Consider the following 60,948-nt stretch of genomic DNA (forward strand, 5'->3'; position numbering starts at 1 on the left):
AAATGAATTTTGCATGTGGTCACTGACACCTGAGACTGACTGGGAGCAGAGAAATGAAGAGCCTTTCAGTTTTTGAGGGATCTGCCCTGTCAATTAAGCCAGAAGCCTGAACTAAAAAAAATCTTGACCCTTTGGGCTTAGAACCATCTCAGGCCTTAGAACTTTTACCAGTGGGAGTTGCAGGCTGCAAGAGAGAGGCAGTGACCTAGGAGGGCATTTCCCAATACCTACTCTGAACCAGGCACTGGGGCAGAGTGGCAACAGAGCCCTGGAGAGGGAGGGGAGCTGCGGAGGTCGGGCGGGGCAGGGCAGAGTCTCCCGCCAGGCAGCCACTTTTCCAGCGCCTGTCCGGCTGGATTTCACAATTGCTGTGATTAGAGCCTGCTCTACACCTTGCATTCTTCTCCTGACTGGGGTGTTGTATGGTGGATATTCTACCCCTGGATACTCTGTGTGTGTGTGTGTTGGAGGCAGTGAGAGGGAAGGCCAGTTGAAGACGGATGACTTGTTTTTTAGTTTGTTGATTTCCAGACCACAAGGACTTCCCTGTAGCTCAAAGGGTAAAGAATCTGCCTGCTCTGCAGGAGACCCAGGTTTGATCCCTGGGTTGAGAAGATCCTCTGGGGAAAGGGAATAGCAACCCCCTCCAGTATTCTTGCCTGGAGAATCCCATGGACAGAGGAGACTGGTGGGCTACAGTCTGTGGGGTTGCAAAGAGAAGGACATGACTGAGCGACTAACACTACTACAGCTAGACCATAAGGAACCACACTGGACCTAGAGAGAGAACTGTGTATCTCCTGGGGGTCCCAGGGTGTGGCTAAGGTCCCAGAAGGCAGAGAGGGCACAGGAGTGGGAATGTGTTCCATGTGGGAAAGGAGGAGAGGAACAGTGCTTCAGTGACCACAGGGGCGCTGTGGGGAGAGAGCAAATTAGCCAAGATGGCATATTCAGGCTCTCTTGCCTCACGTTTTGTAAATAATGACTATGTAACAGCTGAGATCAGTATAGCACTGCACGTATGCGTCACAAGGTACTCGCCTGGTCACGAGCACTTTGTGCCGTAGGGGTAAATGAGCTCCACCTAGAAAATGGCAGCGTTACTGCTTCGTCACGGCTGTGTCGGTTGGGTCAGCCATGAGAGGAGAGAATATAGAGTGTCTGCTGCCACTGCTTCTGCTGTGTCAGCCAGGAGAGAATAAGCGTGTCTGCAGTTTCTACAGCTCCTTGAGTCTCCTTCCAGCCTCTTAGCTTGCGCCTTGCCTACCCTGAGTTCAGCTAACAGTGTGAACAGCAAGGCAATTGGGTCATGAGAGTGGAGTCCTTATGGATGGACTTAGGGCCCTTATTTAAAAAAGGCCGCAAACTCTTCCACCCTTCCCTGATGTGAGGACACAGCAGGATGAGCCGACTGTGAACCAGGAAGTGGGCTATCACCAGACACCCAATCTGCCAGCGCCTTGATCTTGGACTTCCCAGCCTCCAGAGCTGTGAGAAGCCCAAGTGGACTAAAACAGGTGGTGTTCTGGCCAACAGAAAGGGGGTAGAAGTGACATCTGCGTCTGTCGCAAAAACCTAAGAGACCTTCCACACTGTTCTCCGTGTTCTCTCAGGTCTCTGGCTGGAGACAGACGCCCAAGGCCTCCATGGAAGCCACATGGTGAAGAAGGCAGGGGTTGGACCCTTGGTGGCTCTGTGGAACACACTGCCAGCTGGATTTTATGTGAAGAAACATCCCTCTATTGCATTAAGCCACTGCAACCTTGGATTCCCATGTCAGAGTGGCTGGTATCACCTTCATAGCACCTAGTGGAAGCCATGGGGGCACAGAAGCCAGAGCAGGGGTCTGGCGGGTGGCAAGAGAGGGGTTCTGGGGATCAACACAGCTCCGCTTGAAGGGCGGGTGGAGAGATAAGGGTAGCAGGGCTTCTGGATGAAAAGGACTATGGTGGCTGGAGAAGGAACCTGTTAAGATCCTGTTGCAAATAATTCCTGGGTCAGTCTCAGAGTACAAGCATGGCCCTGAGTAAATCCTGGTGTGGGAGACGGGTCACCACAGTGCCATATGGCAAATGCAGCTTGGAGCAAGAGGCAAGGCTGGGTACCCAGCAAGATACTCAGCCCAAAGTGGTGAGAGTGGGGGTTCTAGGTGAGGGGCTTATGGGCCCCTCTGACAACCAGACAAAAACTAAGGCCCCTCTTCTCAGTGCAACACAGGCAGCTGGCACACACCATATGACCCGTGCTCAGAGTTTCTGTAAACGTCCAAAGGCAGCCTGGGAGCCAGGGGGAAGAACCCCTGCTGTGACCTCAGTTAATTGACTCCCTTGGCCCTGCAGGGATCTGTACTTTGAAAGGAGGGGACAGACACTGGGTGGAACTGGCTCAGAGTCAGACAGCCGGAAGAGGTGGCACCTGGATTGCTGTCAGGCTGGTCTGATCTCCTCCTGTTCTCTTTGCAAAACACCCAGAGGATCTCTTCAGCTGTCCGGAGGCATTGCCACCACAGAAGATGGCTGGAATGACCACAGGAGAAAAACCCAAGGCCTGGAGACAGGCCAGGCCTGGATCAGGATGGGCACAGATGCTGGAGCTCAGGCCCAGCTTCATTCACAGCCCATCTTGGGGGACGGGCAACACTGAGGGAACGACACGTCACTGGTGTGGGTGGCTAGAGTGGAGCCATCCCTGGAACCTTGGAGAAGGTGTTGCACCCTGGGTGCCTACTGCCTGTTTGCCCCTCTCCTTAGTGAGAAGTCAGGGTCTGGGCTCTGCTGGACTTTCCTCAGCCCAAAAATTTCATCATTAAGCCTTTGCTCCTGCCAGCCTCACAAGGAAAATGACTGGGAACACGAAAGGACATGGCATAGGTTCCAAAAATCACTGTAGGGAATTGGAGACATTTTCAGCACTCCTGAAGGATATGAGTGAGAAGCTCTTTTTGGTCATTGGTTATTGGGTGGTAAATGGTTGACTGGTGACCGCTTGTTCAACCTGGGAAAGGAACCGCAACTTCAGGTGTCTGGGTCATTTGTGGAGAGAACGGCAGTGGCTGGAGCTGGTAGCGTCAAGGATCCAGGAAGAGAATGGAGGATGCCATCTCATAAGGGGTACACTGCTCTCAGAGTGGCAGTAGAGCCATGCGGCATGAGTTCACGTGGGGGCTAATCTGGAAGTCTTTGCCATGGTAGTCTGAGGGCTATCAGGCTTGGGTGAGGGTCAAGGGTCCCAACTGGGTCCTACGCAAAGGGTGGGGCATTCAGAATTCATGAGAGTAATTTAGAATTGCCCCTGATGAGTGAACAATGACAGGGCAGCTTTCCCCAGCTGATTTAACTTGTAGCCTGGCCCCTCAGAACCATCCCTATGGAGGCTGCCACAGCAGCTCTGGATCTCAGGAGCATGGATAGCATGCACAGGTGACTTCATGTCCACAAGAACCATGAGGATGGCTAACTGCTGTCTAAATGGCTGTCTCCTCCATTTGGGCACACACCCATACCACATTCTCAGCTTCCTTTGCAGTTTGTTGAGGCCATGAGACTGAGATGAGGCCCATGGAATGTGACAACCTTTCTAGGCCTGATATAACTGTAGAAAACATCCTCATTGCATGGTCCTTCATGACCTCTCCTCTTTTGTTACAATGATCTTGGAAGCCATGTATTGATGATAACAGAGCCCAGATATTTGAAGAATTTTATTACGAGAGCAGTATCCCCAGCCACCAGAACTGAACCCGCCTGGGACTGTTCATGTGAATGAGAAATGAACTCAGCTGTGTTTATGCCATTATCATTCCAGCTTGCTTACTGCAGCATTAACTTGCCCTGATAATAAGATGACCACAAAGCTTTCAGGCCACAGTCTCTCTTAGTTTTCATGTCTAGCTATTCTGACACCTGTTCAGCAGTTTAGGTTCTCAGCTGGAATAAGATGTGAAACTTGAACTTCTCGGAGAACAGTGCCCATCTCACTGGTCACAACCAAGTTACTTGCCTCAGATTATTGGTATGTGGTGATCTGAACCACCTTGGGGAGCCAGTCTTCTGAAAAGTAGTTTGTCCACCCTTGAAGGTAGTCTTAATTGCTTCCACTTGCATTGTTGATCTCAGCTAGGACCAGATTTTGCCAAAGAGGTGGTACAGCTGTGTTTATATCCTATGGTAATCCTGTGTCCCCATCAATACACAAAATGCAGTGCCCTAGGTGAAGCTGGCTCAGAGAAGACCAAGGAGGCCAAATGAGTGGATTTCTCAGCTCCTGAAGGCCTCGGGTTATCATTTAAGGCTGAACCTTTCTCCTTGTTGAGAGGCTGGCTGTTGTGGTGACAGGGGTGAGAAAACAGTGATGGAGTTTCTCTGGTGAACCCTAGGAACATTGAGTATCTTTGGCAGAAAGTCTACTCAAACTGGGCTTCCCTCATAGCTCAGTCAGTAAAGAATCTGCCTGCAATGCAGAAGACCTGGGTTCAATTCCTGGGTCGGGAAGATCCTTTGGAGAAGGAAATGGCTGCCTACTCCAGTATTCTTGCCTGAAGAATCCCATGGACAGAGGAGCCTAGCAGGCTACAGTCCATGGGATCGCAAGAGTTGGACATGACTTAGCAACTAAACCACCACCTACTTAAACTAGTTAAAATGAAACAAGGAGCCTCTATTGGAAGGACACTGAGGAAAGTCCGAGGGAGTGTCAGCAACTGTGCTGTGTCTGAGACCTCAGAAGCTGGGGTGAGGTCAGTCAGGGATATAACCCCCCGTGGTTGTCCATCCTTCAGCAGCAGCATCCATATCTTTCAGCCCCGTCAGAAAAGAGGGGAATGTCTCAGTAGAGAAGCCCTAGAAATGGCTCTCATGGGTCTGACTTGGCAATCATGTTGCCAGGAGAATAGTGTTCAGTATGAGTCACAGCTGACTCTGCAGCCTGGGGCAGGAGCTGAGTAGAAAAGCTTAGCTTTCATTAAAATTCAGAAGCAGCCAGAGGCACCTTTATTCTAAAACCAGTATCTGCAGAGAAAAGCAGACTGAATTACTTTTCTGCTAGACACCTGAACAATGGGGGCTGCTGGGTTGAGACTCCAAGCCTATGAGAAGTTGAAAATCTTATCGTTGGGCCTCCATATCCATGGTTCCCCAACACCACAGTTCAAAAGCATCAATTCTTAGGTGCTCAGCTTTCTTTATGGTCCAACTCTCTCACATCCGTACATGACTACTAGAAAAACCATAGCTTTGACTAGACAGACCTTGGTCGGCAAAGTAATGTCTCTGCTTTTTAATATGCTGTCTAGGTTGCTCATAGCTTTTCTTCCAAGGAGCAGGTGTCTTTTAATTTCATGGCTGCAGTCGCTATCTGCAGTGATATTGGAGCCCAAGAAAATAAAGTCTGTCACTCTTTCCTATGATGCTTTTGAACTGTGGTGCTGGAGAAGATGCTTGAGAGTCCCTTGGACATCAAGGAGATCCAACCAATCCATCCTAAAGGAAATCAATCAGTCCTGAATATTCATTGAAAGGACTGATGCTGAAGCTGAAGCTCCAATACTTTGGCCACCTGATGAGAAGAACTGACTCATTGGAAAAGACCCTGATGCTGGGAAAGATTGAAGGCAGGAGAAGATGGTTGGATGGCATCACTGACTTGAAGGACATGAGTTGGAGCAAGCTTCGGGTGTTGGTGATGGACAGGGAGGCCTGGCATGCTGCAGTCCATGGGGTCGCAAAGAGTCAGACATGACTGAGCCACTGAACTAAACTGATGGGTTTCCCAGATGACTTAGTGGTAAAGAATCTGCCTGCCAATGAAGGAGACATGGGTTCAATATCTAGATCACGAAGATCCCCTGGAGAAGGAAATGGCTACCCACTCCAGTGTTCTTGCCTGGGAAATCCCATGGACAGAGGAGCCTGGCGGGCCACAGTCCATGGGGTCGCAAAGAGTCAGAAATAACTGAGCAACTAAATTTCAGGAGCTGTTTCCACTGAAGAGGAAAAGGGATCAGAGTGGTGCTGCCAGGAAGTTAGAAGCCAAAAGACCTGGAAGAGGCGAGGGATGGATTCTCCCAGTAAAAACTGATTTCAGATCTCTGGCCTCCAGAGTGTGTGAGAGAATGAATTTCTGTTGTTTTAAGCCACCAAGCTGGTGGTAATTTATCACAGTAGCCTCAGGAAACCAACACACAGTGACACAGAATTATTATTAAACTATAATTGGTAGAATAGTCTGTCTTATTCAAAATGCAAAATTAGTGTGGTTTTACTGCAAAGGTTCTGACGTTTTATATCACTCAAAACTACATCAATTTGTTTACTTTTAGAAACAGAGAAATGAAATATTTAATTGCTTGTGTGTGTATCAAAAGTATTAATTTAATGAATACAACATTTAAAATATGACACGGTCTTAGAAAGCCTATTTTGGTACTTCTTGTTGAAAAAAAAAAAAACATGCTGGGAGCCTCAGAGAAGGGACATGATCTTGACCCCTCTTCCATCTATTTGACACTGGGGTCTTGTGCCCCACAGGGTCTGGGTGGGCTCCTCCCACCATGTCTGCACCACCTGCACAGTAAAGACCACCTCTGGGTTCTCTTCCAACCACAGAAATCACCAACCTTCTTTCCCGCTCTCACCCTCTCATTCCTCACCCACCACATCCTCACCCACCACACACTCACTCACACATCCTCACCCACCACACACTCACTCACACATCCTCACCTACCACATACCCTCCCCCACCACACACCTTCACCCGTCATACTCCCTCAGCCACAACATAATCTCACCCACCACACACCCTCGCCCAGTACGCTGCCTCACCCACCACACCTCCTCACTCACTACCATCCCTCAGCCACCACACACCCTAAACCACAACATATCCACACCCAACAAACTCCCTCAGCCACCACACACCCTCACCCAATACATACCCTCACCCCCTACAATACCCCCGCCATCACACATCCTCACTCACCACATACACTCACCCACCACTAACCTTTGCCTACTACACTCCCTCAACCACCACACACCCTCCCCCACCATGCTCCATCACCCACCAAGCACCCTTGCTCACCACATATGCTCACCAATCATACACACTCACCAACCACACACCCTCACCACCACACACCCTAGCCCACCACACACTTTTGCCCACCGCATGCCCTCTCCCACTACTCTCCTTTCGTCACCACACATACTCACTCACCACTCTCTCTTACCCACCAAACAGCCTCACCCACCACACATTTTCACCCACCACACTGACTCGACCTCCACACCTTCTGACCCACCATACACCCTCGCCCACCACATACTCTCACCTACCACATACCCTTGCCTACCACACACCCTCGCCCACCACATGCCCTCACTTGACACCCACCCTCACCACACACCCTCATCAACCACACACCCTAGCCCACTACACAACTTTGCCTACCACATGCCCTTACCCACTACTCTCCCTCAGCCACCATACATCCTCACTCACCACTCTCACCCACCACACACCCTCACCCACCACACACCCTCACCCACCACATACCCTCACCCACTACACTCCCTCAGCCACACACACCTTCACCCTCCACAAACCTTCGCTCACCACATACCCTCACCCATTACTCTCCCTCAGTCACCACATATCCTCACTAACCACTCTCTCAGCCACCACGCACACTCACCCACAACACATGCTCACCTACCACACACCTTCAGCCACCACACCCCTCAATCACCACTGTCCTACCTCTCCAGCTCCGTCTCTGTCATCCCCCCTGGTGTGCTGGGTATCTGGAAAGGTGCAGGCAACCTCTTACACACTCAAGAGTGAGAATCTCTGTCTTGGGTATTAGTGGCAACCAGTGAATTGTCACATCCAGAGAAGCTGTCCAGGAGCACGATAGCCTGTGGAATGGCCTAGAGAGATCAGTGATGGCTGGGGGCACCTACCTCTCTCCCCCTTCCTCTGACAGATGACTTTGAAAGAGGGGTCAAATCTGCTTGTGAGGGTGAGGTAAGCCTGGCCTGGGTGACACACTCCAGGCTCATGCCTCTCCAGTAGCCAAAAGCAGCCGGAGCCAGAGCTCCAGTCTGAATTGTGGGAGAAGAGGAAAGACCAGAGATTCCAGTTAAACAAGGCCGAGGCTCGGGTTCTAGTAGGAATTTGGAAACCTGGAAGGTGAGTCAAGACTGGTTTTTCAGAATGGAAAATAAAAATGCCAGGTCCTCCATAGCCCTGTCTACAGGCTGTGCCTGCTTGGGGCTCCTCAGTCCCCCAGGTGGGGCAGGTGAGTTGAAGCATTTCTGATGAGCACCCCAGGTTCTAGTGCACATGTGCTGTGTGTATTTGTGTACATGTGCATGTATGTATGTACATGGAATTGGGTATTGAAGCACATATATGTACATGTGTTTGTGTTTAAGTGTGTTTGTGTGTCTTCCCAGGTGGACTCTTAAGGAGCCAGTGACTTCCTGGAAGGTGGAGGGAAGGAAAGCATGCTCAGGGATAGCTGAGGATTCTCACCTGGAGACTTGGTGCCCGTGATTCCAGGAGAGTGACTGATTTGCACTCGCAGAGACATGCACCCTGAGGTGATCACGCAACTCCAAAAAACCAGGAGGGAAGATTGGTGCTTGCCTTCAAACTGTTCCAAGGAAGGGACTGTTGTGGCACCAGCAAAGGAATTCGAGAGCAGTGCCCCGTCCAGTCCTGGCCTTTGGGGCCCTCTTTATTCTTGGTTGTCATGGTCCTGGGCTACTCAGAGACCCTTCCCTCTGTCCCAAGCTAGTCACAGTAAGCACAGAGCTGACACTCAGCTTCCTGGCATCGATGTTTTACAACCTGATTTCCCATCTGTGGAGCCCCACCACTGCACTTCTGATGCTCCGGGGTCTCTCCTGTTAACCCAACTGGGTGGACTCAGCCTCCAGGCCCTGCTGTGGCTTCCAGTGACTTGGGGGTCTGGGGTTCTCTCTGTACCACCTCCAGTCACAGAGGGGCTATATGGACCACCCTGACTTTCGGCAGAAGAGCAACCTTCCAGTCAAGTGACAATTAAAAAGGTCTCCCCAGTGTGCCATCAACTCCCAATTAATTTCTCTCCCACCCCACCCAGCAGCAGTCCAAGCTTAGTCACTTCATGCCAGTGTATACACCTGGCAACTCTGTTCTGTGGAGCTTCATTTGTGGCCATCCCCCTATCCCCAGCCTTGGAGTTGAAGAAGAGAGGATAGACTGTGATGCCAAAACCGACTTGGGGTGGGGCTTTAAACAAGGACGAGCAGCTGCTGCAAGGATGCACAGAGGCCACAGATGGGGAGTGATGAGCAAAAAGCACCAGCAGTGCTTGAGTCAGTGAGGACCTTGCATAGGAGGGGACACAGAGGGGGAGTCCTGGCCTGAGGGCAGGTCTGAGGCTGGTAAATTCACAGTGCTTCACTGGACCTGCCTCAGGGACACAGACTGGTGGCTTGTCTTCTCCGTCCACCCCTTTGCCTGGCTCTTCTGGACTCCTAAGGCAGACCTTGTATGTCTAGGCATCTATCAGACTCAGAGGCAGAGTGATGCAGCTTCTTTATCTTTGCTTCCTTTTAAACATGAAACTCCCCAAAGCTAACTTCTCATGTTTCATTGGCTGGAATTTCTTCACCTCCCCGCCATGCCTAACCAATCTCTTGGCAAAAGACCTGAGCCACCAGGATTGCTTTGGAGCAATTGAAGTTCATGCCTCAGGCTGGGAAGGGGTTCTTCCTTGAAGAGAGGGTGAACAAAATTGGGGTCCAACCAGCAGGATGATGTGGGGGGCGGAGGCATTGGTCAGGCAACAGCACCTGCCATAGAGAGAAAGAGGAGGCCTGGGTGTTTAGGAACAGCATAGCTGCTCCAAAGAAGGATGACACTTGAAACTGAGGCAGAATCCCTTGTTCGCTCAGCATACCTTTGACCCCAACTGACTTTGGGCTAAGGTGACAGGGCCATGTTGACAATCCTGTCCTGGGTGATTCTACCAACAGTGGACCACATATACCCTCATTAAGTGCCTCTCCTGGACATGGTTCTGAGTGAGCTTTGTGGAAGAATGGCCATGACCTTAGTGAAGCGGGAGGCCAAGGTATGTGGACCCAGAGGTGGCTGGAGATTGTGGGAAATTAGGGTTTGGTAGTGAGCATGCCAAGGAAAGGTAGAAGAGAGGCAGCCAAGGGGAGGGCTGGCTCTCAGGGCTGCGAGTTCCAGGGATTGGGGGAGCAGGTGGAGGGTTTGAAGACCCATGAACATCTCTGCCACCAACCTCAAAGGGGCCCCAGGTGCCTCCAGAGGAGGAACTGGAGGAGAGGACTGAGTCTTCTGGTGGGAAGAGAACTTAAGCACAGTTTTGGAGATGCCTGGAGACCAGCACTCAGAAAGCACCCTGAAGCTGGGTACCTGAGTATGGTTCACAGAATAACACTCCTCCCCTACTGACTCCCTGAGATGTTTGTGTCCTGATCCCTGGGTCCTGTGATATGTAACTTTATATGGTAAAGAGGACTTTGCATATGGGATCAAGTTAAGGATCTTGAGATGTCCTGGATTATCAGGTGGACCCGGAAGATGCTGCACTGCTAGCTCTGAGATAGAGGAGGAGGACGTGAGTCTAGGAATGTAGGTGGCCTCTAGACCCTGAAGGCAAGAACAGATTCTCACTGCATTGGTTTCCTGTGGCTGCTGTAACAAATCACCTCAAATCTGGTAGCTTAAAACAAGAGATATTTATTCTCTTACCCTTCTGGAGGCCAGAAATCTGAGGTCAAGGTGTTGAAGTCAAGCCCCCTTCCTGGAGGCCTCAGGGAAGAATCTGTTCCCTGCTGCTTCCAGCTTCTGGTGGCTGCTGACATTCTTTGGTTTAAGGCGCATCATCCCAGTCTCTGCCTTCTCCACTCTCTCGATCTTCTCATCTGCATCTAAGGATACACATCACTGCATGAAGGCCCACCCAGAAAATCCAAGAGAAGGTCCTCCTCTCAAGATCCTTAACTTAATTATACACGTTGTATGGCAAAAGATGGTATTCCCTTTTGCTGTGTGAGGTACTGTTTGGAGGTTCCGGGAATTATGTCAATGATCTCATAAGGCAGATTTGGAACAAGGAGGACACAGAGAACTGAATAGGCAACAGCTATCTTGGAGGCAACTAGGTGTCACTTGGACAGAGAAAGTGAAGAAGAGAGGACTCAGATATTCCTCCTCGCCATAGATCACACAGCTCAGTCTGCCACGTCTCCTGCTCATCTCTCTGGAAGCATCTTTCCCCCTCAAGTTCCTTGGTCTCTAAAATCTGGTCAGTTGTGTTAAACTTCTGCTTTCTCAGAGGTTCCTCTGTGCTCTACCCTTAGCCGTTGGGCCCCTTGCCTGGAACACTCTTCCCACACCCACTGAACCACCTCCCAGCCTGCTCCCTCTGTGGTCTTTGGGCTGCCTTCTTCTGGTTCTTTTGCAACCCTCCACTCTCTGCCCCCTCTCTGCTGGGTCCACAAGTGTCACAGGGCATTTAACACAGCACCTTGCACCCAGCAGGTGCTTCATGGGCACCTGTGGAATGGTCACATCGGGCCTGTGAGATAAGTGACAGGGCGGCCCTTGGTGGCCCGTGACATGCCAGTAGGAGAGGTGAGGAAGTGGAGCCTGGGGGCTTAGAAACACTTTGGGGTGTCTCTACTTCCAAAGGTACACCCACCATGTTTCTTTCTCTAGAGTTTTGTCCCTCATTCCTGACATAGAGCTCCTAAAACCCTTGTAATTTCCTGACTGATAGAAGCATCTTTTATTATATTTGGTCTTAGTCCCTAGTTCCTTGGAATCTCCAGTGATGAGTGTCTTTTGTTGGCTGATTGGATAAGATGATGGGATGGAGGGGTTGGGGTGAGGGGCCAGAGGAGTGGGACTAGCTTCAGGATAGCATCAGGGAGGGATAGTTTCCAGATGGCTTCAGGATAGGGGCTGGGGGCCCTTGAAAGACCAAGAAATGACTAGAAGATTGGACTTTTAGCCCCAACCTGACCGCCCAGGAGGAGAGAGGGGCTGGAGATCGAGTTAATCAGCAATGGCCAATGATCTAATCAATCATGCCTGCATAAAGAAATCATAAAAAACTACGGTGGGAGTGGGGTGGGGTTTTTGAGAGCTTCTGGCTTATCAAAGTGCTGAGAGTGGTATGCAAGCCCCTCAAACCTTGCTCTATGATCTTTCTGTTTGATTGTCCCTGAGTTGTATCTTTTATAATAGTTCAGTTCAGTCGCTCAGTCATGTTCAACTTTTTGCAACCCCATGGACTGCAGCATGCCAGACTTCCCTGTCCATTACCAACTCCTGGAGCTTGCTCAAACCCATGTCCATCGAGTCAGTGATGCCATCCAACCATCTCATCATCTGTCATCCCCTTCTCCTCCTGCCCTCAATCTTTCCCAGCATCAGGCTTTTTTCCAATGAGTCAGTTCTTTGTATCAGGTGGCCAAAGTACTGGAGCTTCAGCTTCATCATCAGTTCTTCCAGTGAATATTCAGGACTGATTTCCTTTAGGACCTGGTTTGATCTCCTTGCAGTCCAAAGGACTCAAGAGTTTTCTCCAATACCACAATTTAAAAACATCAATTCTTTGGTGCTCAGTTTTTTTAATAGTCCGACTCTCACATCCATAGATGACTACTGGAAAAACTATTGCTTTGACTATATGGACCTTTGTCAGCAAAGTAATGCCTCTGCTTTTTAATATGCTGCCTAGGTTGGTCATAGCTTCTCTTCCAAGGAGCAAGCATCTTTTAATTTCATGGCTGAGGTCACCATCTGCAGTGATTTTGGAGCTCCCAAAAATAAAGTCTGCCACTGTTTCCACTGTTTCCCCATCTGTTTGCCATGAAGTGATAGGACCAGATGCCATGAGGTTAGTTTTTTGAATGTTGAGTTTTAAGCCAGCTTTTCCACTCTCCTCTTTCACTTTCATCAAGAGGCTCTTCAGTTCTTTGCTTTCTGCCATAAGGTTGGTGTCATCTGCGGTGGCAATAAATAGTAAATAAACTTTTCCTGAGTTCTGGGAGCTCTTCTAGCAAACTATCAAAACTGAGGAGGGGGTTGTGGGAACCCCTTAAGTTTATCTCCCAGGGGAGACAGGGGGTCTCCTTGTCTCATAAGGGAGACTGCCAGATTGGTGAGCGCCTATACACTGTCTACAGCATCACTTCTGTGCCCACTTTTTGCTTTCCCACCCCAGCAAGTGGTGCTGGGACAAGTCTGACTGCAGAAAATTGTCTCCTACCTGGGTTACTTGTGAATTTCCTTGTTTCTGTGTTTTTCTGCTCAGTTTATTTCCCAAATATTTGAGTGAAGGAAATTTTGCCTTTGGGGAGTGCCAGACTGTCCTCCATTTCTGGTCTACAACCAGTGGGAGTGTGTGAAAAGACAGGTTCCTTATCCCAGCGAGATCAGGACAAGTTTCACCAGCCATCCAAGTGACTCTCATGTGTGCCAGGCTTGGGATTCTTAAAGACCCTCTTTTAAGTTCATGCCCAGAGGAGGAGCATATCCTATCTGCAGACAATACAAGTCTGCCTTCCAATTATAGCTTCTAAGCTGAGAGCTTATGTCTCCTCCTTATGAATCAATTTAGAAGAAACAGTCAGAGTGGTGGCTTATTCTGTAAAATTCTATTCATTCATTCAATAAATTCTTATCCTTTGCTAGTCACAATGGTAGGCATGGATGATACAGTGATGACTAAGACATGGTCCCTTCCCTCAAAGGCCTTGGAGTCTGGTTGGGGAGACAGGTAATCACATTCCAGTGTGATGAATGAGACTCGGCAGAGGGGCAGGATCAGGGTCAGGGCACCAGGAAGCAGAAAGCAGTGACTTTCTTTTCCTTGTGTGTGTGAGAGAGAGAGGCAGAGAACCAAAACAAAGCGTCATGATTTAGTCATAGGTATTTTAGCATTCTCGATTTTTTTCATTCATAATTTAAGAGATAAAAATAATAAACCTGCTTCTGGATATGCTACTAAAGTCTTCCTTAGGTCAGAAGGAAAATGTCTTTCCAATTAGTTCATTATGGAAATGTGAAGGCAGATTATATGTAGATAAATGACTTTAGCATTACATAAGTGTGTTAGACTCTGGAATGGTTTCTGTAAAAGCTGAGAGGAATCAATTTCTGGTATAAGATGACATCTGGTCTGTTGCCTTTGGGGAAGCAAAGGTATTTCTGGACTTCTCAGAGCCTGCAGATAGGGCCTGACTACTAGTATCCAGATGGCCACGAAGTTTGGGACCTGAAAGAAGTCACTCAGGGCAATGACTTGAAACCCTGGCTGCACCTTCAGAATCACTTTGGAGCGTTTAAAGCTACCACATCTGACCTCTCTCTGACTCTGCTTTAATTAGGAGCAGTCAGATGCTGGTACTTTGTAAAAGGTCCCCAGGTGACTCTAATATGCAGCCAGTGCTGAAAACCCCCGTCTATGGGAGGAGGGGCTGTGGAGGCAGCATAAAGTCTGGGGAAAGGCGATAGGGAAGAAGCTACCAGGGAAGTGGGTGAGAAGTAGGAGGGTCCAACAGAGGAGCAGTGGGCAACAGGTCACATGCTGCAGAGATGGAAAGGAGCAGGGCTGCGTGTGCCGTTTAGGGCCACGCCACCACTGGTGGATTTAGCTGCTGGTTTGTCAGCAGGACGATGAAAGCAAAGCTGGACCTGAGTGCACAGAAGAGAAGTGAGTCAGGACTTGGAAGGTGAGAAAATGGATCCAGAAAATGTAGACTGACTTTGGAGACGAGTGTTGTCCGTGGAGAGGGTATGTACATTACAGGAAGGGGGACCCCGTCCGGGACCTGAGAATAGGCTCTTGTCTAACACTTGGAAATGAATTGTCCAAGGAGACACAAATGCTGACAAAGCAAAAGACTTTACTGGGAACGGGCACCCAGGTGGAAAGCAACTAAGGGAACCCAGGAGAACCGCTCTGCCATGTGGTTCAGTCTGTGGTTTTGTTGTAATGGGGTTAGTTTCCTGGTTTTCTCTAGCCAGTCATCTTGCTTGGCCCATATTTGGTCTGACTCAGGGTCCTTCCAGGTGGTGCACACATCTCTCAGCCAAGTTGGATTCCAGTGTGAGGGTTTCTGGGAGGCTGGTAGGATGTATAGTCTCCTCCTTCCTCTTTGTCCCCTCCCAAATTCTCCCGGTTAGAAACACCACATTTTTAATCAGACCTCCTGTTGCAAGACAACTCAGGCAAGTGGTTATCATCATGCCTGGCCAAGGCAGGCGGTTTTAGTCAACAGTTCCTAACACGTGGGGGTCAAGGGAATGATTTAGTCATTTGTTGAGGATGGGAGAGACTTGAGAGTATCCAGATGCTAATAGAAATGGCCCAGTTAAGAAGAGCTGGTGGATGTTTGGAAGAGAAAAGGTGTCATTGATGGCAGCAAGTTCCTAAGAAGGTGGAAGGGGAGAGAAGGGTGACCTGACACAAACAGTGTTGTTGTAATAGGAGGGATGATGGAGAGGATGACGGCAAGGGCAGGGGGTCATCTCACTGCGTGCTTCCAGGAACACATATGCACCAGGAGTTTGCTCACTGATGGGGCTCCGTGCCCTCTGTCCATGTCCTTTTCCCCCTGAGTGCAGTCTGTTGCTTTTCCTTTCTTTGGTCTTCCCTTCATGGCATCCAGACCTGGAGCCACTGTTCCAGTGATGGGCAACCTGGTAGAGGTCTGGCTGTCCTCTCTTCCTGGTCCACCTTCTCCATGTGTAACTAGGTGTCTAGTTGGTAAGCCAGCTTTAACCCCATAGCCTGCACCCTGGGGAGGGAAGCTGGGAGATGAATCCCTGAGGTCCTTGACCCAGGTCCTCGTCTCAGTTAGGGTCTGTGCTGCTGGAGAGTCTCTGCAGTGGCTCAGACACTAAGCCCCTAAGACTAAGATTGATGGATACACTGGTCCCATTGGCATTGTCTTTTGTGTGTGCCCACTCCTTTGGGAAACCATCAGGGGGTGGATTAGTCACAGGGTTCAGGTATTGAGCCTTCATCCCAACACCCTCATGCTCTCTGCCCTCAAGTGGTAGGCTCTTTGCTTTTCCTTATCCTTGCTACCTGAGGCTACACTGGGCAGCAGGCAGGCTCAAGATCATTGCCTATAGGTTGAACCCGGAAGGTGTGTAGGGTTGGCCACTTGAACAGGTATATCCTGCCCCGTCTCCACTTTCCTGCTCATTTCCATTTCCCTGTGCTGCCCTGGAGTTGGAAACAGCCTCCTCTGTCCTCAGCCATGATGCCTACCCTCCTGCTCCATGTTAGAGAGGCACCTGTCTTTGTATCCCTCACTGGCAGGAAGTCCTAGTGGCTCCTGACAAATGGGCTTGGCCCATTTTCTGCCCCTGGTCTGTGTCTGGCTGTGTCCTTATCCATTCTGCCATGAAGTGGGCAGTAGCTTTCCCCCACTCACCTCTTTCATGCTCCTAGGAGATGTCCAAATACTCCGTATGTTTTCTGTCTGCTGCAAGCAGTGCCTTGCCAATGGCTCTTCTGTGACCTACTCTTAATTAACTGCAGATTGGGTTTGTTTTATATGTTTGTTTTCTCAAATTCCTCACCCAATACCTGCCCAAAACAGAATCCAAAGCACAAAGGAAACATTTTTTAAATGGAAGATAAAATCAGGGCCTCCTCCTTGGTAGTGGTATAGGCATGGGCCAGAGATTCCCCGCTCTGAATCAAGTCCCTCTTGGACTTGTGTGACCTTGCTCCTCTCCAGTCACCCTGGCTGTCTTCCCGCTCCTCAGATGTTCCATGCAGCCTTTGCATGTGCTATTCCTTCTTTGCCTGGCTATGTGTGATCTATCCTTCAGGGTTCAGCATCAGTATTACTTCCTCTGGAAGTCCTTCCCTGACCCCTACTCTACATTGGAAACAAGGCTCCTGCTCTTACTTTTCTCCCCTTGAGTCTGCCTGGCCAGGTGTTCAGAGCTCCTCCAGCTGACTTCTCACTCTTTACAGGTGGAATACAAGGACCAGTGAGGGGGGGTGCAAGCCCTGTTGCCTGCTGAAAGGTATCTTGTATGTTTCCTTTAAGCACCTTCTATCATCTGTCATTGATATTCATTTGTGCAGTTGTCTAGTTTCTGTAACCTATACCAAAATTTCAAATCTTTGAAAATGGAGGCCACAAGTCTTATTTTCCACCATCTCCACAGTTTAAAATATAACACAGGACACACAACACCTGCTTCAAAATGTTTGCCGAGTAAACTGCAAATAATCAATCACCCTTGGCTTTGGGTCTGTTGGCCTAGGGTTTTTTGATGTTGCACTCCTTCAAGCTCACAGTCCAGAACCCTCTAATGACATGGCTGCAGGGAAAGATTCAAGTGTTCCATCTCAGACTCTATAGAGCACGCTGACAGCATACTTGTTTCTGACTCCTGACTTGTCATGAGCTGAGCAGCTGAAGCTGGCCTCCACAGTATCCCTGCAAACCTATCCTACTTATAATTTGCTCTAAAAATTATCCCTAAAGTTAGGGGGGTAAACATTTTATTTGCTTATGGTTCTGTGGCTTAGAACTTTGGGCAGAGCTCAGTGGGGCTGTTCTGTGTGGCATTGTCTGGGGTATTTACTCAACCACATTCGGCTGGTGGCTGGGCTGGGCTGGAAGGTCCAAGAAAGACATTCACTATGATGCTTCTCCATGTCTCCATGTGTTTCTCTCCAAGTAGTTAGTGGCTGTTCAATTTCAAATTCTAAATGTTCATTGATGGAATAAAGGAAAATAATTGACTTGTATATATGAACTTGGTTTCCTGAAGCCTTAAGCTTGCTGATGGAGACAACCAAAGTCCTCAAATCCCAGTCCTTTTATTCTTCTCAACCTTCCCAAGTAATCTTCAACTTTTAAAATACTGAAGAGTGCATCACATGTAGAAAAAGTAACTATTATTTTATAAAACTTTTGTTTCAATTGTGCATAGGAATATGAATTCTGCATCACAAAAAAGGCTATTTCTTACTATGTGTTTCAGTCAAAACATGTGAAAGCCCAAGGATTACATATTAAAATTGGGCTTGGTTCAGCTCAGCCCCTTCTTTAGCACCTGTTTCCCGAAAGCTTGTCCAGTGCCACCAGCTCTCTTGCCTTACAGGGCAGAACAAGGCTTTTGCTACTGGGTTCAATTTTCAACTACTGTGGCCACTCAAAGCCTATTGGATGTCTTTATTTTAAGACCATCTAGACCATGAGGCTCTGTAAAAGAGTAAATCAACGAAGAGAATATACTTCTGGGAAGCAACTAAGAGTAGTTTCAGTTCAGTCATTCAGTTGTGTCTGACTATTTGCGACCCCAAGGACTGTAGCAGACCAGGCTTCCCTGTCCATTACCAAGCCTGGCGTGCTGCAGTCCATGGGGTCACAAAGAGTTGGACAGAGTAGTTTAGGAGGAACTAAAAGGGCCAGGTCATGGCAGTTGTGCGAATTAGGCATTGACCTCTGGCCTTTGGGATCAGGTAGAGTGAGTTCACAGGTTTGTACAACTCCGTAGTTTGTACAACTCTGTATAACTCTATAGTTGACTATAACAAGTCCTGTTGTTCACTGGGCATGAAAGTCTTCAGTGAGGTCCAGCAGGTGTCTGGCATCTGAGTCACTTAAAACTTGTGGCCCTTTACCAGCCTCAGCCTGACTGAAGGAAGCTGTGATGAAACCTAACAGTTGCGTTTTCCTCAGCAAGCTCCCAAGAGGAAAATTTCTTTTTCACTTTCTGGGGCAGCACCTGTTCCTCCTCCCTCTTTCCCTTCCCATCTCTGCTCCTTCCTACATAAATTTCATTACTGAAATAAGGCAGAGGGCGATCCCTAGCCTGTCAGTCCAAGCTTCCATGGGGCTGTTTCTCTGCCAACTGGCTGTCACTTCCAGGAACCAGGCACAGCTTGTACATCCTAAGTTTGGTCTGGGAGCAGAGTGTGACTCCCTCTGTTCTGTGTGATGGTAACCCGGGGCCCACATGAGAAGTATGGGCTCCTGCCCATTGCCTCTTTTCAACATCCGATATTTGCCACCTTTCAGTCACAGAGGCATAGTCCAGCCTTAAAATTAAGTCCAAACCCCTTGCCACAGTCTAATGCCCATTAGGATCTAATCCCTGCCTTCCTTGGCAGACTGGGGCCACCAGCTACTTCTCTCTCTCTCTGGGCTCCAGCCATGGCAGACTTGCCTTTGACCTGCCTAAGGCTTTCTTCACTTCAGTTAGGTCCTGTTTCTTCTGACTGACCCATTCTTCCCCTCCTTGGATGTCCCCTGCCTCCTGGACTCCTTCCTAGCATGCTTCAGCTATAATTGGATACTTGACTATATAATGAGCTGTTCTACACCTTTCTCTCTACCTAGACTGTATGCCTCCTGAGGTCAAGGACTATATTCCTGGTTTATATCTCTACTGCTTCATACAGAGCCTGACACATAGCAGGCATAAAATCAATTTTTACTGAGTGAATGACTATTGAATGATAACGTCTTTTCCCTGGGACTGTCCCAGCAGCACCCCCCCCCGCCCAAATCATCTCAATATTTGTTATGTTTTAATCATACAACAATTCACCCTCCCACCTAAACCACTTTTCCTACTACTTGTCTCAGTGTCTGGGTTCAGTCTTCATCCAGATTTGGGGCAGTGGACTTGAACTCATCCCCAAAGCTCTGGCATCACCGACACCAGCCTCTGTTCCTTCCGTAGACAGGGCTCAGTTTGTGAGATGTTCACTGTCAAAAGAGTTGAGTTAAAGATCCCTTCTCCGGGCAACCCCTTTGCCCAGCTTCTCCCTTGAGACTGCAGTCATCAGTAAGCCCTATATGACAAAGCTGATCACACCCACTGCCGTGCAGAGCACCCTGTCAGCTTCTAGGGGCTTATGGGGCCACCTAAGTCCAGCTTTATCATATAGCTCACTGATATCCCACAGAACTGCAGGTATCTCTGAGAATTCTCATCCATCTTTACCTAACATCACATTGTCCTGCATGTCAATTGACTTCAATCATAGAAGCAGAAACTACCTTACAGGGCAGACAAGACCAAGGGTTGCCAAATGAAACACCTCACCAGCCAGTGGATCCTAGGAATGGTCCCTGTGGCAGATATTGTGGATTGTCTACCCCAAAACCAACCACAACTCCACTCTCCCTTGTTGCAAAGCTGGAATCATCACCTTTCCAGGCTCCCTTGTAGCTAGAGTCATGTGACACCATCTTTGCTGAAGTGCTGTGGCTTGAGGTTCTTAGAAGTCTTCCAGAATTCCCTGGTGGTCTGGTTAAGAATCCACCTGCCAATGCAGGGGACGTGGGTTTGGTCCCTGATCTAAGAAGATTCTTCATACAGCCAGGCATCTAAGCCTGCATACCACAACTACTGAAGCCCATGTGCCCTAGAGCCTGTGCTCTGCAACAAGAGAATTCACCACAATGAGAAACCTGCACACTGCAATGAGAGAGTAGCCCCCATTTGCTGCAACTAGGGAAAGCCCACTTGGAGCAATGAAGACCCAGCACAGGCAAAAAATACAGTAAATAAACTAAAAAGTATGTAGAGCTATTGCATTAAAAGGAAAAAAAAAAAAAAAAGGCAAGAAGTCTTCCCTCCCTGAATAAACAAATGTGGTTCCAGGGGTTTTGACTTTTCCCCTAATCTGGGTCCAGAATGAGGAAGTATCTAGGGGAGTAGCCATCATCAGACATTAAGGGCAAAAGCCACATGCTGAAGGTGACAGGAAAGATAAGAACCACAGCCCTGATAAATTAGCCAAGCTGCCTTGAACTTCTTATTCTGTGAGAAAATTTAACTTCTAATTATTTAAGCCACAGCTGCTCAGGCTTTGTTACATGCTGCCAAATGCACTCCTAACTGACAGTTATTTTGACTGCTTCTCTCTAACCCTCGGATCACTGGACGACTCCTGCCAAAAAAGTCCTTGCCTGTGTCTCCTCCTTACCCAGCAGCCATGCAGTGACTCCCATCCATAGCCACTTCCTCTGGACCACTGCCTTAGTTCACCCACAGCAGTGCCAACTGTGACGCTTCCTATGGGGCTAGACCCACACCCAGGTTGTCAGCCCCTCACTGCTACTGGTGCCTGAGGCTCTGTCGCCAGCTGACTCAGGGTCCCTGGCAAGATAAATGTTGTTTTTGTGGTTTACAGTGTGATCCAGGCTTGGGCTCCCCAAGGTGTAGGTGGCCCACCCCCTCACCTCTGGACTGCCCCGTTGACCCTTTTTTTGGTCTTGTCCCAAAGTGGAGTTTTTTTTGAACAATTTAGGCAGAGGGAATGGCCTAAACTAAGATTTAGACAGCATGGTAGAAAGGGAAAAAACATTCTAGTTTGCCCAAGACTAAGGAATTTCCTGGGATGCTGGAGTTTCAGTGCCAAAACCAGGCCAGTTCCAGGCAAACCAGGATGGCTGGTCACCCTGGTGGAATGCTCAGAGACCATCAGTAACTCTGTACAGCTGGAACCGGCAGGGTGAGCAACGAGGCTGGAGAGGTGGCAGGGTCCGCTCTCAGCGGTCTCCCTGGGCCATTTAATCCTGACCAGGAAGGGCCATTGAAGAGTTTGAGGCAGGTGTGTAAGTTTCCTAGGGCTGCCATAATAAATTACCACAAACTTGGTGGCTCAAGACAATACAAATTTATTTTCTGGAGCCTAGAAGCCCTAAACCAAGGTGTCAGTGGGGCTGCATTTCCTCCAAAGGCTCCAGAGCAGGATCATTTTCTTGCCTATTCTAGCTGCTGATGGCTCAAGCATCTCTGGGCTTATGATAACATTGCTCTAATCTCTGCTTCCATCTTTAATGGCCTGCCTTCCTTCTATGTCTCAACCTTCTTCTGCCTTTTTCTTTTAAGGACACCTGTCACTGGATCCAGGACCCTCTTGGATAATCCAGAATGGTCTTATTTCAAGATCCTTAACTTAATCCTATCTGCAAAAACCTTTTTCCTAAATAAGTTCACATTCATGATTTCAGGTGTTAGGACATGGGCATATCTTTGTTGGGGGCGGGCTACCATTCAACTTGGACTTCCCCGATGGCTCAGTGGTAAAGAAAGCTGCCTGCAGTGCAGGAGACACAGGAGACAAGAGTTTGATCCCTGGGTCAGGAAGATCCTCTGGAGGAGGAAATGACAACCCACTCCAGTATTCTTGCCTGGAAAATCCCATGGACAGAGGAGCCTGGTGGGCTCTAGTCTATAGGGTAGCAAAGAGACAAGACTGAGCAGTGAGCACGTGCGCACACACACACGCCATTCAGCCCACTGCAACAGGGAAACAACATGTTCAGTTTTGGAATTAAAACGGTAACTCTGGAAGCAGAGAAGTATATGGTTGAAGAGGGGCTCTTTGCTGTTAAATATGACATCAGAGAGGCCTGGAGAGAAGCAAAGGGATGCATATGTGAAGAGCAGTGTGGGAGCTGTGGTGGGTCCCAGTGGGCACCTTCCTTCTACCCCTATGGATGCCCACGTGATGTCCAGACTTTCTCTGACCCCACTGTCCAGGCCTGCTCCTTGCAGACTCCAGTACCTTTTTGCCTAGACTAGGCTGATGGGCCCAGGGGTGGCTGTACCCTACCTGGCCTGACTTAGAGCTGGTCTCTGGAGTCCTGATTTACAGCCCTAGAACTACCTTGTCACTCTCAGGGGTGACAGACACCAGGAATGCTCACTCTTGTCCTGTAAGCACATGGTCTGCTTGACGAATCCATTCATTCACGGGACCATCCATTCGTTCCTCCAATGCACATCGGTTCAGTGTGTGCTCTCTGCTGGAGCCATGCACCAGACACAGTCCCTGCTTGCCAGGAGTTTCTAGGCCAGTCTGGATGATAGATGAGAAAGTAACTTCAGCACTACACAAACTATGCCCAGGTGTATCACAGGCAATCCCAGGAGGGTCACCGGGCCAGGGTGTACTCACAGAGGGCCTCAAATGTGGATTTTTAAAAATTAATTTTTACTGAAGTATAGTTGCTTTTGGCTTCCCCGATGGCTCAGTGGTAAAGAATCCATCTGTGATGCAGGAGATGTGGGTTCTATCCCTGAGTCAGAAAGATGCCCTGGAGAAGGAAATGGCAACCCACTCCAGTATTCTTGCCTGAGAAATTCCATGGACAGAGGATCCTAGTGGGCTACAAATAGTCCATAGGGTCACAAAAGAATTGGACATGACTTAGTAACTAAAAAATAATAGTTGCTTTATAATGTTTCTAGCTGTACAGCAAAGTGAATCAGTCATAGGTATACATGTATCCCCTCTTTTTTGGATTTCCTTCCAATTTATGTCACCACAGAGCATTGAGTATAGTGCCCTGTGCTATATAGTAGCTTTTCATTAGCTAGCTATCTTATACATAGTATCAATAGTCTATATATGTCAATCCCAGTCTTCCAATTCATCCCAACCCTTCCTTCTCCACTTGGTAACCCTAGGCTTGTTCTCTATACCTGTGGCTCTATTTCTGCTTTGCAAATAAGTTCAACTTCACCATTCTCTAGATTCCACATACAAGCCATATTTTATTAGTTTTTCTCTTTCTGACTTACCTCACTCTGTATGACCATCTCTAGTTCATCCACATCTCTGCAAATGGCACTATTTTGTTCTTTTTTATGGCTGAGTACCATTTCATTGTATGGACTTTTTTTAAATCAAAGCATAGTTCATTCACAATATTGCATTAGTTTCAGGGGTACAGCAACACACACACACACACACATACATTTTGTTGTTTAGTCGCTAAGTTGTGTTCAACTCTTTGTGACTGCATGGACTACAGTATACCAGGTTCCTCTGCCCTCCACTGTCTCCCAGAGTTTGCTCAAATTCATGTCCATTGAGTTGGTCATCCATGTCCATTGAGTTGGATGAGTAAGCATCTCATCCTCTGCCACCCTCTTCTTTTGCCTTCCATCTTTCCCAGCATCAGAGTCTTTTCCAATGAGTTGGCTCTTCACATCAGGTGGCCAAAGTATTGGAGCTTCAGCTTCGGCATCAGTCCTCCCAGTGAACTTTCAGGGTTGATTTCCTTTAGCATTGATTGGTCTGATCTCCTTGCTGTCCATGGGATTCTCAAGAGTCTTCTCCAGCCCCACAGTTTGAAAGCATCAATTCTTTGGTGCTCAACCTTCTTTGTGGTTCAACTCTCACATTCATGCATGAATACTGGAAAAAAAATAACTTTGACTGTAAGGATCTTTGTCAGCAAGGATCTTTGTTGGCAAAGTGATGTCTCTACTTTTTAATATACTGCTTAGGTTTATCATAGCTTTTCTTCTGAGGAGCAAGCATCTTTTAATTTCATGGCTGCACTGATTTTGGAGGCCAACAAGATAAAATCTGTCACCTGTCACTGTATTTCCATTTTTTCCTGTCTATTTGCCATGAAGTGATGGGACCAGATGCCATGATATTAGCTTTTTGAATGTTGAGTTTTAAGCCAGCTTTTTCACTCTCCTCCTTTCCCTTCATCAAGAGGCTCTTTAGTTCCTCTTCACTTTTTGCCATTAGGGTGGTATCATTTGCATATCTGAGGTTATTGATATTTCTCCCCTCAATATTGATTCCAGCTTATGATTCATCCAGCCCAGCATTTTACACAATGTACTCTGCATATAAGTTAAATAAGCCGGGTGACAATTTACAGCCTTGACGTACTCCTTTCCCTATTTGAAGCCAGTCCATTGTTCTATGTCTGGTTCTAACTATTGCTTCCTGACCCTCATACAGGTTTCTCAGGAGTTTGGTAAGGTGGTCTGGTACTCCGATTTCTTTAAGAATTTCCCACAGTTTGTTGTGATCCACAGAGTCAAACACTTTAGCATAAAGCAGAAGTAGACTTTTTTTTTCTGGAATTCCCTTGCTTTCTCCATGACCCAACAAATGTTGGCAATTTGATCTGATTCCTCTGCCTTTTCTAAACCCAGCATGTACATCTGGAAATTCTTGGCTCATGTATTGATTCAGTCTAGCTTGAAGGATTTTGAGCATAACTTTGCTAGCATGAAATAAGCTCAATTGTATGGTGGTTTGAACATTCTTTGGCACTGTTGTTCTTTGGAACTGGAGTAAAAACTGACCTTTTCCAGTCCTGTGGCCACTGCTGAATTTTCCAAATTTGCTGACATGTTGAGTACAGCACTTTCACAGCATCATCTTTTAGAATTTTAAATAGCTCATTTGGAATTCCGTCACCTCCACTGGCTTTGTTTGTAGTGAAGTGAAAGTTGCTCAGTCATGTCCAACTCTTTGCAACCCCATGGACTGTCCATGGAATTCTCTAGGTCACAATACTGGAGTGGGTACCCTCTCCCTTCTCCAGGGAATCTTCCCAACCCAGGGATCAAACCTAGGTCTCTCTCATTGCAGGTGGATTCTTTACCAGCTGAGCCACAAATACTTCCTAAGGCCCATTTGACTTCATACTCCAGGATGTCTGATTGTAGGTGAGTGACCACACCATCATGGTTATCTGGGTCATTAAGACCTTTCTTATATAGTTCTTTTGTGTAAGCCTGCCACTTCTTCTTAATCTCCTCTGTTTCTGTTAGGTCCTTGCCATTTTTGTCCTTTATTGTGCCTATCCTTGCATGAAATATTCCCTTGATATCTTCAATTTTCTTGACGAGATCTCTAGTCTTTTCCCATTCTATTGTTTTCCTCTATTTATTTGCATTGCATTGTTCATTTAAGAAGGCCGCCTTATCTCTCCTTGCTATTCTCTGGAACTCTGCATTCAGTTGGGTATATCTCTCTCTTTCTCCCCTGCCTTTTGCGTCTCTTCCTCAGCTATTTGTAAAGCCTCCTCAGACAACCACTTTGCCTTTCTTTTTCTGTGGGATGGTTTTGGTCACTGCCTTCTGTACAATGTTACAAGCTTCCATCCATAGTTCTTCAGGCACTCTCAAGACTAATACCTTGAGTCTATTTGTTACCTCCACTGTATAATCAAGAGATCTGATTTAGGTCACATCTAAATGGCCTAGTAGTTTTCTTTATTTTCTTCAAGTTAAGCCTAAATTTTGTAATAAGGAGTTCATGATCTAAGCCATAGTCAGCTCCAAGTCTTGTTTTTGCTGACTGTATAGAGCTTCTCCATCTTCAGCTACAAAAAAATCTGATTTCGCTATTGATCATCTGGTGGTGTCCATGTGTAGAGTTGTTGGAAAAGGGTGTTTACTATGACCAGCAAAAGGAGAAGAGGGTAGCAGAGGATGAGATGGTTGGATATCATCACTGATTCAATGGACATGAACTTGGGCAAACTCTGGGAGACGATGAGTGACAGAGAGGCCTGGTGTGCTTCAGTCCATGGGGTAGCAAAGAGTCAGACATGTCTTGGCGACTGAACAACATGATCAGCATGTTCTCTTGACAAAGCTCTGTTGCTTTTGCAGTGCTTCATTTTGTACTCTAAGGCCAAATTTGTCTTTTATTCCAAGTATCTCTTGACTTCCTACTTTTGCATTCCAATCCCCTAGGATGAAAAGGACACCATTTTTTGTGATAGTTCTTCATAGAACTGATCAGCTTCTTCAGCATTAGTGATTGGGGCATAGACTTGGATTACTGTGAGGTTGAACGGTTTGCCTTGGAAATGAACCAAGATCATTCTGTCGTTTTTGAGGTTGCACTCAAGTACTGCATTTCAGACTCTTGCTGATTATGAAGGCTACTCCATTTCTACTAAGGGATTTTTGCCCACAGTAGTAGATATAATGGTCATCTGAATTAAATTTACTCATTCCTGTCCATTTTAGTTCACCAATTCCTAAGATGTTGATGTTCAATCTTGCCATCTCCTGCTATATTCTTTTTCAAAATTCTTTTCTATTATAGGTTATTAAAAGATACTGAATGTAGTTCCCTATGCTATATAGTAAATCCTTGTGTATCTACCTTCTGTGTGGTAATATGTATCTGTTAATCTCATATTCCTCATTTATTCCTCCCCTCCATCTATTGCGGATTTTTGACATTATCATTTAAACCTATTTACCATTTACACAGGCACAGACATACATCCTGACAGGGTTGAATGTTTAATTGCAACAGGTTTTGTATACCAGTTTTTGTTTTTGTTTGTTTTGCTTTTTTGTTTTAAAAACTTTACCTGGAACCCCCCAGGGTGATTTTGGCCTCCCTCAGCTTCTGAGGTCAGAAAGGCCTCCTGGAAGATGCAGCTTCTAAGATGGGTTGGGAAGCAGTTGGCCAGGAGCAGACGGAATGGGCCAGGGAAGGAAAGTCTTCCGTGGGGAGGACAGCATTCACATAGGTTAAAGAGAAATCCTGTGTGGAACTTTTAAAGATTGAAAGAGCAACGTGGCAGCTTCCAGGGTTTGAGAGAGAAGGGAGAACCGTGAGATGGAGAAGCAAACCGAGGCAGAAGTCCATGGTAGTACAGGCTAAACCAAAGTGGAGAAGCCGTCTTTAAGCCAGAGGTCTTGAAATAATGATTGTTCAGGAAAGGGGCCTGTTTCTCGGTCACTGTATATTTTGTGCTGTTGGAAAGGGAACTAGGGTTGTGTTTGGTCCTAAAGGATATGTGCCCCTTGGCTCAGCAGCGTGAGGGTGGGCAGAGAGAACCGAATCTGAGCCGTCCTTACTTCTCTCTCATCCAAAAGGAGAAAACAGTGAAGCAGAGAGCTTGGGAGTGAGGAGGGTGGAGTAGTCAGGGAAGTTTTTTGGGTAGGCGAGGCCTGAATGGAATGGGGGCCATGCCCCATTTTAGTCTCATCGCTGGAGCCCCAGGCCCTCACTCTCCCCCGGCAGAGTGGAGAGGTGGAGCCCCACAGCCTTCTGGCTCCTTCCCTCCTGTGTTTGTCTTGGCTGAGAGCTGCCTGAGGATATTTGAAGCCTGTTCTGTCAAGGCAGAGCTGGAGGAGTCAGGACGAAGGATCACAGAGGAGGGAGAGGGAAGGGGCTTGAGGGGGGTTGTTCAGGGGGTCCTCTGACTCCTTGCATGGTGCTCAGCCTCAGCACCATGGAGCGTCCCGGTGAGGTGTCTGAAATCCCCAAGCTCCTTGATGCCCACCTGCTCCAGGAAGGCATTCAAGGACTCACAGTTGCCAGAAGTGTCTCCTGCTCTTGCACTATGACCCGCAGATCTATTCAGACCCTGGCCCTCAAGCTTCCAGGGACTTGGTCCCACTAGTAGGCCCCCCTGGACTGCACAGGCTGTAAAGGGGCCTGGCTGGCCCAGAGCACTGGCCAGGCCGCGCCAACAACCAACTTCGTCATTCTCAGATCTTGATTCAGTGCTGCCTCCCCCGAGGCCCAGGGTGGACCCTCCCATGTCCTGCTCTGCACAGATGCTGACAGGTCACGTGTCCCGCAGCTGAAGGTCTCCCCTGTCTGCCTCCACCATCTGCTGAGGCCCCATAATTATTTCAAGGCCAGTACAGTCTCACTCTGAGGGGAGAGTTCACACAGCCCTGTAATGTAACCCAGGCCCTGGGCTGCTCAGGCAGGGGGTCCCCAGCTGTGTAATGAGCCGCCGGCTTTATTGAACTCCTTGGCTTGGCTCTGACTAATCACCTCCTTTAACCAAGGCTGCCTGGCCTTCTGAGAATCCATTTGAGTACCATTGCTGAGGACTTCCTTCTCCCCAGCACCCCAATTCCTGTGCCTCAAATCTGTCCTCTTCCTCAGATATGTTTAAATAACCAGGATCAGGGCAGGGAGGCCCCCAGGGGTTTGGCCTCTCTCATCCATCTGGGAGAAAGTGTGACTGTCTCAGGTCTGGGAGCCCAAGCAGGATGGACCAGAATGGGCTGCTGCTTTGACTTTGCTGGGGCCACCTCAAGCAGAAGCCAGACCTACAGCTCCCACCCCTATCCCCTTTCCTAAATCCTTGTACTTCCCTTTTACCTCTGTTACTGAAGGCCTATGCCCCAGGAAGGAGGGCCTTAGCTAAGGAGGCATCCAAGAAGTATAAGAAATAGGGTCCTGCTCAGGCGTCAAGACCCAGAACATGTCACAGGCCCAACAGGCACCCCAGGCTTCTCCCTCCTGCCATGCCTCGGCACTTGTAAGGATCCCCAAGATTGAATACTACTCTTATGCTTTGTGTTTGTTTTCTGGCCAAGACTGTGCCCTCCCTGTGGACGAGGACTGCCATCTATCCCTGTGTACCCACAAATTGGCCCATAGTAGGTGCTTTAGAAAACATCAAGAAGGGAGCGGGAGGAGATGCTTCAAGAGCTAAGAGGTTTGGTCTGTGCATGAGGGACACGGCATCTGAGATGCTGCTTGGTGTCCCTATGGATCTCCAGGTGTCCCCACCATGTTTATAGCTGAAGTCTCTGGAGGGAAGAGACCTGGCCCATTTAGGAAGCAGTGTCAGTGTGTCGTCAATACTCTAGTGGTTTGGGAATCGTTCTGCTAAGGGTGATCTTGAGGTCAAGGGTCATCCAGAATTCTCTGTCCTGGCTGACTTCCTACTGGCTACACCTAGAGTAGGCTTTGAACTCGTCCTAGAAGGTATGAAGGGTCCATGGGCCCTCTGCCTTCCCACAGTGGTGGGGCTCTTCTGAGAAAAGGTCAGGATCCAGGCCCTTCCAGACAGATCTATGCCTGATTCCTTAGGGAGGGTGAAAGGCAGAGGACACCCGCAAGTTCAGGCCCCTGCTCAGGCTGACCCACCCCATCTCCATTCCCCAGAGACCTGAGTAGGTGGGAACAGACAGCAGAGCCCTCAGCTGTCCCAGGGAGTTGGTGAGCATGGGTTCCACTCCACCCTCCAGAGAAGGGCATGAAGGGAACAGAGTCAGAGGGAGCCTGATCCAGGGACTGTGGGAGAGAAGGCCCAGGAGGAGGGGACTTCAAAGTATTCCCTGAACAGCTTATAAACAAGCTGAGCTGGTGAGGCGGCCAGCAGGGGCCTTTCTGGAGGGGCTGGAAGCATGCACTGGGCTGTGTGAAGAGCAGAGAACTGGGGTCAGAGAGGGAAAGGCCAGAGCCTGGAGACCCCAGCCAGGTCCACCTCACCCCTCTGCGGCTTGGTTTCTTCTCTCATAAAACTGAGCTCACAGCCACACCTGGGTTCCCTCTGGGACTGGCGTGAGGGTCAGCATGACGATGTAGGTGAAAGTGCTGTGTGGGCGCCAAGCCCTGATCAGATGTTATTTATTATTCTGAGCTGTGTTTTGGTGGGAGACTTGGAAGGGCTAAGAGGGAGAGCCGAGCGTACTAGGGCCCCTTCTTCCCCAGCGCTGTTTTGAGAGTTCTCAGAGCAGAATGGCTGGGAGTGGGGCCTGGGCAGGGGGAGGCCCACAGCTCTCAATAGGACCGGGCTGGGCGGGGGACTTCCCCTCTCTTCCCCCACCTCCCTCCTAATGGTCTCAAGTGACTCCCCAGAAATCAGCCTCCTTTTCCTAGATACCTGTCTCATGTAATGGGGCTGTGACAGTTTTTCTAAGTCCTGCTCAGAAATGTGTCACTGTCCATTTCCCTTTGTGATATCAAAGGAGGCAGCACAAACCATGTTCATCAAGGGCTGTGCTGAGGCCCAACTCAGAGCAGCTGGAACACGGGTTTATGAAATTACAGGGAATTCAAAGCAGCCGGCGTCGCCTGCTGTCTGGCTTCATTACTGGGACCAGCCTCGGAGGGAAGTTTATTCCAATAATTTAGGGGATTAGGATCTGACACCCTTCATTAGCTCTTTGACATAAGCAGAAAAGACAGATCTTGCAGAATGACCCACAGACAGGAAGGAATTGGCTCAGGGGAGGAGGCAATACCCTGCCCGAGAGGAAGAAGCAAAATCTTCAGGGTGGAGGGAGGGGCACGCCCTTCTACAGAGCAGCTAGAGGTTGGGGTCTGGCCTGAGGGGAGAGTGGTCTGGGCTTGGCACTCAGTTTCCCCATCTGTGAAAAGATTGGGGCCGCACCCCTATCTACTGCCCCTGGGACACAGCACCTTGGTTACTGCTCCCCAAATCCTTTGCAGTTGGCCTTGAAAAGGTAACCTCTCTCTTCCCCACCCCCTGGCAGCTTCTGGCTCTTTTCCTGGCTCCTCCTCCAATACAGTCCTTGATGTTTCACAAACTTCTTGTCCAGCTTGTAGAGACTAGAGTCGGGTTGCCCCTTGACAGCAGTTTGACAGCTTGGTGGGGAGGGGTGATTTCAAAGGCCCTGCAAACTAGGGTCCATGCATTAATGGTGGGGTCACATAGCTGTGTGACACAGGGCAAGTTGTTTACCCTATCTTTTCCTCAAATCTAAAATGAAGGTACAGTTTGTTGTGAGGATTAAATGAGAAAATGCACACAGTTTGGCCCACGTTACGACCCCAGGAAATATCCTACTGCTGCTTACCAGGGGTGACCTTCTCCTTCATAAAGTGGGGAGATGACAGCCAACTGGCTCTTCCTGGGTAAAGGCTTCATGGTCGTTAGCGAGGCAGCTCGGCTGCCCAGCACTGTCCTGAGACACTGTGACCACGTAGGTTCTCTTGGAGCGGGGAGTGTGTTAGTCGAGGAGCAGGAATGTGATACGTCCCGGAGCTGGGGGAGCTGGAGCATAGCTGGTATGTGTCTCTGGAATGATTTGGGGAAAATTCACCGAAGTTGGAACTTGAGACGCAAACTACCCAGGATAGAGAGATAGGGGGCTGTCCGCACGTCCCTCCACCCTGGGACCTGGTGCTGGGGTGGGAGTCGGCTTACACAGCACAGGCTGCTCAGGCCCGCCCTGGAATGGCCGTGAACTTGTTGTTTTTCCACGTCATTTGCTCTCAGATGTACTATCGGGCCGGCGATGCTAACCCTGCGGCTGCAGGTCCCTCCTTGTAACAAGTGAGTGTGTGTTCTTCGGAGGTGGCCAACGGGAGGAGGGGGCCCAGCTGAGAGGCGGGGGGAAGGGAAGCAAGCCTCTTCATGTAGTACAGTGAGCTTGCGTGTCCTGGAACCAGCTCCCCCCAAAGCACATGCCATTTCTGGCCCCTGAAGGGGTTAAAGGCCTCCTGGAGTCAAAAACAAGCAGGTGTCCCACCGTGCCAGATACGCCGCCTAAACTGCTTCCAGCTTTTTTTTTTTTTTTCTGCAACAAGTCTGTGATCAGCCACAGGACAGAGGAGCCGGCAGCCTGCCTGTGACAGGCGTCAGGTTAGCTCGCTCCCACTCGGGTGGTGCGCCCAGGACATAAATCCAGGCTCTGGCCCCGGTGCGGCTCCTCTCCCGGCACACTCCGGAGAAGGAGCTCCCTTTATCTGAGGCTCCACAGCCCGGCGGACTCCACAGACTCGGTGGAGGCAGCCTCAGCAGCCGCAGCAGCCCAAGGAGGCCCACTGGGGTAGGCAGGGCAGGTGTCTGCAGCCCTGAGGAGCAGAAGGCCCAGGGGGCCCCCAGCCCTGGCGTCCTCTCAGGGGAGGTCTCTGGCCGCCGCAGACCTCAGCATGTGGGCCCTGCGGGGCTGCCGTTCCTGGTCCCTCTGGGGGCAGGGGGCAGCCCTGCTGTTACTGCTGCTTGGGGTGCCCCCTCAAGGCTTGACCCTGCCACCCCTCCGATACTCTCACGCTGGCATCTGTCCCAACGACATGAATCCCAACCTCTGGGTGGATGCCCAGAGCACCTGCAAGCGGGAATGTCAGACGGACCAGGTGAGTGTGAATCTGGAGGCCTGAGCCAGGCCACAGCAGTCTTGTTGGTGAGGCAGAGTGGGAGCTGGGTGGTGAGAATGACTCAAAACGTGAAAGAACCTGGCCCCAGGCCACATGGACATGAACAGGGTGTGATGTCTTAACTTCGAGGCCTGGAAGAAGAGATGAGCGTGATGTCGGAATTTCTCAGGGGCTGGAAATCCTCGGATTCCTGGTCTCAGGTCTGCTGAGGGCTGCTCTGAGCCAGCACTATGCCAGGCACATCAGAGAGACTGGCACAACCCACCCGCAGCCTGTCAACAGGTGAGAGAGAAACTCAGGGCACTGCGCTGAACTGCACAAGGCTCCAAGGCCAGGGAGGTCAGATCCGCATCCATCTGACCACAAAGCTGATGCTTCATCCAGCCTCTGGGCCACCTCTGGGGGTTAGGACCCTGACCCTGACATCAGTGCGGGCTGATGGGGAGGGTGGGCAGGAGTGGATCTGAATAGACTCTCTGGGTGTCTGTGAGAGGGAAGTGGGCTAGGTTTCAACCTGGGAGATCCCTTAATCCTCCCAGTGCTCAGGGCAGGCCTGGCTCAACCTGGTTCTAGGACAATTCTCTCCCTGTTCCTGCATTTAAGGGTTGTTCCTGTCACTTCTCCCAGGGTGAAGAGCCTGCTAGTACCTGGCACCTGCCTAGGCAGAGGTAATTCCTGACAGTCTGGCAGCTCCTGGGCTCGGACCAGTCTGGGCATCACCAAGGGTGCTCCTTCTGCCAAATGTACATAACCTGTGAGAGCCCAGACTGGTCCTGGAGAGAGTGGCCTGTCCCTCAGAGAGCCCAGGAGACAATCCCAGCCTCTCACTGTTCATGAGCAATGGGGGAGCCGAGGAAAAGGAAGATAAAGACTGGCTAGGGGTGGAAAAGTATTCCTATCTGGCTGAGATCAGGCGGTTGGTTGGCTACATTTGTAGGCAGAGCTGTTTCAGGGGCACAGCCTGGCCTGATAAATCAGGTGGGGCTTGGAGACAGTGAGACTCTGGCTGATTTTATGTTTTGGGGAGAAGCTCCTCTGTGAGGCTGGGGACTTAGCCTATGGATACATTCCGAGCCCTTAAGTAAAAACCGTTCTGAAAATCCCTCCAGGTTTTCTGTGCCCAGAATTACCTTCCCCTTTTCCCCAAGGATCCAGTCTTTCATGGGCCTCCAAGTCCTGAAGGAGATTCCCAGGCCAGAGTCTTTAAGGAACTGAGGGATGCCCGGGCAAGGAGCAGGTTCTCCTGCTGCTCAGCCCCCGCCTGCCCTCACCCCCACTAGGTCCCTCTCCCTCAGAACCCGGCTCTGAGATCTGTCCATCTCTGCCCTAGAGCCTCCCTGGTGTGGCCTAGAAGCCTATGCCAAGCAAGGGCTGCAAAACAAAGTCCCCATTCTGAGCCGAGAGGGAAAAACAGTAAACAAGTCTAGCAGGCAGGCTCCACGCAGCCCTCAGCTGATGCGGCCGCATGAGGCCAGCCCTGGTGGGGAGTAGCTCACAGAGCCATGACCAGGGCTCAGGATTAGGGGCATTGCCCACATCCTGGAGAAAACACCATGTGAAATCCTTGTTTGTGTCAGCCCCAGAGCATGTTGCTAATTTTGAGGAATTAGACTAATGCCTTTCATGGCTCCACAGAGAATCAGAAGGAATTACAGCCTGGCAAGTCCTCGATGACGGCCTGGCTGACCTTTGCCACACAAGGGGACTTTTTTTTTTGCTATTGATTTCCCCATGCAATTCTCACATGTTGGAACTAGCACGGCCCACAGTGGTGAGACCTGATGTCCTGGGCCTGCCTTGCCTGCCCTTCCTCTAGGCTTTGGATGAACAGGGGCCAGCATGAGAGCTGCCTGATGTGTACATGTGCATTCCTTATGTACAGGCACAGCTTCAAACAGCTGTCCCAGCAGTGTCTGACTTTTCCTTCTTAGCATTTGGCCAGGGCATTCCCGATGGAAAAGACACAAAGGCAGGCTCCACTGTTCCAGGGGACACCTCACTGTGGGAATGATAAGTTGCAGACAAAAAAACTCTCATTTCTGAATCCCGTCACCTGGAGCTTGAAGTCCTTTCCCACCAGTTCCCAGCTCTGAGGGCTCGAGTGTCACCTCGCTTAGTCTTCACATTCTCATTTCATCTCATGGTAGTAGGAAGACTTTCCCTCGTGGAGTATGTGATCTGCCTCTTCCCACACTGCTAGCTGTGTGTGGCCTTGGGCAAGTTACCTTATCTCGCGGTGCCTCAGTTATCATTGCCTGTGAAGTGAGAATGATGGCTATACCCATTGTAATGAGCATGAGATAAGTTGACAGTTGTAAACATTATTAGAAGAGGGCCTGGCAAACATTAGTTATTATATCAAAATGATTTTCTCATGATAGGTGAGCACATATTTGTTCCCTTCCCTGTAAACCATGGGGGAAGGTGGGGGAAGCCTGTGCTCTCTTCCTTCTCCTCCTTGCTCAGACCTCTCCATCTGGCTCTCCCCAGGAGTGTGAGACCTATGAGAAGTGCTGCCCCAACGTGTGTGGGACCAAGAGCTGTGTGGCGGCTCGCTACATGGATGTGAAGGGGAAGAAGGGCCCTGTGGGCATGCCCAAGGAGGCCACATGCGACCATTTCATGTGTCTGCAGCAGGGCTCTGAATGTGACATCTGGGATGGCCAGCCAGTGTGCAAATGCAGAGATCGCTGCGAGAAGGAGCCCAGTTTTACCTGCGCCTCCGATGGCCTCACCTACTATAACCGCTGCTACATGGACGCTGAAGCCTGCTCCAAGGGCATCACACTGGCTGTCGTCACCTGCCGCTATCACTTCACCTGGCCCAACACCAGCCCCTCGCCACCAGAGACCACTGTGCATCCCACCACGGCCTCCCCGGAGACCCCTGGGCTGGACGCCACGGCCCCAGCTCTGCTCAACCACCCTGCACACCAGTCAGTCACCGTGGGTGAGACAGTGAGCTTTCTTTGTGATGTGGTGGGCCGGCCGCGGCCCGAGATCACCTGGGAGAAGCAGCTGGAGGACCGGGAGAATGTGGTTATGAGACCCAACCATGTACGCGGCAATGTGGTGGTCACCAACATTGCCCAGCTGGTCATCTACAACGCCCAGCCCCAGGACGCTGGCATCTACACCTGCACGGCCCGCAACGCTGCTGGCGTCCTGCGTGCTGACTTCCCACTGTCGGTGGTCAGTGGGGGTCAGGCTTCAGCCACCGCAGAGAGTAGCCCCAATGGCACGGCCTTCCCCACAGCTGAGTGCCTGAAGCCCCCTGACAGTGATGATTGTGGTGAGGAGCAGACCCGCTGGTACTTTGACGCCCAAGCCAACAACTGCCTGACCTTCACCTTCGGCCATTGCCACCGCAACCGCAACCACTTTGAGACCTATGAGGCCTGCATGCTGGCCTGCATGAGTGGGTCGCTGGCCGTGTGCAGCCTGCCTGCCTTGCAGGGGCCCTGCAAGGCCTATGAGCCCCGCTGGGCCTACAACAGCCAGACGGGCCAGTGCCAGTCCTTTGTCTACGGTGGCTGCGAGGGCAATGGCAACAACTTTGAGAGCCGTGAGGACTGCGAGGAGTCCTGCCCCTTCCCTCGGGGGAACCAGCGCTGCCGGGCCTGCAAGCCAAGGCAGAAGCTCGTCACCAGCTTCTGTCGGAGTGACTTTGTTATCTTGGGCCGAATCTCTGAGCTGACCGAGGAGCCCGATTCAGGCCGTGCCCTGGTGACTGTGGACGAGGTTCTAAAGGATGAGAAGATGGGCCTCAAGTTCCTGGGCAGGGAGCCGCTGGAGGTCACTCTGCTCCACATGGACTGGACCTGCCCTTGCCCCAATGTGACAGTGGGCGAGATGCCACTCATCATCATGGGCGAGGTGGACGGCGGCATGGCCATGCTGCGGCCCGACAGCTTTGTGGGAGCCTCGAGCACCCGGCGGGCTCGGAAGCTGCGTGAGGTCATGCACAAGAAAACCTGCGATGTCCTCAAGGACTTCCCAGGCTTGCAGTGAAGCCCCCTGCCCCTCCCCAGCCCTCTTTCTGATCCTCTTCTACTTACCCATTCCTGGCGCCCCTCAGTCAGCAAACTGGGCAAGGTCAGATTAGACAGTCTTAGGCCAACAGGGGAATATCAGTCAATGCATCAGAAAAAGGCCACCAGAGGATTTTAAATCAGCTTCTATTCTTTGGGTTTGATAATTGGGGGGGGCGGGGCATGTCTTTTTAGGTGAGGGGGACAAAAGAAGTCAACCGACATTTGCAGGTTATTCCTGATGACCAGTCTCCTCTGACTTTGTTATCTTCTTTTGACTGACCACTCCCTCCCCTGGCTCTCCCAGGCTCCCTGCCCCTAGCCAGACTCCCAGGCAGGATTCTAGAGATGGCGGCTGGCTGAATGATGGTCACAGGAATAATTGAATGAATTGGTTTGCTAAAAAGGTAGGTGGGAATAGAAAGGAGGGCCCCAGAACTAATTGGATAAACTTCCCACAGCCCTCCAGAGCACTATGAACAGAGACCACTTCATGACGAGGGTTGTGGGAAGCGGGAAGCAGGAGGCATGATCCAGCCCAGTGCACAACTTGCCTTAAGGGGAGGCTGCCAAGCAAGTACTTTGGGTGGTGGCCAGCCTGTGCTTTGATCACGTTAGCCTAGCAGTCTCTGAGGCCACCACAGTGCAAGCAGAATATGTTTGTCGTGCTTCTTCTCCCTGGCCTTATTGATTGGTTTATTGATGTTTGATTTGTTGATTCAGTTTTATTCAGTCCAAGTCAGTGGACATTTTCTGAACATTGACTGGGTGCCAGGTGCTAGGACCACCGAGAGATGTTAGTTACTGCCCAGCTCACAGTGATTGAACACAAATGTCCAGATTCCAGGGCTCTTCCAGAAGCAGATTAATGGCTGGTGCTCCCAGCTGGCAAAAGATCCCTTTATCAGATAGTGTGCTCTCAGTTGCCACTGGCTTCCTCAGACACAAAGTCAACAGAAGCCCCAGGATCTGTTTTGATGGGAAGAGAAATAAAGGAGGAATAGCAAGGCAGGGAAGTGGGTTGGTGAAAGAAGGAAGGAGGGAAGACCGGGAGGTAGGCTTGGGAAGGGAAAGGAATGCTGCTCGATGCTGCCATCTGGTGGTGGTCTCCAGAGCTGCAGGGACCTAGAAGGAGGCTCTAGGTGTGGACTGGGAGGGCAGGTTTGAGGATGTGGCAGCTTGTTGATTTCTGTTTCTGGACTTCCAGAACACGTCCGCTACCCCACTATTAGATTTAGGATTTGAGAAAGCCACTGTCAGCTCTTCATCTACCCCTCTTCAATCCTCATCCTTCATTATGTCCATGCCCCTCCAAAGCTGAAGAAGGTCACTGTGGGGCATTCTCATTTCTTCCTCAAATGTAGGGGGAAGATGTCAATTAAAAGCTCATAGTATCGACAGCCCTTCCCTTGTGGTTCGCTTGGGCTGATGTGTAGGTGGGAGCGGGGAGTGCTGGGCAGTGTCATTTGCTTTGGTGACCTACCTAAGGGGGAGCACAGGGGGAATCTGGCCAACTGGATCCCATTTGAGTGATGGAGAGACACTGCTAACACTCCACCCATTTTGCAGCTCCAAGACTCCTTACTGCGGTGCTCACTGCAGCTCTGGGCATTAGGCACAGGACAGCTGAGGCCAGGTGACTCACCCAGGGACTTGGGCGGGGAGGCATGCGGTGGAAGCCCAGGCGTTCTGCTTTGTATTTCAGTTCAGTCCCCTGCCCCCTCACACTAGGGGGAGACAGGAGTGGGCAGGGGGACCGTTCTGTCTGGCTGTGACTCCCTGGTGGGGGGGGGGGGGGTCTCTGGGTAAGGCCTGGTCCCAAAGCACTGGGTGCTCAGAGTGTGTGATCAGGTTTCCAGGCTGTAGCAGCAGCACCTTTCGTCTCAGGGGCTCCTGGCTGCTCCCCTTCCCAGAGATGTTTTCAGGAGCCTGCAGCCAGGGCATGACCCCAGCTTGTCTGTCCCCTAGGCTGGAAGCCAGCTAAGCATGAGGGACACCTGATCCCTATGCATTTCTCTGGTCTTTCCGGGCCACAGCCCAAAGGAAGAATTCAGGCTCAGTTCAGCCCAGTCAGGTCAATCCCTCTTTAGAGATAATTCCCTGCAATAAGGAGGGGTTGGGATCAAGAAGACAAGCTGCTCCCTGAGAGAAGAGAGGCCAGAGGAACGGGAGCTTCTCAAGTCACCACCAAGAAAATGCTAAGCACAGAACTTAACCAAGAAGGTGTGAGCACAGGCTCAGGACCCACCCATTCAGGTCTTGAAATCTGGGACTGAGGACTTGGCTCCTCACCCTCCCTCAGAGTGGGGACATACCATTGTACCTGCTTCTAGGTTGAGGTGCCCTAGTAATAGCACATCGCCTTAGAACCTGAGGGGGCAAGTGCCTACGTGCCAGCATCTGTCTCCTCCCCACTTCCCTCCACTTGCATAGATGTGGAGGTGTGAGATTCAGGGGTCCAATCTCAGGCTTCCTCTCACAGGCTCACTGCTGACACATAGCCACAGACTTGGGGTCCCTGTCACACTCCAGCCCCATATTGACAGGGTGGGAAGGCCCAGCCTGTGGAGTCAGATCCACCTAAGGCTGAATCTGGGCTCTGACACATAGCTGACATCTCTCTGAGCCTCAGTTTCCTCATCTGTAGGACAGAGCACTTCATGGAGACTTGGGGAGCTCTACCCTATTATCTGTGCCAAACTGAAAAACCTAGAAAACAGAACTTGGCACAGATGGCTGCCCCTGGGCCCCCTCCAGGCCCTCGGCAGCTCCCTGGCTGAGAGCAGGCCCCCAGGACCTACAGCCCTCCCCTCGCTCTTCCATCCAGATCTCGGGTTTTGAAGGCTCAGAGACCACATAGTTTCAAATATTGTATTCTGCTGCTCAGAACTGACTACTCCACATAGGCTGATTTGGGGTTTGTAAAACATAGGTACTTGGGGAAAGGGTGATAGAGAATCAATTATCCTTGTGGACCTATCACATGGCATTTGTTTTCTGTCCTTGAAACCGGCCTGTGTCTCTTGCTCTGTCACCCAGGCCTTACACAGGAACTGACTTCTGAAAGGTGCTCAGTACAGGATGAACTGAAATCCCAGGGCCTGGTTGCCAGGTGACCTAGAGAGGCTGCCCCACTGGGAGATTTGGCCCCAGAACATAGGGGGATTGAGCCCTCCTTCAGGTCTGAAGTCAGATTCATCTGCTTTCCTGTCTACACTGGACATTTGTTCCTCCCCTCCTTGCATCTGTTGTCTGCCCCACACCCCCCACTCCCTGCAATCCTCTGGTCTCTCCATTTGCCTCTTCAGAGGCTTGTTCTGGTGCTGGCTGTCTCTAGACCAGCCCTGAGGCCTCTGGGGCATGGCAGCTTGGCTTTTTCCACCCTCTGCCTCCCCCAGCACCTCTGGCCTCCTAGGACACTCTGTTCCATTGTCTGCCCAGCTGCTCCATAGTCTGATGTCATCCCCTGGATAGTGGGGCCAGAGGGCAGGGACTAGGGGCAGAACCTGATGAAGAAAGGGGGAGAATAAATCCACAGCCACATAGCAGTTTCCTCAGGCTGGGGAGGATGCCCTGTGTCCAACTGTCCTGCTGTAACATCAACACTGAGTGGGTGGTTGCTACAGTACAGGCAGTGGGTCTTGTCATCTCCATCACAAACGTGGGAGACAGAACGCTATTTTGTAGGTGGGAAAACGGAGGTGAGAGGGGATAAGAAACTTGCCCAAGATCACCCAGCCATTAAGGGACAGAGCCAAGATTTGAACCAAGGCAGTCTGATTTCTAGGCTCTTTATGCTCATGCTATGCTGTTTCTCCCAGCATGTCACACACACATACATACACACACACACAGCTCTGGGCTGGGCAGCGTGGAATCCCATCAGGAACTCAAATGTCTCCAAAGAGCCTGCCTCTCATCGGCCTCATGCACACCAGCCCATGCTTATGATCCTACGCGTCACATGGTATTTCTATCACACGCAAGAGCAGTCATGGCCTAGATTCCTGAGCCTACTCACCCTTTAGGACTCAGCTCCTCGGGTGCCTCCATCGTCCCCAGGCTGCACAAACAATCTTCTCCAAGTTTCTGTCCCCCTGTACACTTGTACTGTTCCTTGGCCAGGGTCACTGCTTAGGGCTCTGGGAGGCCTGGGGGCCCAGCTTGCAGAGTTCCAGAAGGATTCATTGGATGAACAAATGGCCCTGGGAGCAAGGACCATGTGGTGCACTGGACAACTGCAAGGGTATGAGGGGGCTCCTCTGGGGTCTTCCCTCTTTTTTCCCAGCTCTGCTTCCTGATACTGTCCCCTCCCCCTCTCCAAGGAGTCTGAAGTCTCCCTCTGGCTGGGAGTGGGTGATTAATACAGGCAGGATGGAGGGCAGGGTTCCCCGGTCCTATTCTTGGCCGTGACCTCATTCTGGAATGTGCCCTGAGGTCGAGTGACACTCCTCACTCAAGTTGTGTGTTAGGAGGAAGGAAGCTTAACCCTCCAGCTGGCAATGCCCAAGGGAGAGGGTAGGGGTGGCAGGTGGGCAGCCCACCACCCTCTCCTTCCCTCCTCTTTAGCTCCTATTCTAGGGTTGGGTTGGAGTCTCCATGTTCCACCCCAACTTACCCTAAGATATGGAGCTCTGGCATCCAGGTCTCCAGCCACACCCTGGCCTCCCAGACAAGGGGAGAACAGGTCTCATCCCCAACACTTCGAGGACTGGACCCTCCCACCGGTAGGGCTTCTTCCCAGCACATCTATTGGGGTGAGATGAGGTATTTGGGTGTTTCCTGTCCTTTTCAAGTCTTTAGGATGCCGCCAGAGACCTGACAGGATGATGATATGCCCATCCCAATCATTTGTTTTCTGTCTTGGTGTGAGGCACACACCCAGTTCTGGCAGAGGATGGTGACTGTTCTGTCTTCTTTCTGTGTGAACATCCAGGAAGTAGAGACAGGGCCTGGGGTAGAAGTGAGGACCTCCAGCAGTGGGGGAGCACAGTGCTAGAAGAGAAGAGGTGGGCATTTGAGCAGGAACAACTCTTTTTTTTTTTTTTTTTTAAAGATTCCACGTGCTGCTAATGCTGCTCTTCAGGGGCCACTTAAAAAAAATTTTTTTTTCTTCTTTATTGTTTTGGTTGCACTGAGGTTTTGTTGCTGCGAGTAGGCTTTCTCTAGTGGCGAGCACAGGCTACTCTTGCTTGTGGTGCGTGAGCTTTGCATTGCAGGGTCTACTTTGTGGAGTACAGGCCCTAGGTGAACAGGCTTCAGTAGTTGCAGCACACGGGCTCCTTAGTTGTGGTTCAGCGGGCCCTGGAATGTGGGTTCAGAAGTTGTGGTGCATGACCACAGTTGCCCTGCATGTGGGATCTTCCTGGACCAGGAATCAAACCCATGTCCTCTGCATTAGCAGGAGGCTTCTTAAACACTGCACCACCAGGGAAGTCCTTTTTTTTTTTTGCTGCATCACAGGACTTGTAGGATCTCAGTTCCCTACCACGGATTGAACCTGGGACCCCAGCAGTGAAAGCACTGCTAACCATTGCACCACCAGGGAATTCCCAAGTGTGAACAACTCTGATCAGGCACTTTACAGTTGTTGTCCAGTTTAATCCTGAATCCTTTAATGGTTAAAGCAAACTTGCCCAAGAGCCAGGATTTCTCTGGATCCTGGGTCTGTCTGACTTTAGTGCCCATATTCTTTCCAGGGTGACATATATATTTTAAACATTTGGCTAAAGGCTGAGGGCCCCTAATGGCCAACCCCCTCCTGAACATCCATAACCACCACTTCTACTCATCCAGGAGTGCCAAGGCTGTACAGAAAGTTATAAAGCTGCACCCTTCAATAGTTAGTATTGAATTCATGTAAATAACCTCATAGGAAATAATGATAAAATTTAAAAATTCAGTTCCTCAGCCTCCCATCTACAGTCCAAGTGTCACATGTGACGTGTTTGGTGGCTACCATATTGGACAGTCATCACAGTCCTATCCAACAGGACTGTTACAAAGGATTAAACTGCAATTCTTGTTTTCTCTGTCAGAAATCTTGTTTGGGTGTGGGGGTCCTAACTCTAAGCTCCTGCCCTGCCAAGGACTCCAGGGGTTCCTGCTTTTTCAGGCAGCTCCTTGTTTTAGTCTCATGGGTCCTACTGCCACAAGGGCTTTGGGAATTACCCCCACTGTCTCTGGACTCTGATCTCAGCCTCAAAACCCCCCCTCATCTTCTCTCACAGAAGGCTTCTGTAAGCCTTCTTGCAAATAAAGTTCCTGATGGCCTTTCTCAATACCCCAGGGTTCCTGGGACTTCCCTGGTGGTCCAGCGGTTAAGAATCCACCTTCCGATACAGGGGACACGGGTTGAGCCCGGTCGGGGAATTAACATCCCACATGCTGCTGGGCAACTAAACCGGTGGGCCACAACGATTGACGCCCATGTGCTCTAGAGCCTGTGCTCTGAAACAAGAGGAGCCCATGCACTACAACTAGAGAGAAGTCCCCATGTACCCAAACTAGAGAAAGCCTGTCTACTACAATGAAGACCCCCAGCCCTGCCAAAGTAATCCCAGAACAGGTATACAAAACAAGTATACAAGAGAGTACATACACACCAAGTCCCAGCAGTTGTGGCACTCAGGGGAAGATGAGTTTACCAAAATTTTAGCTAAATATGTTGGAGAAGGGCTGCTGATTGGAGGGAGACAGTAGGGGCTATGGACTAAATATCTTTACGGCATGACACAGCGCCCATGGCAACTGTGATGTGCTCCCACTGATGGGCCAGGTACTTAACAGGTCTTCAGAGATGCCATGGAAGTGCTGACTAAAGGTCTAAGAATTATTTTGTTATGGTCATTGCTGTTAGAACTGAATTGCATAAGACTTTTATTAATAAAAGAGGCACCAGATATTTTAGGCCTCAGGCCCTCCAGTTTCCGTGGTATACAGGGTGAGTGGCCATGACGAAAGGCCAGAGTCATGACAGGCAGAGCATGGGTTCTTGAGTCAAACTATCTGGGCTCAAATACTGGCTCTGTGACTTTGGGTAAGTTAAGCTCTCATGCCTCAGTATCTTCATCTGTAAATAATGAATAATAACTGTTCCCACAGTGCCTCTCTAGCAGTAGTCAGCCTGGGTCTGGTAGCTCCAGCTGGCTGGAGATAATTGCTGTTGCATGTTCCCACTCATGGCTGGAAAGAACCAGGAGATTAGAACAGGCCCCTCTCCCCAAAGCTGCCCTTGGACAGCAAAGTAAGAACAGATACAGTCTCCTTTGCTAACCAAGGAAGAGTCTAGGATAAGGGTAGCCAGAGAGGAGAGGAGAGAGGGACACACACCCTGACTTGTACTGAAAGCAGTGAGAGATAAGTGTAGCAAGGGGGTAGAGATGGGGAACATCTGGGACCTCCATGGACACTCTAAGAGCATTTCCCTACCATTCCCAGCTCTAACAGCTTCATGCATGGAGCTGAGTTCTTACTGATCCCTTATTTCAAGCACCACTCGCCTTCTCAATGCACCAAAAAGGATAAAAGAATAAAAGGGGAAACAGCCTCAGAGTCCTGGTATAACCAGTAATTCAGACTCAAAGCAATCCTCTCAATTATCACAACCAACAATTTCACCTGTGACCCTAATAAGAGGAAAGGCCAGTGTTCATGGCTGAGCAGAATGCAGTTTCATTGAGACTTACACAGGTGGTGACCCATTCCCACCTCAGGCCTCATGGAAGGTACCCCTGCTCTTTACCACCTAGATGCCCTGATAGCAGGGTTAGTAGTTTCCATTACTAATAGCCTGAGGTACCTAGTATGTGCTCAACACACACTATCTCATTAAATATTTACAACCCTGTGGTATGTTTGTCATCCATTTCAGAGATGATGAAACTGAGGCTCAGAGAGATTGAGTAATTTACTGAAGGCCCCTAGCCAAGCACGAAACCAAGCTTAGGTCTGTCTCTGTGACTCCAAAGCCCATGCATTTAATCACATGGGTTTCCCTGGTGGCTCAGAGGTTAAAGCATCTGCCTGCAATGCGGGAGACCTGGGTTTGATCCCTGGGTCAGGAAGATCCCCTGGAGAAGGAAATGGCAACCCACTCCAGTATTCTTGCCTGGAGAATCCCATGGATGGAGGAGCCTGGTGGGCTACAGTCCACGGGGTCGCAAAGAGTTGGACATGACTGAGCAACTTCACTTTAATAATATATTTCACCAGAGTCAAGAATACTGAAGTACGTTTGTTTTCTCTTTTGCTTCCTCCCTTCTCCCTGCTAATCCACCAGGAAGTTTCACTGTGTAGAATTCTCATGAAAAGTCACGTTTTAAAAGAGGAGAGGATGTAAGCCCCTCTCACAGAAGAGTAGAGAGTATTCAGGTCATTCCCTGTAGGGAAGAGGATTACAGTCAATGCTTCATATCCCTTAGTGGTCCTCACACTAACTGTAACAAGTAGGCTTTCTCAGATAGGAAATCTGAGGCTGAAAAAGTTTAATGGGGCACAGCTATTCCAGGGTGAGTTTGGGATTCAGTTTGAAGTCAACCCTAGGGTTGTCTAACCCTAGTGACAGGGTTACTAGGAGTAATTTTATTTGGAGGCTTAATGAAGTCCCTACACTCCTATAGAATACTACTTAGCTATTAACAGTTACCAAGGGGTCTGGACAGAAACCTGTGGGGCCTAGACCTCTATCTCCATGCTGGTGATATTGGGGTGAGACTGATGTTTTCTGTTCCAAAGCAAGAGCCAAACTTTGTCCAGAGCAGCAATGTTCTCTGGACAGTCCCATGTGAAGGGGTTTGGCCAGCTTGTGTGGTGTTTTCAGAGGATGAGAGTGCTTAGCCATAAAGGAAACTTAGGGGAGACTCGGCAAAGACATTGCTCAGGGAAAGTGACCCAAGGGAAAAGTGACTAGTGGCTATTAATCTCTTGCTTAGATATTATAAAGCTTCCTCACCAAAGCCTCTTTCTATAATTTAGGCTCAAACTGGAAAATATTGTAAGCAACCAAAAAGCCAAGCTGGAAAGTGAAACAGCTTAGCTCTGAAAACACAGGCTACCTTGGCCAGGAGTAAAATGTGGTGATGGGGACAGCGAGCGGGAGTTAGCTGGGGGTGTCTGGATTTCAGTGAGCACACACATTCTACCTACTCCAGCTTCTGGAAGGGCGCTAGCTGCTCTGAACCCTGATAATTACAAAAAACAAAAAGAAATTCTGTCTCTAAAGGTGGGAAAACAAATGAGGTGACCCCTAGAGGGAGCTTCTAGCCTGAGGTGGTTTTTAGGATAAGAATTTAAAGCTGAAACTAGGATAGTTTCCCTTCCTGCACTTTCTTTTCCTCCCTACCACCAATTCTACCCTGGAATTCTTCCCTCACCTCCCCATCTCACCCCTGGGTCTCACAAATAAATAAATTCCAAACCACTTCTCTTTCACAATACTTCTGTTCAAAGCTTGGAACAATGAAAAAAAAAATTATAATACCCAAAGTTAAAAGCAGCTTTTCCTAGGAGTGCGGGGCTGGTAACAAGCCTTCTAGTTCAGATTCCTCCGCTCTTTTCCCTAAGAGTACAAATTCTCCCACTGTGGACACATCAGATAAAGCAAAAGAACCAGGACCAAATTTTTCCTCCACTGGGGCTGGGAATTTGAGAGAGCCCACGCTTCCCCAGGTGACCCATTCTTCATAACTTGATTACTCCTCCCCAGTCTCGAACCCCTCAGATGGATGTCATCTCTCTCTGTTCTTTTCATACCTCCACATTCTCCTGTGTATGATTATTTGGGTGTGTGTGTTATTATTTGGTAGAGTATAAGCTCTTGCTGCTGCGTCGCTTCAGTCGTGTCCGACTCTGTGCGACCCCATAGGCAGCAGCCCACCAGGCTCCTCTGTCTCTGGGATTCTCCAGGTTTATATATGTATCACCAGTTCCTAACCCAGGAGATGCTCGATAAATGTGTTGATTGGGTGAACATAGAGGCTCTGTTAATGCTACCTCACTTTGATACAGTTTAAGGACTTGAATGGAATCTGACCGTCAAGTCAGCCCGACCCTTCTGCTGTCTATCGTAAAGACTAGTAAAGCCCAGGACCAAAGACTTCAGGTATGTGAAGTGCCCCAAAGAGAATCTGAACACCTGGATGGCAGCAGGATGTGGATACTGAAAACTAGCCCATGACGTGCAAACTCTTACAACCCACTCCCCGCTGTATTTCTGCAGCAGATTTTCTTTTCCTAACTATGCCTGGCAAAGGCTAATATTAACACAAGTTTAGCGTTGCTGAGCAAATGACCACTTAAAGGACCAGGCCAGGTGTTTGGGGAAGGAAATGACACAAAGTATAGTTTAGATACTGTCTCCCATGTAATCAAGTGTGGTTCCTTCATAAAACCTTCCTATGGGTGTCAAAGGAGTAGTATAGTATAATGGTTAAGGATCGTGGACTTTTGGAAATAGACTCCCACAGTTCAAATCCTGACTCTACGGGCAGTAACTATCTCACAAACTCCACTTCCCTCCATAAATGAGGGAAATAGCATAACCTTCAGAGGCTTCTTATGAAATTTAGTGAGCTAAAATGTACAACTGCTTAGAACAATATTCTGCACACAGTAAATACTATAAAATGTTGATGATGATTATTGACCTTCTGAGGTTGGTTATTGCCTCAAGTCCACAAGACTTTTGATAATATCAAAATTATTGTCATTCAAATAGGTAGCATGCAAAATACTGGTGCAGCTACCTACTGATTGTTAAAGTCTGGAAGAAAACTTGTAATCATCAGGAGAGTGTGGTGTACCTGGACTAGGGGACTTGTCCTGGGTCTCCAAACTTCTGCAAAATATCCATCAAGGGAAATGGTCTTCAGGAGGAGTCCTGCAGCTGCACACACATAGGCTCCCTCTTTTACTGTTCTTTCATCTTTCCCACACCTGAAGGAAGGGCAGATAGAAGGGACATTTGTTAACTCTTTTCTATCTGCTGTTGGATTCTTTTCCTCTGGCAGAAGCTCCTGGGGAGATGAGGTCTTATTTCTCTATTTCTTTATACAGAACCCCAAAAGTTCTTTGAACTAAATAAGAGTCTCCTTCCAAAAAATATTTCTTCCTAAGTTCCAAAAAAAAAAAAAAGTCCTTCCTTTCTTCCAGTCTATTTTCCAATCTATTGTAAGATTCAAAAGCATGAAATTTCTCCAGGTAAAACCCTTTATGTGGCTCAGATAGTAAAGAATCTGCCTGCAATGCAGGAGACTCAGTTCAAAACCCTTTATATCCTTATGGAAACTGGGTTGCTCTCAGTCTTGAGTTAAATGGCCTCTGGTAACACCTTAGTTTCTAAAAAGGCTGTCCAGGGATTGCAGCTGTCTTAAACATTGGATTGAAATGGTTTAGGGATCCCCATCATGTTTCCTGGAAATAGAAAGGAATTAGCAGAAAATCAGTCACAGAACTCTAGAGAACTTTAAAATGAATTGGGGCTTCCCTGCAGCCCTGTGGTTAAGACTCCACACTTCCACTGGAAGGGGTGTGGGTTCGTGCAAGGTGCAGCCAAAAAAAAAAAAAATGAATGGCAGGTGGTGTACAAAACAAGGAAGGTTCTTGTTCTTCTTTTTTTTTTTTAAAAAGAGCTCTGAGATCAGTAGGCAGATCTGAAGAATCAGTAAAGAAACAGCAGACATACTCATTACAAAACAAATAAAAAGCCAGCCTTCATCCTTACTAGAAATGAATCCATGTTTGGCTGGAAAGGTGGCCAGGAAAAGCCATCTGAAAGGAGTACTTGCATTTAGTTTAAAACAGAAAACAAAAAAAACAAAACAAAACAAAAAACAGAAAACAGAATTGTGCCTAGAACTACTGAACTCGTGTCACAGAACATCTGAACTCTGGTCTAAAATAGACAGTTGTAGGGTCCTATGATTCCATTTCTTAAACCATACTGATAGAAGGAGCATCAGTATTCCTGTCTATCAGTATCCAGAAGTCATCAACTTATACTCACATGCTATAAACCCAGCTAGACAATGCCATATCCATGCTTGTCTTACCTTTCTAGCCTAAAGGAAGTTCAAAATTGTTTTGAATTAGTATCTGGTTTGGGGAAATATCACAATCTAGCTTTCATGCTCCAAAAGAGGCTATGGAGCCATATTCTCCCAGCTCTCTCAACAGCACTAAGGAAGGAAAAGGAGACTCAAAAGCTGTCAAAGGGCATGTGGAGAGCTAGGGTTTAAAAATAGCTGCAACCTGATGGCTGGGATAGAAGTTTATGTTTGACTTTAACGTTTTGTACAAAAACCCCATAAAAGCAATATCTTATTTTGTTAATGTGTTTTTTCCACATTATTTTTGAAACACTTGAGTGTATAGACAGAAGGGGTGTGACCTACAGCATATGCCAAGGTTTGTCTAAAAATATTTTACACCTGTTCTCTGTTCTGCACACTGGTCATATTTTATCAGTGAAGTAAAGTGCTCATAATGCCAGATGAGGAATGTGTTTTTCCTTCCAAGTCCTCAATGTTTTTCCCTTCTGTAAAGCAAACCTCCTCTTCTTTTCTACCTGCACTAAAATAAAGCTAGAGACGTTATCCACATGATCCATCTACCCTCAAAGCTACATTTTAACTCTTCCTGTTCCTGAGCAAGTACTCTTTAGGAACAACCATTTCAATACTTTTCACAACAGTGTGGACACTTCAGCAAACATTTTTGACTGCTCCCAAAAGGAATGTCAACTTGTACACTAGGTTTAAATCAACTTGCTGATTGTATAAAAAAGAATGCTGAAACACGGGTTTCCCTATCAGCGACTCAAAACTAGAAATACAAACTCAGTGGTATTTATTATGGAAACAAGGACAAAATAGCTTTTAGGATATTACTGTAGAATTTTCATTTAATTCTCTGTTGATGCAAATAATAAACTGGACAACAAAATGTTGAATAAAGACAGTTATGGTTTTAATTTACATTCTTGCTTTCAAGGGGCAACACAACAAATATGAATAAAATTCTGGACCTCGTGGTTTCTAAGAACACATTACAATTCTTGATAGAAGGTGATTATTTCCTTGTAATTCCCTGGGGAAGTGTATAGATATCACTGTATACTTACTTTGCAGATGAAGAAACTGAGCCATCTGAGTCAAATTTCTTAATATGCTTAAGAAAGGAACTAGACTCACAATTTCCAGTTGCCTCCAGACATGAGCTGCTTCCCAATGTCCTCTTTTCTAAGCTTTGCCTAATTGTAAGATGATCTCAAAGCTTCACTTATAGATTTTATGTATAAAGCAAGTCTTCTAAAATATAAATCTTAAAACTCAAACATTGAGAAATGGTTAGTAGAGGTTTAACTATTCACAAGTCAAATACTGTTACTGACAAGACTTTTAGCCCAATCTAAACCTCCATAAGCCCATCTAATGGTTCAGCAATATTTGGTCCAATTAAATTTAACCCCAAATCAAAATACTAGGCATTTAGTATAACATTTAGTATAACAAGATTTAATACATATAGAAATTACAGAAATTCTTCTGAGCTATTTTTTAAGTGGGCTTTTGTTTATTGTGCAGTTTAAACATGTTCAAAATGAATAGCAATGATAAAGGGAATATATGTGACTTCCCTGGAGGTCCAGTGGTTAAGACTCTGTGCTCTCAATGCAAGGAGCATGGTTTCAATCCCTGGTCAGGGAACTAAGATCCCACATGCTGCAGGGCATGGCCTAAAATAAAACACACCACATAACACACACAAAAAACAATAAAGGAAATATAAGTTCCTTCATAATAGCTTATCCTTCTAAAATGTAGCTACTTCTTATTTTAAGTAATTTTAATTTATTTATCTATTTTTGGCAGTGTTGGGTCTTCAGTGCTGCGCAGGCTTTTCTCTAGTTGTGGCAATTGGGGGTTATTTTCTAGCTGCAGTGCATCAGCTTCTCTCGTTGCAGAGAATGGGTTCAGGCTTCGGCAGTTGTGGCTTCCAGGCTCTAGGGCACAGGCTCAGTCGTTGTGGCACATGGGCTTAGTTGCTCCACAGCATGTGGGATCTTCCCAGAGTAGGGATCAAACCCTTGTCTCCCGCCCTGGCAGGTGGATTCTTTACCACTGAGCCACCGGGAAAGTCCCCTTTCTTATTTGAAACCAAAATATATTGATCTTTTTTAAGAAAATCTTTCAGAATCAGTTCAAAATGAGGCCATCTGGTTTCCTTAAGGTTTAAAAATAAAAGCAAAAAGACTAGTTACCACAACATCTATACGTATAGAAGTCATGTATACCACAAAGATAAGCCTTAAGATAGTTTTTCAAAGTAACTTAAACCATAGGTACTAGAAACACATTGTTGAAGACTATTTTGATACCTTACTTGGTCTTTCCTTATATTATTTATCAACAGCACAGGTAAGGAATGTGTGTCAAAAGAGCTACAGGGGGGTCAATGTTCACAATTTTACTTAGAAGCGATATAGCCCTTACTCAATTTGAAGGAATCATCACCCAGTGGCTCCAAAATAAGAGAAGTAAACACAACTAAATTAAGAAAATCAAACTTATAGAATTGATATAACAATGATTTCTAAAAACATTGCCAGAGAACCTGTGATTATAGTTTATGGCCACTGGATTTCCAAAGTATACTTTTCAAAACATAATCATGACTTTGGAGTATGGCTAAGAGCCTTCCACAAGCCTCTTCTCATTGACATTCTTGTAAAGAGATTCTACAAGTGATGTGGCTAATATATCAAAAAAAGTTCTTATTCCTGTAACTTCAAAGTAGAATAGCAACCATTGAGAGGGAACAAAGCATGGAGCTTAAGAGCAAGAACTCTGGAACAGACTACATGAGTTTGAATCCGAAGTCTGCCACTTATTGGCCATGCAATATTAAGCTGTGCCTCAGCCCCCCTTAGGGCTTCCTAGATGACTCAGTGGGTAAAGAATCCACCTGCAATGTAGGAGACACTGGAGACACGGGTTTGAGCCCTGAGTCAGGAAGACCCCCTGGAGGAGGGCATGGCCACCCACTCCAGTATTCTTGCCTGGAGAACCCCATGGACAGAGGAGCCTGGCGGGCTGCAGTCCATAGCACCGCAAAGAGTTGAACACAACTGAGCACACGGCATAGCCCCCTTCTGTAAACAGCACAGCAGAAAGTGATATATAAGTGAAGTGAAGTCGCTCAGTCGTGTCCGACTCTTGCGACCCCATGGACTGTAGCCTACCAGGCTTCTCCGTCCATGGGATTTTCCAGGCAAGAATACTGGAGTGGGTTGCCATTTCCTTCTCCAGGAGATCTTCCCAACCCAGGGATTGAACCTGGGTCTCCTGCATTGTAGGCAGACGCTTTACCATCTGAGCCACCAGGGAAGTCCAATAAGATATATAAGTATCTGTTAACTTTAAAACATTAAAAAAGTATGCGTTGTATTAATTTTCCAACTGTATGCACATTGGTTCTGGGTCCTTTATTCCCTAGGTCTGCCAGGGAATTCCTGGTCCTAGGTCCCTGAAGCATGAAGATATCATCCCACGGGAGTTCCTTGGTGGTCTAGTGGTTAAGATTCTGAAGCAGTGTCCTGGGTTACAGTTCAGTACTTGGTCGGGGAACTGAGATCCCACAAGCCATGTGGTATGGCTAAAAAATAAATACAAAAATAAAAAATAATTAAGAAAAAAATTAAAAGATGCTTGCTCCTTAGAAGAAGAACTATGACAAACCTAGACAGCATATTAAAAAGCAGAGTTATCACCTTGCTGACAAAGGTCCATATAGTCAAAGCTATGGTTTTTCTAGCAGTCATGTAAGAATGTGAGAGTTGAACCATAAAGTAGGCCACGTGTCCAAGAATTGATGCTTTTGAACTGTGGTGCTGGAGAAGATGCTTGAGAGTCCCTTGGACTGCAAGGAGATCAAACCAGTCCATCCTAAAGGAAATCAACCTGAATATTCATTGGAAGGACTGATGCTGAAGCTGAAAGACTGAAGTTAATAGGAGAAGGGGGTGACAGAGGATGAGATGGTTGGATGGCATAACTGACTCAAAGGACATGAGTTTGAGCAAACTCAGGGAGATAGTGAAGGACAGAGAAGCCTGGTGTGCTGCAGTTCATGGGGTTGCAAAGATGGTCACGAGTTAGTGACTGAACAACAACAACAAGAAAAAAAGAAGGTATCTTCTTAATATAAGAAAAAAACTGGAGAACTCTGATCTAAAGTGAACTCAAATTGATTAAGCATCAGCTGATTGGCATACTAAACAATAGAATGGGTTTTATTAAGCAATGGTAATTTTACATCCTCGTCAGACTTTTTCCTTACCTCATCTTGCACTATTGTCATCCGCCTTCTGACAGGTTGATATATTCTAGTCAGGCAATGAAATACATTTAATGTGCTGTGCCTATGCTATGGCTTCCCAGGTGGCTCAGTGGTAAAGAATCCGCCTGCCAATGTGGGAGACACAGGTTCGATCCTTGGGTCGAGAAGATTCCGTGGAGTAGGAAATGATAATGGAATAGTAAATGGCAACCCACTCCAGTATTCTTGCCTGGAACATTCCGTGGACGGAGGAGTCTGGCAGTTCATGGGGTTGCAAATAGACATGATTGAGCAACTGAGCACACACCCTGAGCAGGCACGAATGTCTATGCTATATTGCTTGTGTAGGAAGGTCTCCAACCAGCGTTTTACTTCATTGGCTTAAGTACATGCAAAAAGAGGTACAGTTTATCCCTGAACAATATGGGCTTGAACTGTGTGGGTCCACTTACATGGGGATTTTTTTTCAGTAGCAAATATTATAACACTACATGATCTGCAGTTGGTTGAATCCTCAATGTAGAACTTGGAAGGACTGACTATAAGTTATACATGGATTTTCAGCTGAGTGCAGGGTGGGTGCCGCTTCTAACCCCCATGCTGTTCAAGGCTCAACTGTACTTCATTTTCTCTGTGCATTACACTGACATTTAAAAATAACCTAAGTTCTGGACATTTGTTAGATTAAGTCAATTATAATATGGGTAACATATGTGAATAGCACTGATATACATTAGAAAAACCCTTTAAACTCAGGATACCTTTAGTTTCACCTTCAAAAGTTAAGACATTAATTACAGTAAACAAAGATCATCATCTTTTTGTGTGTGTATGTGCTGCCTTTGATGATGTGTGAGGGCTTTCTCTAGTTGCAGCGAGCAGGGGCTTCTCTGCATTTGTGATTCATGGGCTCCTCATTGCGGTGGTTCTTGTTACAAATCATAGGCTCTAGGCTCATGGGCTTCAGTAGCTGTGGTTTACAGGTTTAGTTGCTCCTTGTCATATGGGATCTTCCCCCACCAGGGACCGAACCTGTTCCCTGCATTGGCAGGCAGATTCTTATCTACTGTACCACCAGGCAAGTCCGAGATTATTTATCCTTAACGAGGCATTTTGACTGAAGTTGTAAGTTTGACATCTAATATAGGTTAAAGTTATCCAAAGGAGATTTAACAATACACATGATTTTAGAAAATGGACAATAAAGGAATATTCTAAAATCAGAGAACTACTTTTTGGAATCATCATCTTCACTCATCAATGATATACGTACTTTGTAAAGCAGCATTTTAGACACCAAGATAGGGCCATTCAGAGGCTGCCACAGTATAGCTATTGAAGAGCCACTCCCCGCAAAAAAAGGAAAAATCTATTAGTATAATTAACTTAGCAAAACTGTCAACTAAAAGTCTCCACACATAAGGTCAAAAAGTGTGATGGCAGTGGGGGAAAAAAAGACTAAGATGTAAACTTTTCTAAGGTTTTCTAAGTTGTGCTAAACAAAAGCACCTTTAAAAATTTCCATTCCTCATGAACAAAAAGGGCATGAAAACAGAGAGCCTTTGTTCATTCTGTAAAAAAAACCAAAACCTCAAGGATACCAAGCTCAAATCAATTTCAAATCAACTAATTTTCTTGAACCCAATCATGATAAAATCAAGTTAATGTTTTCAGCACCAAATCAATGTATGCACCAATATGAAATTTCCCTCAGATTTTTTGTCAGTACACGCATATCCAAGATCTGAAAGATAGTCATAAAGTTCAATTATTTAAAATATGAATACATATGTATCATGTGTGTGTTAGTCATGTGTGACTTTGCGACCCCATGAACTGTAGCCCACCAGGCTCTTCTGTCCACGGAATTCTTCAGGCAGGAATACTGGAGTGGGTTGCCCAGGGATCAAAGCCTGGTCTCCTGCATTGCAGGCAGATTCCTTACCACCTGAACTACCAGGGAAGAAGCCCTGAATATGTGTATTAGTATTCTTGATTGTTACAAACTCTATTTCGTGTCTATTGGCCAGTTGCTTTTAGAAAAAGTTAACTTGAGCCTTTCTTCATTTATAAAAAGACCAGTTTTCTTCCAAGTTAAGCCTATAACTTTACCCAAAAGCTTCTAGCAGAAACTAGTATTTAAAACTGTTACTCTGATTATTCTTTTACAGCTTTTCAAACTCGATCACAAAAGCACATAAGTGATAGCATACGAAGAAAAATCTCTCCCGGTTCCAGTCACTATCTCAATACTTCTTCATAACCTCATTCTGTCCACTAATGGACAAAGGCCTCACCATAGAGCTGACAGAACAGCTTAACTCTGTTGTTTTTAGGGCTTGTTTCCTTAAAACTTTTTATTCCTCTAAATTACAAGGGTAACAGACAAAAGGCTTCTGTAGACTGGTGTCTAAAAAAACCTCATTTGAGACCAAATTTATTTCACAAGTAACCTGGACAGTGCTGGTTTCTCATTAAAAAAGCAGAGAAAGTTATTCCAATTCAAGACAATTTTCTAATGTCAACACTGTATCAGTGGACATTTAAACAGTGAAATGATTCATTATTTTACTTTAACAATGTGTCTCACCCTTGCAACTCATGGGCTAAAAAAAAACAAAACCTCCCTCCTTAAGGAGCCACTACAATTTGACACATTGACTAATCTTTGAAGTACCAAACCAGGAAAAAACCAACCCAAAACCTGTGAGTAAACTTTGATAGGAAAATGCACAGAAATACTAATATTTAACAACCTGTCCGATTTTGAATAGATGTTAATCATAAATTCTCCAGTTACAATGACTAGTCTTTAAGTGTAAGGATCAGTAAAAACAGACCTAAATCATCTTTTTTCAAGCAGTCAGGTGAGCTGCTTTGTCAAGCAAGTTTTCTGAGCTATTTATCTCCCATGCAGAAATAGAAAATTGATCCAATGATTTCTTTCTCCATATACATTTCAAATAAATTCCCTCAGTTTACATGAGAGAATTTCATTTTATCACCTGACTCCATCTTAGATGTTAGTGTGACACAATTTTAATAAGGTTGACTTGCCTTAAGCCTACCACCCTTGTTGTGGGGAGACATGTGGACTGAACAGTTAGTTGCTAAAAACAAAGCTGTCCCAAGCGTTGCTCAGGTGAAGCACAACTTTTTATATAGCAAGCTACTATCTGTGCTCTAGTAGAGGAACTGCTTTCCATTATAACTTTGTGATTCAATGAGTCAGATCTTTCTGCTGTATCAGCATTTACAACATAATTCCAGAATTAGATCTTTGGCAAAGACTTAAAAACAAAGACCACAATAAATGTTTTTAATTTTAAAGAATTTTAATACAAACTTAATATAAACTATTTCAGTCCCTCTTAACATGTAAGACACTGACTCAAAATACTTTTATACCATTTTTTCAAGTATTGCACAATATAGGTACAAAATTAATATTTACGATTACATTTTCTTCCATAATATATAGCAAAAATTTTTAAACCTTTAACAGAAAATACTTTTTTTTGAAAAAGCAAATATTCGTACATTTTAATTCCACCACTAAAGGAATATCCTGTACACAATTTTTAGAATAGGTGATGTCTTTGAGATGGATATTTTACAATTTCAGTAAAAAAAATACAACATGAAGCTGCTGTCACAGATCACTGTAGTAAAAAGATATAAATGCAATACCATGTCGTAGAAACAATATATATATCCTCTGATATTTTACAAACTTTGTACTAAATTAAATTATACAATTAGAAAAGACCAATAAACCCACTTATTAGTGCCAATTTTTTATAAAAAAAAAATCAGCCATGTCCTTGCTATATCTTAAATACTGTAAGAGGCCATATCTGAGAGTATACTTTAAAATATACAGTCAGTATAAAATAACTTTGTGCTTGGTTGGCAATGAAAAATGATGCATGTTTTATTTTTGTAACCAAGCTTGAATGTATCCTTACTATAAGCTTAAAAAAAAAAAAAAAAAACTCAAGGAGGTTATTAAAAAAAAAATCCCCCTTGGGCCCAACCATTTTAACTTGTACGATACATTTTTTTCTTTTTTTAGTTAGCCATAACAGGCTGGAATTGCTGGTTAGAATACTGCATGTTATTTAAGCTAAAATTCAAGCCATCTACAAAAGACTTCTCGTTGAGGCCTCCATAGGCCGCAAATACATCAAAGGCATTACTGTACTGGAGAGGACTGAGGTTAAGGGGGCTGTCACCTGGGAACATTCCATTGGTACTACTACCTTGACCCTGCATATTAGGAAAAATAAACTCCTTGGCATTAGGAGAAAGAGCAGAGGTTTTCTGCTGTTGCTGCTGCTGTGGTGGCGGCTGGGATGGCTGCTGCTGTTGCTGCGGCGGCTGCTGGTTACCCAGGCCAAGCCCGTACAGAGAGTGCATTGAGGAGGAGATGGCTTTCTGCTTCAAGAGGTCATTCACATTCAAGCCGAGGTTAATAGGAGAAGTACGTGCAACCTTGTTGCTGCGGCCACTATTCTTCATTTTGGTAGAGCCAAACTTGGTGGCAGCGAAAGTGGCAGTAGTAAAGGTTAAAGGCTGAGTGGACCGGGGCATGAAGGTAGGGCTTACAGCAGCAGAGTGACCAAAGGGAGGCGATGGAGAGCTGGACACTGATGAGGCTGGGTCACTTATGGGCATAAAAACCTGGGCCTCTGGGTTAAAGCTGTTTTTGATCTCCTTATCCAGCTCGCATCCATTTTCATTATTATCATCCACATAAAGCACCTTCACTGGTCCCTTTTCACCAATTTGGTAGGAAACCTCAAACGGGTCGATCCAAACACTAAGATCCTGTGGCAGATTGCCACGTACATCATCAATGTCCAAACCACTCTCTTTGGATGCTTGTTCAATCACTGGGTCCACTTTCTCCCCTATGTGTATACATCTAAACCCTGATCCTTTGTATGGCTTTTCAGGATACCAGTGCCCTTCATATTTCTTCTTAAGAAGTCTTTCAAGCTCTTCACCAAAAATGTTGACACGTCTTCTGGGAAGCTTATTATACAGATATGAAATAATAAAATTTAGTGCTACTTGGATTTCAAGCTGCATAGCTGCTATGCCACAAAATTAGGTTTGTGTTTCAACTCCCCCCAGACACAGACAAAAAAGTTCAGTTTGTGGCAGAGAAACAAATTTTCATTCAAAGTGCTGGTATTAGTAGATATCCTTCACCTCAAGCGGTCTTGTTCCTTAAAGAAAACATAGAAAACAAAAGAAAACATGTCCACGTAAGATAAACGTTAAGTTCCACAACCTTTTTTAGCCCCAGAGTAATTTCAGTTTTGAAAAAGTCTAATAAGCTAGAAAGTCTGAAAAATCTAATCAGCACAAAATGTAAGGACTTACCAATAGAAAACTGTCTATTGAAGACCAAAATCTTGGGAAAACAAGATCTACAGTTTAAAATGTGCAAAACAAAACCCTATTATTTACTTTCTGTTTCTGAATAGAGTTCTAAGAGGAAAAACACTTTCAGAATATACAGCATATTCCTTTTCTTCTTGCAGTTCTCAAAAGAATATTTATTGGAAACCATACTAAACCAACATCTGTCTACATACCTGTATATGCTTGTTTTAAACGTTGGTCATACTCCTATACACTAGATTAGAAATGAATTCTGTATTTCAGTTCATTTTGGACATATACTGCTTAAATCTGCTTTATTATCAAACAATCCCAAATGTGAGATGTAAGGAAAATTATTTTAATTTTCAAAGTACATGATACAACCTCTTCTCTATACTATTTAATGTGTATTTTTCTAAATCTGAAAATACTTCTTGTTCATCAAGTATAACAAAAGAAACAACTAACTTCAAACTCTTACTGATTATTCTGTTTAAAGGGTAGGGTTTCTGGGTTTTATTCTGATTTTCAAAACCAACTCTCTCTCTCATGATAAGAGAACAGCCGAAGAGGCATGTACGATAAGGTCGACCTTTAAACGTTTGCTGGATCAGCACTGGGTGGGGATAAGAAAAGATCAAGGGCAAACAAGATATTTGCAAAAGGGATCTATCTGTACACTTAGGTTGATTTTAAAGGACATAAAAAAAAAATCAAGTTGGTATTAACCCATCTGTTTCATTTTCCATACTCGTGGTGATAAAGGGAGAAGAATCCCAAGCTGCCCCCAAACTACAAACACTTTCCAAGCCCGTGTGCTGGCAAAGGCAGCTGATTAAGCCAAATTGCGTGAAGGTGCAGTCGAGCGAAATTCAGGCTCGGCGAAAGGTAGTTTCAAAGCAACGCCTTAAAGACCGGAGCATGAAGAATTACATAAACAGCCAGTTGGGTCTCATTAGATTTCTGCTCACAGCCTTCGGAACCAAGCGCTACAGCAGCAGCGGCAAGAGGAGGAGGGAGAAAGCCACGAGAAATTGAAAAGAGACCACTCGGGGCCGGGGGCTGGACACCCGGCGGGTCGTGGCGCCGGTCGCACCAGGTCAGCCGCTCCCCTCCCCCCGCCGTAACCCGACCCGCCGCTCCCTGCCCCCCACTCCGAGGTTCCTGGGACCCAGCCAGAGTCCGGGGAGCACCAGCTCCTCGGCACCATTTTCAGGCCCGGCGGCCCCGCGGACTCCAGCGTTCCCCTCGAGCTCGCCGCTGCTCCCAGGCGCCCCAACCCCCGATTCCCTTCAGCTCGCCCCGGACAGCCCTTCCCCGGTGACCCGGCCCGGCCGAGCCCGACTCGCCGGCCAGCCCCGCCTTCGGGGCGCGCCGGAGACCCTAGGAGCCGCCTCCGACCGGGTGTCGTGAGACTGTCCCCACCGCGCCCGGGCCGCGACGCCGCCATCCCGAGCCCGGAGGGCCGGGGGCTCTAAGCCGCTGCAGCCCCTCCTCCTCTTAACCCCGCCCGCCGCCCCTAGATACTTACGGGCTGCTTCCACCACAGACCCGGCCGCGGGGCGGAGAAGGGGAGGCGGGGCGGGGGCAAGGAAGGGTCGGCGGCGACTAGCTGGCCGGGCAGACTGCACGCCGACGCCGCCGGGAGGAGGCTGCGGAGGGCCGGGGCCTCAGGAATTCGCCCCTTCTGGCTCGGGGTGGCAAGGACGGGGTCAGGCGAGCCCGCTCACTTCTCCACACAGCCCGGTGCCCGGCCCAGGGTGCCCGGTCCAGTGTTCCCGTAGAGCGCCCACTCCGCGCCGGGCCAGAGCTTCACTCTTTCTGCTGCGGCGCGCGCCCCGCCTCTCGTTTTATATTCTCCTCCCCACCCCCATCCCCTCCCGTAGGGATGCGCGCGCCCGCCCCGCGTCACACAGCTCCGGGTGGCGTCACCATTCCCCGCCCTCCCACCGGGTACCCTAGACCCTGGCCACTGGCTCCGCCCCTGCCCTGCCCCCGGACGCCATTGGTCAAGTCCCGCATGCCCAAGTCCTGACAGGCCGCGGAGGGCCGAGTGGGCAAGGCCACACCTCTTGGTCTCCAGGGTGGCCAATGAACCGATAATCTTCCAAACACTGTGGGCGGGATTAAGAGAAAATTTGGAGAGGGATTGGGGGAAAGACATGCCAGAGAGGGTGACAGAAGTGGTTTGGGGCGGCTGACTCTAGGTCTAGGCGGAGAACTGTGGAGAAAGGGGGAGGGGAGCGAAGCTGGGGGCGTAGCGGCGAGGTGAACAGGGAGAAGAGCCCAAGACCCCGAGAGGGAGGGGAGAATGGACAAAGACTGTGGGATTGTGGCCAAGGAAAAGCCCACTCGTTGACAAGCTAACAAGTATCGGCCTCCAGTGCACCCAGGAGAGTCCAAAAAAAGGGGGAACTGTGAGAGGGACTCTTGTACTGATTGAATATTAATCACCTCAAGGGCCTAGGCCAACTGCCATTCATAGAGGGGCAG

At 47.9% G+C, this 60,948-nt stretch overlaps 2 protein-coding genes, 1 long non-coding RNA gene and 1 other non-coding gene across 6 annotated transcripts; 1 reads left to right on the forward strand and 3 right to left on the reverse strand.

Annotated features, from left to right (window-relative positions):
* Positions 1-31,406: 31,406 nt before the first annotated feature.
* On the forward strand, positions 31,407-38,126 carry WFIKKN2 (WAP, follistatin/kazal, immunoglobulin, kunitz and netrin domain containing 2). 3 transcript variants are annotated; one of them, XM_043471859.1, is made up of 2 exons: positions 31,407-31,600; positions 35,183-38,126. In XM_043471859.1, exon 2 carries the CDS (start codon positions 35,252-35,254, stop codon positions 36,701-36,703), a length of 1,452 nt encoding a protein of 483 aa, XP_043327794.1. In that variant the 5' UTR covers positions 31,407-31,600; positions 35,183-35,251; the 3' UTR covers positions 36,704-38,126. The 3 variants fall into 3 exon arrangements, with proteins under 3 accessions (XP_043327794.1, XP_043327785.1, XP_043327777.1); XM_043471850.1 differs by lacking the exon at positions 31,407-31,600 and adding an exon at positions 31,627-31,868; XM_043471842.1 differs by lacking the exon at positions 31,407-31,600 and adding an exon at positions 31,892-32,671.
* On the reverse strand, positions 37,570-47,650 carry LOC122443563. The gene is made up of 3 exons (XR_006270061.1): positions 47,526-47,650; positions 40,745-41,718; positions 37,570-37,692 (listed from the first exon to the last, which is right to left on the reverse strand). It is a non-coding gene; the product is annotated as an uncharacterized LOC122443563 (long non-coding RNA).
* Positions 47,651-52,037: 4,387 nt separating this feature from the next.
* TRNAC-ACA lies at positions 52,038-52,109 on the reverse strand. Its single transcript has one exon. It is a non-coding gene; the product is annotated as a tRNA-Cys (tRNA).
* A 4,268-nt stretch (positions 52,110-56,377) lies between these two features.
* Positions 56,378-60,308, reverse strand: TOB1 (transducer of ERBB2, 1). Its single transcript, XM_043471881.1, has 2 exons — positions 59,987-60,308; positions 56,378-58,295 (listed from the first exon to the last, which is right to left on the reverse strand). Exon 2 carries the CDS (start codon positions 58,153-58,155, stop codon positions 57,133-57,135), a length of 1,023 nt encoding a protein of 340 aa, XP_043327816.1. The 5' UTR covers positions 58,156-58,295; positions 59,987-60,308; the 3' UTR covers positions 56,378-57,132.
* Positions 60,309-60,948: the final 640 nt, after the last annotated feature.

Source organism: Cervus canadensis, chromosome 1 (genome assembly GCF_019320065.1).
Source record: "Cervus canadensis isolate Bull #8, Minnesota chromosome 1, ASM1932006v1, whole genome shotgun sequence".
Taxonomy (NCBI): Eukaryota; Metazoa; Chordata; class Mammalia; order Artiodactyla; family Cervidae; genus Cervus; species Cervus canadensis.

Coding starts and splice junctions, on each gene's coding strand:
- WFIKKN2 (XM_043471842.1), top strand. CDS start 32,468: ATGTGGGCCCTGCGGGGCTGCCGTTCCTGGTCCCTCTGGGGGCAGGGG. Junction 32,672..35,182: donor GGGAATGTCAGACGGACCAG/GTGAGTGTGAAT, acceptor GGCTCTCCCCAG/GAGTGTGAGACCTATGAGAA.
- TOB1 (XM_043471881.1), bottom strand. CDS start 58,155: ATGCAGCTTGAAATCCAAGTAGCACTAAATTTTATTATTTCATATCTG.